The following is a 72,089-nucleotide window of genomic DNA, read 5'->3' on the forward strand; positions in this document are numbered from 1 at the left end:
CATTAGTGCCCCCATCACTGCCCCTAGTAGTACCCACACAATGCCCCTAGTAGTGCCACCATCAGTGCCCCTAGTAGTACCCAAGCAGTAGTCCGTCCGTCCATCCCCCCCCTCCAGACACACACACATGAAAAAAAAAAACCCTCCACTTACCTTAATCCCCGCTCCTGCATGCTCCTCCGAATGTCGTCCTCCCGGGCCGGCCCGCTCTGCATGATGGGAGAGACATCATGACGTCTCTCCCATCAGCCACTGCGGGAGCTGGAAGCCCGGCTCTGGCAGTGGGCGCAGCAGCCGATGAGAGTCTGTCTGACTCTCATCGGCTGCTAAAACAAACACACAGCTGCCGGGGCCGGCGGCTGTGTGTTTGTTCCTAGTAGTGTAGTGCGGACTGCACTTATGTGCCGTCCACACTACCGCCCTGCAGTGGCCAGCGCTCTTAGGCAAATGCCTAAGTTTGCCTAGTGGTAGCGCCGGCCCTGCCCATATCTTCCACTTAGAGTTTTAGTTATAGTTGGAATGAATAATCCAGCTCAAATCCTGATCTAAATCTCAATCTATCTAGCTATATATCTATCTGTCTAGCTATATATATATATATATATATATATATATATATATATATATAGTGATGTGCGGTGAGGTAAATAGCTGGGGAGGCACTGGCTAGTATCAGAGCCAGATTTACAGATACATTCAGGAACCAGAGGGTTCATGTGGGCATTATACAAAGGTGCAGCAGTATATAGGGCTGGAAATTTGTTGTGCATTTTTGTAGTCAAAACTTTGGAGTATACCTAAGTATGACAGGAGTGGCTCTGCAAACTTGCCTCACTTGACCGCACATCACTGATATATATATTAACATATATATATATATATATATATACTGTAAAAACAGAAGTGTTAATAGTTCGAATGAACAGAAGAGAGATCTAAATCAAATCAATATTTGGTGTGACCACCCTTTGCCTTCAAAAACAGCATCAATTCTTCTACATACACTTGCACAAAGTCAGGGATTTTGTAGGATTATAGTCAGGTGTATGATTAACCAATTACACCAAACAGGTGATAATGATCATCATTTTCATATCTAGGTTGAAACACAGTCATTAACTGAAACATAAATAGCTGGGAGGAAGACTTAAAATTGGGTGAGAAACAGCCAAACTCTGCTACAAAGATGAGGTTGTGGAAGACAGTTTCGTGTCACAGGTCATACACCATGGCAAGACTGAGCACAGCAACAAGACACAAGGTAGTTATACTGCATTAGCAAGGTCTCTCCCAGGCAAAGATTTCAAAGCAGACTGGGGTTTCAGGATGTGTTGTTCAAGCTCTTTTGAAGAAGCACAAAGAAACGGGCAACGTTGAGGACCGTAGACGCCGTGGTCAGCCAAGAAAACTTAGTGCATCAGATGAAACAAACATCATGCTTACTCCTTTTGAAATCGGAAGATGTCCAGCAGTGCCATCAGCTCAGAACTGGTAGAAACCAGAGGGACCCAAGAACATCCATCTACGGAGAAGTCTGGCAAGAGCTTGTCTTTATGGAAGAATTGCGGACAAAAAGCCATACCTCCGATGTGGAAACAAGGCCAAGCGACTCAACTGTGCATAATAACATGGGAACTGAGGTGCCGACAAATGGCAGCAGGTGATCTGGACTGATGAGTCAAAATGTGAAATATTTGTAACAGAAGGCAATTTGTTCACCAAAGGGCTGGAGAGTGGCACAATAATGAGTGTCTGCAGGCAACAGTGAAACACGGTGGAGGTTCCTTGCAAGTTTGGGGCTGCATTTCAGCAAATGGAGTTGGGGATTTGGTCAGGATTCTCAATGCTGAGAAATACAGGCGGTACTTCTCCATCATGCAATACCATCAGGGAGGCGTCTGATTGGATCCAGCACGTTCCTCTGCATGTGCTGAAAGCGTGAGCGCTTCCAGAAAGAGGCAGTGTCCTTGCGGAACACCCCCATTTCATCACACTGTGTGGCGTGCCTAGCACTTACGAAGGTGCTGGGCTTCCCCCAAGCTCTCTCCTTGTGGCGAATAATTGCCATGTGCAGTAATGCACCTTACACAGTATGTCTTACACAGTAATGCCCTTTATAACACATTATGCCACATGTAGTAATGCCCTGTATAACACATTATGCCACATGCAGTAATGTCCTTTATAACACATTATGCCACACGCAGTACAGGTTGAGTCTCCCATATCCAAAATGCTTGGGACCAGGGGTATTTTGGATAACAGAATATTCCGTATTTTGGAATAATTACATATCATAATGAAATATCTTGGGAATAGGACCCAAATATACACACATAATGCATTTATGTGTTATATACACCTTATACACACAGCCTGCAGGTCATTTTATACAATATTTTCAATAATTTTGTGGCTCAAGCAAAGCTTGTGTACAGAAATTAAATTCATTTATGTTTCATATACACCTTATACACACAGCCTGAATGTAATTTTATACATTATTTTTAATAATGTGTGCCTTAGACAAAGTTCGTGTACATTAAACCATCAAAAATCAAAGATTTCATTTTCTCAGTCATGCCAAAATAATTCTGTATTTCGGAATATTTGGATATGGGAGACTCAACCTGTAATGCCCTTTATAACACATTATGCCACATACAGTAATGGCCTTTATAACACATTATGCCACACACAGTAATGGCCTTTATAACACATTATGGCATACACAGTAATGGCCTTTATAACACATTATGCCACATGCAGTAATGCCCTGTAGACACACAGTGGTGCCCCTTTTACACAATGCCCAAATTAGTGCCCCTTATGCACAAGACCCACAGTAGTAGTGCCCCTAATACAATGCCCACAGTAGTAGTGCCCCTTACACAATGACCCCAGTAGTGGTGCCCCCCATGCAGTGTCCGCAGTGGTAATGCCCACAGTGTTAATGCCCCCTATAGAAGTGCCCCCCTATAGATGTGCCTTCAGTAGTAATGCCCCCTGATGTAATGCCCCCAGTAATAATGCCCCCCTATAGCCATGCCCCCAGTAGTAATGCCCCTTACAGCCATGCCCCCAGTAGTAATGCCCCCCTATAGCCATGCCCCCTGTAGCCATGCCCCTTATAGCCATGCCCCCAGTAGTAATGCCCCTTATAGCCATGCCCCCAGTAGTAATGCCCCCCTAATGCCATGCCCCCAGTAGTAATGCCCCTTATAGCCATGCCCCCAAGTAGTAATGCCCCCCTATAGCCATGCCCCCTGTAGCCATGTCCCCAGTGCTGGTGCTTATGAAAAAAAAATACAAACACAATACTTACCTTCAGCCCCGCTCCTGCGTCCGTTGCTGTCCGGTCCAACCGCGGCTCCACCACGTATCTATGGTGGGAGAGATGTCATTACGTCATGACGTCCCTCCTATAGTGCTCTCTGCGGGAGCAGGTGCTCAGGAGTGAGCTCCGGCTCCTCGCATCTATGGGAGAGACGTCATGACGTCCCTTCCATAGTGCTCTCTGCCAGAAGCCGGAGCTCAGGAGTGCCGCTGCAGGGAGGGAGCCGGGTGCCCGCTAATAACAAATATCAGTGGGCGCCCGGCTAATGCAGCCTCCCTGCGGCGGCTAGCGGTGGGGAAGGCGGTGCTGTTTTTTTTTTTTTCCAGAGATTTTTTTTTTTGCATCTCTCCTGGGGACTCAGTGGCGCCCTCTAGGGCCCGGAGCTCCGTGCAACGGCCCTGTTAGCCCACCCCTAGAACCACCACTGTGTGCAGGCACAAGCTACATAGATGTGAGTCACAGACAGGCCGGTAATAGGCAGAGAATGCTGCTCAGCCGCTCTGATGCTGCTATAGTCGGAGCTACTGAGAGCACTTTCTGCCTGTCACAAAGGCGTCAGTCATACATCTGCACTAGTGATACCGGCCTTCACTGAGGCAAAAGTCTACCGGCCCAGGGGGCATATGGCACCCTGCCCCCCAGCCCGCCCTGACCCTAACCCACCCTTCCTGCAGCCTAATCCATCCCTCCCACAACCTAACCCACCACTTCCTGCAGCCTAATCCTAACTCACCCCTCCTGCAGCCTAACTCTACCCTAACCCTCACATAGCCTAACCCTTACCCACCCCTCCCACAGCCTAATCCTAACCATCCCCCTTCGGCAGCCCAACCCTAACCATCCCCCTAGTGCCTAACAACTCTACTACTCACAATGGGGATTTTGTCTGTATTTTGACATCAGGATTCTGCTGCCGGTATTGTGACTACTGGGATGGTCACCGCCGGGATCCTGACTACATCCCCTTATTTATATACATTCATTATTCATTTACTTAGTTAGGGCGCTTATGTGTTACATATTTGACAACAGGATTTTTTACATCTAAAATGAGAAAGAAACATCTAGTGTAATAATCGCAGTCTCTATTACACAGCCCCAACTATTATTATTATGTTTTATTATGGAATAATTATTCATGTAAAAATCTTACGTCATTTTAAACACCGTATTCTTGTACCAAGATTGTTTTTTACTATGGTGACATTACAGAATTTTTATTTAAAAAAAAGAAAAAGAATGCTCATTAAGATTTTGTATGCATTAGGAACCTATTGCACCATATATAAATACTTTTCGGTCATTGAACACTATTGGCCTGATTCAGAGGTGTCTAGTGGCGGTCGCCCATCTGTGACTTCATGCTAATGCCCCAATAAAGCTTTTCCCTGCTGCACTTCTGCGCGTCCAACTGTGCAAGGACTGAGACACCCACTGTCAGTTGCTGAACTACTGATTGCTGCATCTTTAGACGCCACCATTGGTCACTCCATCAAATCTTGCACCAGCCCTATGGCAGATTCTCCGTCTGACCATGACCTCCTAAGTCTGCAGTGTTGTGTCTGTGTACGCAACTACTGTCACCGATACTCCAGCAACACTCCCATAACACGCCCGGACCATCTCTGCATTTGTTTTGTAGACTGCCCAGGAACGCCCAGCACTTTTCCAAGACATATCTGGTACCGTGTTTCACGATTGCAACAGCTGCTCTGTGCGTACACTCTGTGCATGTGCAATAGTGAAAAATCGCTCAACTACGTGAACATCGGCATTGCATGCGGCTCTGATTCAGGTCCCATAAGCCTCATTCAGAGTTGCATGCAAAGTGTCGGCAATAGCGGAAGCTTTACACATTCTGAAATAAATGTGGATTTCCGTCTGTATTCAGAGTTGGACAAAGTTGTTCAACTGCACTGCCCCTTCCCCCAACCATCCGCTGGTGAAAGTAGTGTCATCAGCAGCAGCACGCATTTGCATTACCCCTATCCTTGGTGCAAGAGATCTGACTGAAAGCAGACAGATCTCTGATATGCTCACCTGTGAATAGCCCGCAATTCTCTGGGCTTGTTGATGCTTATCCTATGTGCGAAACCCCATTTCTGCTCACTAACAACCACTCAGTAGCAAGTGGAACTCCAAATGAGATACGTATGACTCTTAATTGCCCATTATTACTCCAACTTGCTAATGAAGGCCCGGGCGTATGCACAGTCTGCTAAATATCGCAAGATCTGTACGCAGGTGGAATAGCGTGCAACTAGGAATCAGGCCCTACATGTTATAGTAGAGACCTGTACGGGAGTGTGTGCCTTTCTGAATCAGGAACTACATGTTATAGTGGAGACCCGTACGGAAGTGTCTGCAACTATGAATCAGGCCCTACATGTTATATCGGAGACCCGTACGGAAGTGTGTGTCTTTCTAAATCAGGCCCTACATGTTATAGCGGAGAACCATATGGGAGTGTGTGCCTTTATGAATCAGGCCCTACATGTTATAGCAGAGACCCGTACGGAAGTGTGTGCCTTTCTGAATCAGGCCCTACATGTTATAGCGGAGACCCGAACGGAAGTGTGTGCCTTTCTGAATCAGGCCCTACATGGTATAGCGGAGACCCGAACGGAAGTGTGTGCCTTTCTGAATCAGGCCCTACATGTTATAGTAGTGGAGACCCATACGGAAGTGTGTGCCTTTCTGAACCAGGCCCTAAATGTTATAGTGGAGACCCGTATGGAAGTGTGTGCCTTTCTGAATCAGGCCCTACATGTTATAGCAGAGACCCGTACGGAAGTGTGTGCCTTTCTGAATCAGGCCCTACATGTTATAGCGGAGACCCGAACGGAAGTGTGTGCCTTTCTGAATCAGGCCCTACATGTTATAGCGGCGACCCGTACGGAAGTGTGTGCCTTTCTGAACCAGGCCCTAAATGTTATAGTGGAGACCCGTATGGAAGTGTGTGCCTTTCTGAATCAGGCCCTTCATGTTATAGTGGAGACCCATACGGAAGTGTGTGCCTTTCTGAACCAGGCCCTACATGTTATAGCGGAGACCCATACAGAAGTGTGTGCCTTTCTGAATCAGACCCGTACAGAAGTGTCTGCAACTATGAATCAGGCCCTACATGTTATAGCGGAGACTCGTACAGAAGTGTCTGGAACTATGAATCAGGCCCTACATTTTATAGTGGAGACCCGCACGGAAGTGTCTGCAACTATGAATCAGGCCCTGCATGTTATAGCGGAGACCCGTATGGGAGTGTGTGCCTTTCTGAATCAGGCCCTACATGTTATAGTGGAGACCCATACAGAAGTGTCTGCAACTATGAATCAGGCCCTACATGTTATAGCAGAGACCCGTATGGGAGTGTGTGCCTTTCTGAATCAGGCCCTACATGTTATAGTGGAGACCCATACGGAAGTGTCTGCAACTATGAATCAGGCCCTACATGTTATAGCGGAGACCTGTACGGAAGTGTGTGCCTTTCTGAATCAGGCCCTACATGTTATAGTGGAGACCCATACAGAAGTGTCTGCAACTATGAATCAGGCCCTACATGTTATAGCAGAGACCCGTACGGTAATGTGTGCCTTTCTGAATCAGGCCCTACATGTTATAGTGGAGACCCATACGGAAGTGTCTGCAACTATGAATCAGGCCCTACATGTTATAGCGGAGACCCGTACGGAAGTGTGTGCCTTTCTGAATCAGACTCTACATGTTATAGCGGAGACCCGTATGGAAGTGTCTGCAACTCTGAATCAGGCCCTACATGTTATAGTGGAGACCCGTACGGAATTGTCTGCAGCTATGAATCAGGCCCTACAGTACATGTTATAGTGAAACAAGATCAAACATTGCTTTGGTTACTGTATGTTTTTGCTTATTCATTTTCTTGTTTGGCATCCATGTATTGGTTCATTGAGGGCCTACAAATGTTGTAAGCACAGTAAAACATTGTCAATTGGCTTCTTCTCAGAGTTCGCTTATAGTAGGTTCCAAGAGTCCAGTCCAATTTCAGCACATGCTAAACTCCTCCCCTTGGCTACACTTAGACCAGTGATCAGTGGCCGTGCCATTCTGTCCCACTTTACATTTTTTCCATCTTAGAATAGAAGGATTTTCTTCTGTCTTAGTTATAGCTTGGAGTTCACTGGGATACAGTAACCTGTGGCAAGTTGCCCAATATCTGTAAACCATCCATTGCGTGTGATTGTGGGTATGATAAAGCCGTCATATCCGCTGGACTGACAGATCCAGAGTCACTCTGGGCAGGGCACATGCTGCCATCAAACTGTCCAATTTTCTTGATTAATTTCCTTTCCTTTGCTCGTCTATTCTGAAACCAGATTTTTACCTACAATAATATAATGCAAAGAACAAACAAACATATTAGTGCTACATTTCTTATAACTTACAGAATTTTTAGCAGAATATTAAATATTGTCTAAAATTCAGTAAAAGTTCAAAGTTCATAGTACTGTGCAATTTTTCCCACATATGCAACCAGCAAAAAAGATCTAAAAAGCTGTCTGCAAAAATATCATACTTACACCCATCCCCCTGTTTCTGTTCCTTGCTTGCTGACTTTAATTTGCTCTTCTCTGGGAAAAGCTCGAAGAGGAGATGCAGCTGAACATTTCGGGGGTGGGGCTGGGCTTTTTGCATCATTAGGCTCTGCCCCCATCATGGTAAAATGCCTGACTCGCGCCCTCAATACAAATGAGCTATTCTAGGTATTATCTTCCCATCCTGCCCACTTCACTAGGAAGGGATGCGGAAGTTCCACCCACTCTTCCGGGGGTATGCGGGACTACCCGAAAAATTGGGAAACTCCCGCACCTTTCAGGAGAGTAGGCAAGTATGTTCTGTTCACAGATACGCAAACACTCCTTTACTGAATGTCATTAAATAGATCAGTCTTTAGTTTACCTAAAATGCAATAATATATATATATATAGAGAGAGAGAGAGAGAGAGAGAGAATTCTCTTTGGAGTTAATTTATGCATGTAAAGTGGTTACTTGTTATATACCTGTCTGTCCGACAAACCCAGACTCAGCGCAATTTCAGATTTTCTTCGGATAGTGATGTATCTATTGGAGAGGAATTCTTTCTCAAGTTCTAATCTCTGATGATCAGTGTAGACAACTCTGTATTTCTCCTTTGTCCTTGTCTTTCCTATGTAATGCAAATGAAAAAAAAGAATAAAATTATAATATTTCGCATTACTTAAACTATTTAACCAATCTGTTAAAGATTAGACTTGCTATATATTTTTTTACATTTTATTAAATTGCGATTAGAATTGTGAGGTTAACAGATAGGGTGAAAATATATTAACAGCTTTCACCCACTTGAGTATTACTAAACACAGTTACTGAGGCAGGTTTATTAATCTTGTAAATATCAATATACTATTTATTCAGACCTCAGAGGAAAGAATTATATAGATACAGTAAAGGTGCGTACACACGGTATGATTAAAATGGACGATATAAACGATATTGATCATATGATTATCGTTCATATCGTACATTTTTCGGTGCTCAACGACCTGCGATTCGCGGGCACTTATGGTCAATATCGATATCGACCATCGCCCGTACATGCAGGCCAACCTGGTCGATATCGACCAGGTTACTATAGGGATCGCGGATCGCTATAGTTGGTGCGTTGATGGTGTGCTGGATGATCTATATCGATTGTCCAGCACACCCTGAAGATTGAATAACGATATTGTTGTCGATCGTCCCGTGTGTACGCACCATAATACTTTGTGGATGATCAGGTGTGAAAGTATAATACAGGTTGAGTCTCCCATATCCAAAATGCTTGGGACCAGGCGTATTTGGATAATGGAATATTCCGTATTTTGGAATATTTGCATATCATAATGAAATATCTTGGGAATAGGACCCAAATATACACACAGAATGCATTTATGCATTTATGTGTTATATACACACCTTATACACACAGCCTACAGGTAATTTTATACAATATTTTCAATAATTTTGTGGCTCAAACAAAGTTTGTGTACAGAAATGAAATTCATTTATGTTTCATAATTCATATACACCTTATACACACAGCCTGAAGGTCATTTTATACAATATTGTTAATAATTTGTGCCTTAGACAAAGTTTGTGTACATTGAACCATCAAAAATCAAAGGTTTCATGAGTCATGCCAAAAAAATTCCGTATTTCGGAATATTCCATATTTCGGAATATTTGAATATGGGAGACTCAACCTGTAGAAACATAGAATTAAGCAGCAGAAAAAAACTACAGACCTATCTAGATTGCTGCGTGTGTGTGTATTTTTTTTTACTTTCTACATTTGTTTTGGGCTTTTTTTGGTAGGTGATCTCGGTGCGTTTGTTTCTTTTTCCAATATTTTGTAAACCTCAACAATAACAATATGTTTGGCCCATGCATTTCTGAGTTTGTTTACTGTATGTGGTCAGTCCGGTTAGCCGCGAGTTCCCTTGCGGTACGAATAAGTGCAGCTATATGCCACATTTACGGCACCTACAAACTTGCAGATTTTGTTTCGCAGCTACTTTTGCCTGCACACAAAAATCTGCGAGTCTGGAACGAGATTGGGCCTGGAGGAGGGCAAGTTGCGGTGCCATTACTGGAGTTTCTATGCCGTTGCAATGACAACTCACCCCCGTCGCCCTAATAGGATTGACTCCTATGAGTCCGCATCACAAATTCTGGAAAGCTATTCCATGGAGCTATTAGACGTTCATAAAACTGTTCTGCCTCATGTTTCCTTTTCAGCCAATTTCAAAGTGTGTCCCCTTATTCAAGAAATCCTTTTGTTTTAAAAAACAATAAATATTATGTTCATGTACTCGGTTAGTGCTTTTGATATACAGGTTGAGTCTCCCATATCCAAATATTCCGAAATACGGAATATTCCGAAATACGGAATAATTTCGGCATGACTGAGATAATAAAACCTTTGATTTTTGATGGTTCAATGTACACAAACTTTGTCTAAGGCACAAATTGTTATAAATATGGTTTAAAATTACCTTCAGGCTGTGTGTATAGGGTGTAAATGAAACATAAATTTGTTTCATGTATATACACAAACTTTGCTTGAGCCACAAAATTATTGAAAATATTGTATAAAATGACCTGCAGGCTGTGTGTATAAGCTGTATATAACACATAAATGCAATCTGTGTGTATATTGGGGTCCCATTCCCAAGATATTTCATTATGATATGCAATTATTCCAAAATACGGAATATTCCGTTATCCAAAATACCCCTGGTCCCAAGCATTTTGGATATGGGAGACTCAACCTGTATTGAATATTTCTATCATATCTCATCTGTTTCTTCTCCTACATGTTTATCTCTTGAAGTCTTTTATTATCGATTTTGTTATGCAGCCCCTGCATCAATTTGCCTGCTGATGCAGAGTTGAATGTAAGTCAGTTTTGTGGACAGAACTTGCGTATTTTTGCACAGTGCGCCTACAGACGATCCAGTGTCATATACAACGCACGTCTAAACCTTTTCTTTCAGAGGGTTCTCTGTTACCAGAGATAGGACTGGTGCAAGTACGCACTTATAATGATGAGGGCTATGATACCAAGTGCGTGGATAGGCCCACTGCAGTTGTATAACTGCATACAACTCTGTATATGGCCAAATATCCGCATTGTATCCATGCACACAATGTGGGTGCAATTATACCCCTCTTTCTTTCAACTCCGCAAATATCCCTGATGTCCTCCACTAGTTACCAGCCGTTTCTATCAGCTTGCTAACACATGTCCTTTAGACAAACCTTTATCCTTTCCACTATCTTGCATGAGCTATATCCACTGATCTACCATAATGTATCACTTTAGTTAATAAGTAAAAAAACCACTAGACCTCTTAGACGTTTTCTCCCAGTAGGAAATCCATGGTACTTTAGATCTTATCATTTGACTCTAAATAGTTAATAATTGTTTTTTTTTTTCTTTTGTTAAGCGATTCCATTATTTCCCCTACTTGAAGTGATGCCCCTAGGTCTATAGGTATTCTATTTATCACTACAGCACCTATAGGATGTGTGCCATCTGGACTGTTACAGACAGTTTATGACTCTCCTAATGATGGCCACACATGTCCTTCCTGCTGGCTGCTATCCCACTGAAAGGATCAATATCCAAACTGGCCATACATGTGGGTGGCCAAATTGGAAGAGACCCAGCTACTCCAGTTTCTCAACATGCCCATCATTAATATGATTCAGTGCAAATGGATTCTTATGGGGTTTGGTTTGGGAGGTACCAGCTGCAGTTCTTCATCAATTGCTTCCTATGTTATATTCTAGAATATAACATAGGAAGCAAGCATCACACAGATAGTGCCCTAGCTGGAATGGAACCCCTGGCACCATTGCAGTGTGGCAATAATGATAACCACTGTGACACCATTGCATTTACATGTACCTATACACATTCCTGAGCGAGATCAGAGAATGCTGCATCAGAGCTGTGTAATGAATGACGTGTTCACTTACATTTACAGCCACTGTAAAATATCACTGCCATACTGAAATCACTTGTCTAACTGCAACATTTCCAGCAAACTAAAGTTTTGACCTGTGTGATCCTGCCAGGTGTTTTATAATACGCTATTAGACAATAAGTATGTGTTGTTGTTATTGTTGTTGTTTTATCCCAAAGTGAACACAAAAGGTACAAAGCAATTACTAGGAGATCTTATCACAAAACTCTTTCTCATTCAGGAACTCAGACCAATTGGCTTTGAAAGTACAAACCTTAAACAAATGACAGACTTCCTTTCATCTACAGTATAGAGAAAGATTGAAATATTATTATTATTTTTTTAAATATAAAAATACAGTATTCACCATTACATTAATTAAATACCGCCTACAGAATTATATTTATTTTTCTGAACAAACATTATGAATAAATACTTGTATTTTCCTTTTTTTTATTTGAGGCGTTCAGTGCAATAATTTATGATGAATTGCAGTAATAGGAAATATTTGAGCAACTACAAATTATATACAAAAATTATATTGTTCCCACTCTCTGTCAAAAAAATTTTCTTCATCTTTTAGCCTGGCTCTTAGGGTCCCCAAAGCTTAGGAAACAAGCTTTTTAAACACTGTCTCTGCAGGAGACATCATACATCTGAAGTCTGATGGGGTTTTTTAAAAACACTTATTCCTACAGAGGATCAATCAGATACAGGTTTTCCAATTGTCAGTAAACAGTAAACTTAGAGATGGCCAGTTAAATGTACAGGATTATTATCTGTAGGACAGAATTGGTTCCTTTCACTTTTGGGGGAGTTTGGTTTATTATATGTCAGTAAACATACTGGATTTTAGTAAAGATACATCGGTTGGCAAAATGATTCAGTCGCAATTGAACTTATTAATTTTCCACCCACACTTTTGCACTCAGATCCTTGTTAGAGTAAAGGGTGCAATAAATAAATTGGCAAAATCTGCTTTTTACTCACTAAAACATCCACTAGAGTCCTCATGCACCAATGTTATACCAAACCATCCCAAATGAATCCTCATGCACAAATGTTATACCAAACCATCCCAAATGAATCCTCATGCACAAATGTTATACCAAACCATCCCAAATGAATCCTCATGCACTATTGTTATACCAAACCACCCCAAATGAATCATCATGCACCATTCTTATACCAAACCATCCCAAATGAATCCTCATGCACCAATGTTATACCAAACCATCCCAAATGAATCCTCATGCACTATTGTTATACCAAACCACCCCAAATGAATCATCATGCACCATTGTTATACCAAACCATCCCAAATGAATCCTCATGCACTATTGTTATACCAAACCACCCGAAATGAATCATTATGCACCATTGTTATACCAAACCATCCCAAATGAATCCTCATGCACCAATGTTATACCAAACCATCCCAAATGAATCCTCATGCACCAATGTTATACCAAACCATCCCAAATGAATCCTCATGCACCAATGTTATACCAAACCATCCCAAATGAATCATCATGCCCTGTGCACAGACTGCTATGTAGCCCATCCTATTCACCCACCACTCACACCAATGTCACTGTGTGCCCTGTGCACAGGCTGCTATGTAGCCCATCCTATTCACCCACCATTCACACCAATGTCACTGTGTGCCCTGTGCACAGACTGCTATGTAACCTATCCTATTCATCCTATTCATCCACCACTCACACTAATGTCACTGTGTGCACTGTGCATAGGCTGCTATGTAGCCCATCCTATCCGCCCACACTCACACTAATGTCACTGTGTGCCCTGTGCACAGGCTGCTATGTAGCCCATCCTATTGGCCCACACTCACACTAATGTCACTGTGTGCCCCGTGCATCGGCTGCTATGTAACCCATCCTATTCACCCACCACTCACACCAATGTCACTGTGTGCCCCGTGCACAGGCTGCTATATAGCCCATCCTATTCGCCCACCACTCACACCAATGTCACTGTGTGCCCTGTGCACAGGCTGCTATGTAGCCTATCCTATTCAAGTGAACATGGGCCCAAAGCACCTCTCCCACCACCCCTTACTGGCCGCGCATGGTGCCACGCCTATCTCTTACATTGATGATGCCAATATATATTATTTTTGTTATTGCTCAGCTTTAACTTGACGGATCGATATGAAACAAAGAGCAGGTTATTTCTAGGAGTTTCCACTACAAAATGATGCAGTTTTCATGAAAATCGGTTCAGTAGTATTTGCGCCAACTTGTAACAAACAGACAGGCAAAACGTTCTTATTATATTAGTAAAGATAATATGTAATAAAATATGTAATATAATATGTACGCTGTTTCCAAAAAGTACATTCTTAGTGACATCTATAACCGCTGTTACAAGCACTCAACTACAGCTACACTTATTGTACTTTTTATTACCACTATTCTAAGTTAATTACTATACCTACATTTCTGTCAGCTCCTCTGGAAGTCATCTCTATCCATTGCTGTTTATTTCTAACTAGTGACCCTCCACGAAATCGCACAGGAGCAATTTTGAATATATTATAAGATTGCCTTGCAGACGACATTAGGCGTATTTCCTCCTGATGTCAACACGAAAAAATTTAGTTTTGACGTGACACGCAAAAAGGCCACGTAAAGTTGACCAAGACAATCTCCACTTAGGTCATCTCCAGCCACATTAAGTGTCTGTCCCTGTGCTTATTTATTGTCATGCCAAAGCAGACCCTTACCGGGAATTGGACTTGTTTGAAATGAAAGAATCCTTTTTCACATAAATGAAATAGGAACAGTAAAAAAATTAGAAAAACTGAAATGTATCAGTAAGCCGGGCTTGTATCAATTTTTCTGGAGAAACCGAATAATATGCATAAAATCTCTACATGGTATAAAATAAAGTCCATCGTTGTGATATATTTTTAACGGTTTAGGCAGTTTAAGCCAAAAAAGAGCTCGGACGTCTGTTTTTTTTCACTGACTTGCTTCACTAAAATCAACACATCTCGGCTCCCGTTTGTCATACATTAATGTTTCATGCACCTAATCCTTCTTCTACAAATGCTCTATAGAATAGTGAAAACTACTGTGTACATCAAAGTCCCTCCAGTAGTTCTCAAGAGTAACCTGAACAAACAGACAGGCGCAGACCAGGGACTTTATATTATACTATGTATAGATTTGTTTTATATACTGAATGGCACTGTATACATGGTGTGGTGCCAAGTTATTCTTACATGTACATCTACATATCTATCTGTCTGTCTATCTATCTATCTATCTATCTATCTATCTATCTATCTATCTATCTATCTATCTATCTATCTATCTATCTATCTATCTATCTATCTATCACAGAGAAATACGTTATGAATGGTCTTTAGTACAAGCAAATTTGAAATACAGATTTATAGTGTTTTGAGCAAAATAAACTAAAGTCCAATTTAAAAATAAAAATAAAAGTTTTTGTCTAATTACATGTTAATCAGGTAGGTATGACTGGCTATGTTTAATTTGTCACTGTTATATTTTATCTAAGTTAGCTTCCACTGTGATTTACAAGGTTAGTGTTACTGAAGTAAAACTGGAGATTTATTGTCCTGGTAAAACTACTGCTGCTGGTACAACACCTACCATACAAGAGTTCTATGTCTACATCTAATTTATGAAGTTACTGCTACCCTGCAACAAATTGTGGAAACGATCGTTAATTTTTACAGTTTTACAAGATCGTAAAAGTAAATGCTCAGCAATAACTGCTGATTTATTATCTTGTAACATACAGATTCATGATACTACCAATTGTATTAATAATTATATTATTCACTTAATCCTAATTGCAAGATGAAGTGTGTTCATATCGAAAGAATCCAGCCATTCGTATCTAAATCCCGATTTCCCTTTGAATTTAGTTATTGCTTTCTGACTGCCAACCTAAAGAATTAATGTAATGATATTGTCCTTCCTGCTAAGCTGTAAAATGCAAATCATTATTCAGACCTGAAATCTATCCATAATTTATATATACTGTGTATCAGGAAGACACAAGTGCAGACGACAACTGAAACTGCAGTTTAACAGACAATATTTGCTGTGCTGTGTTAGCCTTTGGCCCCATTTTTTGTCAATAAACTGATGATCACTTGAATAATGTCAGTCACCTTCAATGAGCTTGTCACTTTTTATTAGTAGGGGATTAAAAATGCAACAGACTTTGCTGCTATTTGTTTTTGTTGCACAATAGGAATGTGGAGGAGGGGTAATCAGAGGCTGGTGCTTACATGGCAAGAAGGGCCATAAAGCTCAAAGCTTCTCTTCAAATGGCAATAAAAGAGAATGCAGGGCAACTTATTTACTGTGATCATTTGCATTATTTCAGCAGGTTTTGGAGAAAACACTTTGTCAAGGGAAAGTTTGCTAGCTATTCTTTTTGGTATAGAATGAGCAGAGAACTAGGGTCTCTCAGTAAGAGTATTGGGTGCTTAGGTCTCATACTTACCCGAATCCTTCGTTCGGGATTCCGGCGGTCGGGATGCCGACGCCGGTATCCTGATCCCCTTCGGGATAGTGGTGTCGGCAATTTGCCAGGCGGAGGGATTCCGGCGTCCGTATAACGACGGAAGGCATCCCATCCGCCGCCATATTGACTACATCCCGCTTAGCTATTGCTTGAAGTTTACTAGGGTTTGAAATAAATACAGGATCATAAGTATTAATATTTATAATGGCTAGTGAACAGCTCTTACTGAGAACTAGCTGCCCATTGTCAGTAAATGTGGTTTGAAGTAGGCACATGTCAGTAGTGTAGGTGTAAAGAGTTGTCAGACATTAATTTGGATAAAGGAAATATATGATGCTCACAGTATGTATACTATATCCCCAGCTGCAGCTATTTTAGCACTGTAGATAGTTTAGGTTTTATCAGCATGCTAGTAAAGGTGAGGTCGCTCACCTAGATGTGAACCTTTCTCTGATTTAAAGTATGGTAAGTTTAATGATTTATTATTGAAGCGGTCTCCAGAAATTGACAATTTTTCAGCCATTCTATATGAGATTATTATTACACAACTGATGAATCTAGCCATCTATTATTTATTTATTAACAGTTTCTTATATAGCGCAGCAAATTCCGTTGTGCTTTATAAGTTTGTAAAAGTCTATTAAAAGTCTGTAATAATTAAGGGCTCATACACACTACCATTATTGCTCTTTGTATCTGTGGATTTCATTTATTAACTTGTTGATTGGTACATGAATATGCATATTTATATCAACTTAATACATTTGTAAAATATCATAAATGTGTTGTTGAGCAGAGCTTTCATCATTTCATCACAGTATTCCTTGAAGTACTTTAATACACTAAAAGGCAATTGCCTTGCCTATGATATCCCATCGGGTAGCACACAGTGATCTCACACTGCCTCTCTAATTCTATAATTTATGTGGGTTTCATAAATCTCATGTCTTAAGTACTCAGGTTTTATCCATTATAAGAAGTCAATTCCACAGCTATAGATCTTGTGCTAGTGCCCATCCGACTTGTATAATAATATATATTCACCTCACTGCAGGAGCTTCTTTCTTTACTGTTGGACTGTTTGTGTCCTATTCTGTTTCTTTTTATGCTGCAAACTGTATTCTTTATCCAAATTATGTTTGCAAAATATCAATAAGGTCTGTGTGTACAGTACATGCTTTAGAATCTACTAAGCTTTGTTACACAAATGTCTACCATATGAAATTAGAATTGTTTTTTTTTTCAACCAGTACAATGTTTTTGCAACCAATTGTACAATGTTCTGGTTGTAAAAAAAATCTCAAACCATGATAAATACTTATTGGTGTAAAACAAAATCTCAGAAATCGTATTTAGAATTTATCCTAAATAGAACTCGTCTTATCTTTAATGACACTTACTTGATAAAATTTGTTACATGTGTAATAGACATTGTGTTGTTCACAACATTTCTAAATCAACAGGCTTAATGGCAGTTATTGTTCCATTGTCCCCAATGAGATAATGGGTATAGGTGGGATATGTAGTTGCCGTTTTAATTTTGTTTTGTATTGCTCTATAAAATAGTAATAAAAACTTGGATGCCTTGATCTGCGAGTGTCAAATCACCATTATTTTCCCACAGTAAAATAATAAATTAATTTAAACATGGCTGCCCATTGGATCTACTCTGCTGTGTATTTATGATTTTATTGTCTATACTTTTTATTATCATACAGTACAATTAGACCCACACTACAAGCCCTGTTGGTTTATGTACTGTGCAGAGTGACAACTGTCTTTCCCAAATTGAATATTGAATTATTATTTCTCTGATTTTTTGGTTATACTTCTAGATAATTAAACTTTAAATTTAACTGTAAATAAAGGCAAAGTATAATGTACATACTTTATGTAGTACATAAAGGCAGTTATATAAAATGTTTCTTTTTCAAAAATAAGTTTTTTTCCAACTACATTTATTTAGTTAATAATAAATATAGTAGTATTAAAACATTAATGTAGAAGTAGAGAGAACCTGTCACCATGTTTTACATTAACTTATTGTAAGGTGTCTTTTGCTCTATCAAATAAGTACAAAAAGCAGGACCCTATTCAGCATGTTCTGTGCTCTTTCCTGGGTCATCTTTCTTCAGCCCTTATAGCAAGAGAGCTGCGAGGTACAGAGAAAGCCATACTGGGAGCATGCATTACGCACTCTGTCCCAATTTAAGTGTGTGCTATATTACATGTTCTCTCTCATGTGAATGGGGGCACAGAGGAATCACACTGTTTTCTCATTACATGGACTACAAACCACTGTGTAACAAATAACAAGCAAACACGGACATAGCACACATATCATATTTCTATATTGAGGTGAAATCTCTTTGAAATTCCACACATTAATAGAGCAATTTATGTGAAGCTTACCTGCTTGATTTGAGTGAATTGTTTTCCTAACCCAATCATAGGATTGGTGTCTTTGGTTGTTGGATGACACTTGTACTACATTCACTGCATCAAGTGGCATGGCCCCAGATCCAGAGTGATGCAGTGTGCTATAGTCATGAGCTTCATACACCATCTGTCCATTAGATAATCCAGAACTTGTTGCAGATGGTCCAGGGCCATAGCAGTTATATTCCTCCGCTGGCACTCCATAATGGTGTCCCCAGTTGTCGGAAGGATGGCCGTGGCTGTCCATGCCGTGTACATTGTGGTATGCCATGTAATCTGAGTAGTGGGCATTTGATGGAAAATTCTGCATTGGCAAGCTGCCATTTGGGTATTTCCGACATCCAGGATACATGCTGTTTTCCTGATCCACAAAGTAACTTACATACATTGTTGGTAGGGTCAGCTAAAGAAAATCTCACAAGTCATTATTCCACAGGTCTTCTTTTTCCTTGTCCTTGCCTAATTTTGACTGTTCTATGTAGTTGACAGTTGTGAGGTTGGAAGCAATAGCTGGACAAGTTCTGGCCTCTGCTCATGTACAACCTGCTTCCTCCTCCCTTGGAATTGCATTAGCATTGCAATGAAAAGAAGCATGCAGCCAACTCCACCTTGCTGTAGGTTATAGTGCTTCCTTTTCACAGTTGTCCCATTCTCAAGTCCCCTCCCTTAAAGCAATTTAATTTATGGTAGGGTGCAAACAGGACTTGAAGTAGAATCTGAAAACATTTTGTAAGTATAATCATTTGTAACCATGCAATATAATTATAGAGTATATTTCCTAAGGCTTTCTGATTTTTTTTTTCCATAGACTGACATATATTCCAATGTAGATAATACCAGTGAGTAATAAGGAACTATTTGACAAAGAAATCATTTTTGCTGTTTTAGCAAATCATTCCAATAATAAAGTATCATTTGTTATTTGTTATTATTTAGGATATAATATAACAGTATTTTTTAAGTGACATTTTTATTAGCTGGCACATTTTTATTTATTTGCATGTACATGTGGTAAGGAATATATATTGTAAGATTCAGTGGTGCAGGGACTGTTGTGAATGACTAAATATTCTCTGTAAAGCGCTGCCGAATATATAATAATTAAAAAACAATAAATCAAAAACTGCCCCGTTATAGACTGTTCAAATGGCCATCCAGCATTATATTGCAATTACTACCTCATATCCAATAAATCATTTGGTTTATAATTCATCTGGTATAATTAAGGGTTATAATACTATAGATGCTATAGCAAAAATAACTGGGTGTTGAAATACCTATGTCTCTTCAAAATAACAAACCCATGGTGGCCTTGGAACTCTAAACAGGATGTTATCCAATAAACACTACAAGTGGGTAATTGACAACATGAATAGACTTAGAAAAAAAGGTTTGCTTACTCTGTGCTCTTTATTGATGTCCTAGTAAACAAAATATAGTTATTATCACTTAAACATATGCTCAAGGTAAAAGCATTGAAGCATTAAAGTTGTTGAAATGTGATTGTGTCTACAAAAATAGTATTATGTAAATGTATTTATAATGTAGCACACATAGCTCAGCCAATCAGCTTCCTAGCGACAGCTCTTCACAGAGTACGGCTCATGAACTACATTCACAGGGGCATGAATGAAGCATAATACAAAATTCAATGATCTATTCATCACTATGAGGACTGCTCATTACTATCAACACAGACTTTAAATGCAAGTCACACTAAAAAAACAAGTTTTATCCAGGGTCGGTCCTGTATTTAAAGTCACTACAATGAGTACTGTGACTAATCAATAGAATACTATTTTAAGGCCTGCTGATGTTCATTCTGAGACACACGCAAAGTACAGATGAGAGGCTTGGTTTTGGCTCGGATCTTGCAGCCAAGTTTGAATCTCAGAACGAGGCAAAACTTAATCTTTCACCAACAAAGATGACATTTTGGCTGTGAAAGATGACGTTATGCCCCATTCTCAGAGCTGAACTTGGTGGGAAGATCCAAGCCAAAACCAAGCAGCTCATCTCTAACACAAAGACGATCAGGAACGATTTGCCATTGCGCTGGCAATGGCATGGGAACTCGACCACGAAGCAGCTTGGGCTCGCTCCAGCCACTCACATTTTTTTATTACTACAATAAATGTTTATTGAAAATGTCAAAGAATACATACATGGGGTGCTATGCACCTTTAAGGCAGTGTACCACTAGCAGCATATTTATACAAAAAAGGAGTCAGTCTGTTAGAAATATCCAAAATATAGGAACCAAGTTAATACACCAGCTCAACAGATTAGGAGACATATTGGATACTGTAAATCAAGGCAAAAATCTATAATTTTAAGGAAAAAGAGTAAAAAGAAGAGATTGGAAAGGGTGTATAGAGGGGTGAGTAAATCCATCTGAGATAAGTGAAGCCAAATGACATGGCCACCTTGGGATAAATTAAAATAGGTTGAGGACTCTTTAAATATAAGTCAAGGTCCCCAAATGGCACTGAACTCATTCTGAACCCATGAAGTTTATCGGCTCTGGACAACAGAAAGTCATCCATGTCCCGTATTTACATCTGATAATTCTCTTACAAACCATGCACCTTGGCTAGCCCGATTTCCTCATTTGACAGCAGATGATTTAATTCGATCTCATGATAAAGGCTGCACATTGATGCCTTAGTCCCCTTATACTGCAATGTTTTTAAATATCCTACATAGAGCCTATTTATCTCCCCATAGGAGTTTCTTGATAGGATCCTCGGCAAATTCAAATTGTTATGAATGTGGAGCTCAATTAGCAGATTTGTATCATTGCCTTTGGGCATGCCCCATTATTCGTGGTTTTTGGCTTCAAGTACATGCCTACTCTATTGCTAATTTGGTCAATTCTGTCCCTATTACGCCAGAATGGGACTTGTTTGGTATAATCCCCCCAATATTCGTATTACTCAAGGTAGCAGATGCCTTTTATTGGCATTAAGTGCAGCAGCATGTAAGGCTGTTCTACAAACCTGGATAAACCCCCTCCCACCCTCACTTTCTCTTTTTAAAGCCAAGTTACATTACTTGTTTAGAATGAATTGGGTTGAAGTCATTTTAGATAAACACCTTAAAACTGAGAAATTCTTCCTTATGTGGGAAAGTTATATAGACACTTTCTACCTCTATGCGTTCCCAAATCCATAATAGTCTACAGAACTCGTCCTGGTATCTGTTACAACTTGCAGCTAATGACCCTCCGATAAGATTGTAACATTGATTTTTCTTTTCAATAACTTTTTATATGTACATTCGGTTTTAATGGTGAGCTATCTAGTTTATTTATTTCTATTTCTACTATGGCCTTACAATGATTTGTTGTACTATTCTAATTTTCTTATGTATGGTAATTATTCCATATGTAAATAGAACCTATTGGTTCTTCTCTTTGCTGTTCGGATAATATCATACACCATTTGCACTATTCTACAACTATTGTAATCATTGCATTTGTATTATTGTTCATTGTGATGTCTGTAAATGTGACACTTGACGCTTCAATAAAAAAAAAAAGAAAGTCATCCATGGCCATATAATAGTCCATTTGAGAGAACCATTTAGTAGTGGTATGTGAGGCCATTTACTTCCAATGAACCGATATAACAGCTTTGGTTGCAGTATTGAGATGTTTAAGGATCGACTTAGGAAGACACTGGGCCAGAAATCTTATTTAGAATCCAGAAAACAGGGTCGGTACTAACCTCCCGGTCTAGGATCTCTTTGCAGTGGGAAAGCACTGAATCTCAAAATGGACGCAGAGTTGCACAATCCCACCAAATATGGAATGGTGAACTGATTGCTGAGGCACATCTCCAGCAGGTGGCAGGAACTGCTGGAACATTTTAGAAAGGACTGAAGGGCACCTGTACCAACGTGAAAGAACTTTAAACTGGGTCTCCACAACTAGGTAACTGACCAAGCATGACAGAGTGATTTGAAAGATCTTGTGCCAACCTTTCGAGTCCAATTGAATGCGGAGGTCCCCTTCCCAATCTGCCGTTAAAGAGGCAGAGTAGAAAAAGTATTCTTGATTAACAGTTTATAGCCAAAGGAGAAAAAGTGCTGTGGGTGGGCTGTAGCCTGGCATAGTGACTCAAAAGGGCAGCACAGACGGAGTAATGGTTAGCGTTACTGCCTCACAGCACTGAGGTCGTGGGTTCAATTCCCACCATGGCCCTAACTGTGTGGAGTTTGTATATTCTCCCTGTACTTGCGTGGGTTTCCTCCGGGTACTCCGGTTTCCTCCCACACTCCAAAAATATACTGGTAGGTTAATTGGCTCCCAGCAAAAAATTAACCCTAGTGAGTATGTGTGTGAGCGACTGTTAGGGAATATAGATTGTAAGCTCCACTGGGGCAGGGACTGATGTGAATGGCCAAATATTCACTGTAAAGCGCTGCGGAATATGTGTGCGCTATATAAATAACTGGTAATAAATAATAAATAAATAAAAGAGGTCAGGGGTCTATGGGAAGCTTCCCGAACTGACCTACTCAATAAAAAGGGTTTAATGGGGAGGTATCTTCAAATTTTGGAAGTGGCTAAAGACCAGGATTCTTGTACATAGCCAAAGGGAGAGACACCCATAGAAGTCACCTCGAGCAACCCCAACACGCTTCTAGAGGTGGAAGGTCGAAGAGGACATTCCAGGAGGGAAGTCAGGGCTATCAAAGATTGGAGTCAGAGGAGAGAGTGGTGAAGAGATACAAGGGCGTTTCTACAATGAACCCAAAATAGTCAGTGTCGGGCCAACAGTGGGATGAACAACAGAGGGGAGAGCGGGCAGCCACCCGAGATCTAGGAGTGGTGAGTGCAGTGGATCGATGACGTTTCATTTATTTGTTCATTTCTAATTAATTTTTTTGTGATCACATCTTCTCATGCACCTAGGTGATAGCTCATTTAAACCAACCTGTGTCAGGTGTTTTCCTATGTGTTTAGGTGTTTAATGGCTGAAATGCTGGTGGAGATCTTATCCTTAAAAGTCTGTGTTTGCAAAGGCAGCTTTGCATATCCGTCCTTGCAAATATGAAAATGCAGCAGAAGGTGTATGACGCCCCCTGCTGCATTTGCGATCCCAGCACTGTGACCGTTCTATAAAGTTGCACAAAACCATTTGCTAAACAGTGACACCAATGGGTTGCTGTATAATAGGCACTGCATTGTGTTTACAGTGATGACTTTTCAGCACAGAAACCTGCAATAGATTATTAAGGAGCAAATGGAAGAGATTATGATGAAGGGTCTGTCTCTACTGTGGCTTTCCCAGTTATGTTTACATCTGGTCTGCTAGCTGTCTAGTCTGAGCTGTTTAGCACAATCTGAGGAGAAAGCCATCTTTAAGTTCATTCACTATTAGTGTTGAAGTGTGATATACTTGTAGTGTGTACTGACTGCAAGCATAGCACTCTATAAATGCAGCAGGAATTTGGATCATTGATCCCTATGCCAGCACACCACTTCTATTTGATGATATTCAAACAGATGGGCTCTGTGTACAGAGCATTTCTATGAATACTTAAGCTAAAATTATTTCATGACACTGCATTTCATAGTACACTCTATATAAGAAATTCTCAAATCCACACACTGTTGGCACTTATTGGCGGCCGCTACAAGCAGTCCCCGCCTGTCTCCTGGACCTGTGGAAACAAGCAAAGTTATTTGGGGGGAGGGGATCTACACCCGCAGCTGCAGATGACAAGTGCACCCCCTCCTATGCTTGCTTTATGGGGATGTATTTTGAAAATATGGCTCCAGCACAGGTGATAGCAAAGATGTGGGAACTATGCTCTGTAAAGCACTGCGGAATATGTGTGCATGGGATGTAGTTAGCATCCCGGCGTGTGTGATGCCAAAATCCCGACAGAGCTGGGATCCCAGCACCAGAATCCCTGACCACCGGCATCCCGAAGGTAAGTATCGGGGGGGTTAGGGGGAGGGTTAAACTTAGGCACTGTTCAGGGGGAGGTTAGGGTTAGACTTTAAGATGGGAGGTTAGGGTTAGGCACTAAGCATGGAGGGTTATGGTTAGGCACCGGTGAGGGGGAGGTTAGGGTTGGGCACTAAGACGGGAGGTTACAGTTAGGCATTAAGGAGGAAGGGTTAAGGTTAGGCACCGGCTAAGTGGAGGTTAGGGTTAGGTACTAAGGGGGGAGGTTAGGGTTTGGCACCGGGGAGGGAGGGTTAGTGGTAACGGTTAGTGTTACCTTACTTACCTAAGGGTGTCGGGAATCTGACTATCGGGATGCTGCTGTCGGTATTCTGACCAGCGGTATCCCGACCCTCATGATCCCATACCCAACCCGTGTGTACTATATAAATGTCAATAAATAAATAATTATTTTCACATGCACTATCTTTCCGGATACCTTGCCAGAAAGATGGTACTGTCTGGTGCAATAATTGGGGATGGGCACCACATGGACAAACTGGCGGCTGGCAACAGATATGGGGGGCTCCACTACACGGTGGAAGGGCCTGCTGCACGCGGGTCCCCTCATCATTTAAAATGCTCCTGTTTGAATCTTTGTGCACATTAGAAATATCAATGCTCTCAGAAAATACAGGAGAACTCCTCTGGCAGGAGAACATTACCATTATTGCATTGATAGAACGCTAACTCCTATGGTTGTGCTGAGTTATTAGCATATTTTCAGAAGTCTGCGCATCTGAAATAGTTGCGAATACAACTGCGTCCATCTCTAAATAAGCCCCTCAGCGAGCTAAGATTGCACAACTGATACAAGTCAGTATCAAGCACCTGTTTTATTCTATATCAGTAGATGCCTCACACATGCAGTTTTCAGATAAGAGATTTATCTCACTTTAGTCACTTATTTTTAATTCTACAAAGCATTATTTTTATGATTCTTGATACGATTAGCAATTATATACTTTTACGAAGTTTACATTGACATTGTAAATATTCCAGAATTTTCACCCTCTGTTCTTAAGAGGTAAAATAGCATTCTGACTTTTTTCTTACTAATCTTATACTAGATCTCAGGAGCCATAAATCATATTCCAAGTCATCTTTCTTTGCAACCTTGGGCTATGTTACAGAGTCCAGACACTTTGAGATACTATGGAAATAGTTGATTTGTTAACCCCTGCACTGCAATATTTGACAGAAACCGCAACCTTATTATATCAATAAAGTAGTTAAAATAATATACAGTAGAAAATGTTACTGATCATGCATTTCTATGTGGCAATGACTGTGAGTATACTGTTATCGTTACCATGGCAGACAGGTATTATATAACTGTGAAAAACACCACTGATTTGACATATTGGGCCGTATTCAATTAGAAGCGAAAAGCCGAGATCCGCGAAAAAGTATCGCTGATTGCGACTTTTTGCCAGGCAGAAACTTATTTCCGTATTCAATCCTATACACTTTTCGTGTACGCTGAAAATTAATGCAATGTAATAGGCTAAAAAGATTTGCCTCTGAATAGCAGGAGAAAAGAAGTGCAACATTTTTATTTTGGGGTGCAAAGGTGGGGAAACCACTCAGAACCCTTGGGACAGCCCCCTAAAGGATAACTATGTAAAAAAAAAAGAACACCCCAAAAAAGTACTTTGAATTTGGGGGCGAGAAAGCACAAAGTGGGGGGACAAGTTTGCAAACTAGCGAAATAAGGTTCTGGGGGTTCTCTAAGAAGGGGTCAAGTGTTTTTGGGGATTGCAGGTGCTTTTATGATGGTGGAAATTCTCAATTATTAAAACTGCACTTTAGAGACATTAAAATATGCTAGCACTCATTTTCAGGTACCCCAAATTTGACTGGACTACTTATATTCTCCCAAAAATACTGCTTTATGCCATTTTTCACCACTTGTGCTAAGACGCTAATTAGTGGCAATTGTGCGAACTTAAGTACCCCAAACAGTTGTATTACGGCTAATCAGGCACTACTACATTGATCCCCAATGTTTCTGCATCTGTTTGGGGGGGTTCAGGCTGATTTCCCCGATTCTGACACCACTTTTCGCCTGTTCTGACTTCGTGTGTCGCTGTTTTTGCGCCTTTGTAATTGAATAGAGCGAATCGCGAGTATGCGCATGATAAGTTTCCGCGGCTAAAATATGCGATGTAGACGACAAGTCCGGCATGAAAAACTTTATCGCTTATGCAAAACTAATTGAATCCAGTCCATTGTTAAAAATAATTTAACTTTAATAAACATAAAGATTTTAGTGCAATTGGGCAACAAAATAAATTTTTTTCACAATACATTTGCTAAATAATACCATGACTGTACTGTATTTGATTTGTAGATACAGTACATTCATTCTGGCATTATTTAGATAATGTTTGGCAGAGTGTATGGTTAAGTTATTGGAACTGCAAAGGATTTGCAACAAAGTATTAAAAAGTGAAAGTTAGATTTAGGATTGTTTAGTTTGTCCCATTACTTTTGGCCCCTTAAAAAGTGGGAGGCACATATAGAAACCGTTGTAATTCCTACACCGTTCACCTGATTTGGATGTAATTACCCTCAAATTAAATCTGAAAGTCTGCAGTTAAAGCACATCTTGTTTGTTTCATTTCAAAGCCATTGTGGTGGTGAATAGAGGCCAAAATATGAAAATTCTGTCAATGTCCCAATATTTATGCACCTGACTGTACATTCATTCTGGCATTATTTAGATAATGTTTGGCAGAGTGTATGGTTAAGTTATTGGCTTTTCTCATTTTCTGTACTTTAATAACTGTTATTTTTTCTTTTTTGATTTTTGTATTGCTTTTTTAAACAGTCTTTTTGCTATAGAGTGCTAGCATGTAATAGCATAGGATGTCATAGATGCTACAGTATTTGATAGAGCATGCTCTAACACCAGGGGCACTGTGGTGCAGATGAAACTAGTTTTAACAGACCAAGGGGCATATGAATCAAAGCTTGATGTGAGATAGAATTGTGAGATATATATCACCAACCAATCAGCTTCTACCTTACATTTTGCAGGCTGTGTTTAAGAAATGATAGTTTGGAGCTGATTGGTTGGTGATATATAATTCACAATTTTATCTCACATCAAGCTTTGATACATATGCCCCCTAGAGATAATCTTTTTCATGCAGAAAAACACTGGTGCAGAGCCATAACTAGACTCTTTGGTGCCCTGTGACAGAAAGATCATTGCCCCCCCCCCCCTATTTTTCAAATAAGGACATAAGATGTGCACCCGAAAAAGGGCCATGGCCTCATGGGGAAGGACCAGTGAAGAGATAGGGGTGGCCAGGAGATGCTGGGGATAAAAGAAGAGGAAGAGGAAGTGAGAATGATAAGAAACAGAAAATTGACAGGCCCAAAACAGCGCCCCCTGCCCTGTACCATGGCACAGGTCGCACCACCCCAGTTATGGCCCTGCACTGGTGATCATGTCACCAGCAATTCTGCATGTCACTGAGGTGCCTTTATGACAAACAATGTAATATAAGCTGTGTGAGAAATTGGGTGTCCATAAGAGTTCCATCTGATTCACTGAAGTTCTAATATGGGGCAGCAGGACCGATACTAAGAGGGGCTAAGGGGGCACGTGACCCAGGTGCTGGACTTGAGGGAGTGCCGGGGAAATGCTGCTGGGAGGCTCTTGTGGGTTTGGAGCCGCATCCCGGCCTTCAGACACAGAGACACCGCCAGTCTAATGTGGTGCCAATCAACAGAGGCTGCCAGTCCGTGAGCTCCAATTGGTTCGCGAGCGGCAGTGGCGGGCTGGGCCGGGGGGCAGGGTGCCATATGCCCCCCGGGCCGGTAGACTTTTGCCTCAGTGAGGGCCGGTATCACTAGTGCACAGGTATGACTGACGGCCGGGTGACAGGCAGAAAGTGCTCTCAGTCGCTCCGACTATAGCAGCATCAGAGCGGCTGGGCAGCATTCTCTGCCTGTTACCGGGCTGTCTGTCACCCTATGTAGCTTGTGGCTGCACACTGCTTCCGAGGCCGCTCCGCTGCAGGGGCTGTGCACCTACCTCTGTGTCTTCTGTCCCTTCCCTCGGGCTCCTTCCTCTCCCCGGCTAAGACCCCGCCCCCTCACCGAGAGGCCCCGCCCCCTCTCTTACCCTGACTGACTATATTAATCAATCACCTCCCGACCCTGTTGAAGACCCCGCCCCCTCACCACGAGTCTCCGCCCCTTCACTAGTCTATCCTGTCTGTGTCATCTCTTCCTGTACCTGGAGCTCTGCAGGGACCAGAGACAGAGCAGCCTTCCAGGCAGGTAAGTGCCAGTGGAGGTGTACATGTTTACATGATATTTGAGAGGGAAGGGGGGTGTTGGAATACTTATGCAATGGGGGGCTGTAGTTATTTTTATCTTTGGGGGGATGGGGTGTTTTAATACTGTCGGTGCTGGGGGTGATGTAATAATGTGTGTGAATGTGGGGGGGTATTATTATTGTGTGTGAGGGCTACTGTATATTCATAATACCTGTGTTATATGTGGGTCACTGATGATTTCTGCATAATCTGGTGATTACTGCGTTATCTGGCAGCCATTACAACGCTCCCTGATCAGGTGGTCACTGAGAACGTCCCTGCATTATATGGCAGTCACTGCGACGCTCCCTGATCTGATGGTCACTGCGAACCTCTCTGCATTATATGGCAGTCACTGCGACACTCCCTGATCTGATGGTCCCTGTGAACCTCTCTGCATTATATGGCAGTCACTGCGACACTCCCTGATCTGATGGTCCCTGCGAACCTCTGTGCATTATATGGCAGTCACTGCGACACTCCCTGATCTGATGGTCCCTGCGAATTTCTCTGCATTATATGGCAGTCACTGCGATGCTCCCTAATCTGGCTGTCACTGCAAACCTCTACATTATTTAAAGCACACCCACATTAGGCACACCTTACTTACAGAGGCTATTATCATGTGTCTTTTCTCTATTGCAATGCGCTGGTGGAGAAATCGGGCCACTTACTTGTGTCTGCCCCCCAGGCCAAAAGTTGCCAGCCAGCCCCTGGCGAGCGGCATCACATTACAATGACGGCAGTACTAACAGTTCCCCAGTGTGTGGAAGCTCCATCCCGCGCCACCCCGAGCTCACCCACCGCATGATCCTGGCAGGTAAGAGAAGGGAGATGGGGCCTTACTGTGGCTTAATATAAAAGGAGCCTTACTGTGGCATAATGTGTAAGGGGCCTTACTGTGGCATAATGTAAAGGGGGCCTTATTGTGGCATAATGTGTAAGGGGCCTTACTGTGGCATAATGTAAAGGGGGCCTTACTGTGGCATAATGTATATGGGGCCTTACTATGACATAATGTGTAAGGAGCCTTACTGTGGCATAATTCATAAGGGGCCTTACTGTAGCATAATTCATAAGGGGCCTTACTGTGGCATAATGTAAAGGGGGCCTTAATGTGGCATACTGTGTAAGGGGCATTACTGTGGTATAATGTATATGGGGCATTACTGTGGCATAATGTAAATAATGCCACATAAAGGGGGTCTTAGTGTGGTATAATGTGTAAGGGGCCTTACTGTGGCATAATGTAAAAGGGGCCTTACTGTGGCATAATGTATATGGGGCTTTACTGTGGCATAATGTAAAGGGGGTCTTACTGAGGCATAATGTATAAGGGCATTACTGTGGAATAATGTAAAAGGGGCCTTACTGTAGCATACTGTGTAAGGGGCATTACTGTGGCATAAGGTATATGGGGCATTACCGTGGCATAATGTAAAGGGGGTCTTACTGTGGCATAATGTGTAAGAGGCCTTACTGTGGCATACTGTGTAAGGGGCATTACTGTGGCATAATGTAAATGGGGCATTATTGTGGCATAAATGTATAAGGGGGATTACTGTGGCATAACGTATAAGGATCATTACTGTGGCTTAATGAATAAGGGGCATTACTGTGGTTTAATGTATAAGGGGCATTACTGTGGCATAATGTGTTGTATGGGGCATTACTGTGTCAGAATGTGTTGTAAGGGGCATTACTGTGTTGCATAATGTGTTGTACTGGGCATTACTGTGGCAGAATGTCTTATAAGGAACATTACTGTAGCATAATGTGTTATAAGGGACATTACTGTGTGGCATAATGTGTTGCAAGCGGCAATGCTGTGGCATAATGTGTTATAAGTAGAGATGTGCGCCGACCCCCGTGTTTTGGTTTTGGATCTGGATCTCCCCTGGTTTTGGAGCTGGATTGGATTTGTGAAAACCTCACCTCCGTGTTTTTTTTTCGTGTTTTGGTTTTGGATCTGGATTTTTTCTTAAAAAAAAAAAAAACTGCTGAAATCATATAAAATGGGCCTCTTTTGTTTCTACAGTATTAATAACCTCAATAACATTTATTTCCACTCATTTCCAGTGAATTTTGAACACCTCACAGCTCACAATACTGAATTGTTCATCTAGGTTAGGCCCAACATTTGCACCAAGATAGCTGGCTGACTAAGCTAAGCTGCAGCAGTGGGCAGCGCAAACACATGGTAGTTCAACTTCAAACATAGCACATCAGGAAACACTTTTATTATTCAAGAGAGGCCTGAGGGAGTTGGAGTATGTATGTAGTTGAAGGTAGGGCAGGGACAGGAAGGGTTGATTGGTAGTAAATTTTATTTTGTTTTTTGATTCCAAAGAAAATTTATGAGGGAGAAGGCGAGGGAAGTAAGCATTTACAAAAAAAATGTGATACAGTACATTTACATCAGTCCTTGCCACAGAAAAATCCTTGAGCATGGCTGCTGCTGCTGGTAGTTGATTTTCTCATCCCAGAAGGGGACCAGGAAGAGTTTCCAAAAAAAACTAAACAATTGACTTAAATAATTATTTGCAAAACTTCTATAAAGGCATTTCCCAACCTGTACTGGGACATAAAAAAAACATAGTTAGTTAGTGGCCTCAAAGTGCCACTTAATCAGCACAGATATGTGGACAAGCGTAAGATTTATGATTTAAGGGCAGGGGTAGCCAACCCTGGTCCTCAAGAGCTGCCAACAGTGCATGTTTTCCAGGTCTCCTCACAGAATCAAAACTATAATAATTAACTCCACCTGTGGATCTTTCTAAATGTTTTGGTGAGTAATGAATACATCTGTGCACCAGGCAGTTTAGAAAATAACACATGCGCTATCAGCAGCCCCTCAGACTCCTTAATGAAAGAAAGTGTCACCAAACACTTAACAGCAAATACAATATAAAAATATCACCAAGTGTGTCCAGGAGGCGCTCCTATTAGTATAAAATGGGAATTTTCGATTCAAATGTCTCTCTGTGTATCCGTCCACCAGGATCTCTTTATTCCCAGGGTGATCACCTCAAAAAACAAGTAATAAACTCACAGTGTAATATTTAGAGTACTAATAAAATGTTTCAAGCAGTTGTAATGTTCAATTACCCCAAAGGTTGGTCTACCAATTAAAGTAGACAATCAGGCACTATCAAGGATAATCCTTACGACACAAACTGCAATAGTGTAATAACGTTTATTATAAGAACAAACAACATAAAATCAAAGCAAGATGGACCCCTACCAAGCGTAATGGTCTACCAGTGTGACAAAGTAGACAAATCTCACTTTTTAGATATGGGTGAAAGACACCAGTGCATCCCCTAGATTAACCAACCATCAGCCAGGTAAGGTCCAAAGAATATCCAGATCACCTCTTTACCAATGCGTTTCGATACGTAAGAATGTGTATCTTTCTCAAGCCATAGAGTAATGGGTGAAAAAGACCTGCTTTTATACAGCTCTCAATTAAATTCACAGTAACACCTAATTCCAGACATAGATTTACTAAATACTAAACACCATATTAAGAACTAAAATTCCAGTCCACATTCGATCCCACCGCATGTTCCTCACAACCCCATTAAAGATTAACAGGTGCGCGTCCATGTGTTTCCACGCAGGAGATTGCCGCTATGCAGAAACATAATGTGTCTGAGCATTTCCGGTATTCACCGGAAGTTTGTCCGCGCATCCTCATGATCAGCTTCTCCTCCACCCGGAAGTCACCTGACATTGCGGCGGGTACTGATGACGTATTGCACATTCCGTCTAGCGGCCTTTATTTCCAGAGTAATTCCACAAGTGATCAACGCTATGGGAGTTATCTTTCCATATATAATATTGCATGAATGACAGGTAATAAATTCCTTAATGGCACACTTCTTTCCATTAATTATCACCTCTTCCTTTTTCTTACTAAAAGTATTAGGAATATTTTTACAGCCCATACACATACCACATCTATGAAAACCAGCGGTGAGGTTAGACTTATTATTAAGTTGAGGGGCATGGTAACTATTCACAAGTTTAGATTTTAAATTCGGGGCTTTTCTAAAAATGCAAACTGGAGCATCAGGCAGATCATCTCCAATCACAGGTTCTTTTTTAAGTAAATTCCAGTGTTTTTTCAATATTTTCTTGATCAAATGATGTTGAGATGCAAAATTAGTACTGAAAGCCCATTTCAAATGATCCCTACTTTTAGATTTCTCCCCAACTTTGTCTTTCAATAAATGGGTTCTATCCAATCTAGACACCTTTTCCAGGGAATCATTTACCTCTTCTGCATCATACCCACATGATGTGAAACTTCCTCATTTCCTTTGCTTGTTCTAAAAATACTTTTTGATCTGAGCAATTCGTTTCACTCTTTTAAATTGACCAGTTGGGATAGACTCAAGACAATTTTTATGCTGAAAACTATTTATATTAATAAAAGATCTTGAGTCAGTTGGCTTAATAAAATTTTTGGTCTTAACTTGGTCTCCTTCAATATAAATGGTTAAGTCCAAAAAGTCAACACTGGTTTTTCTTATATTAAAACTTAAATTAATATTTCGATAATTTTCATTAAGAAAAGTACAGAAATCATTTAAGACCTCACGATCCCCCTTCCAAATAAATAAAATGTCATCAATATATCTCCGCTATGTCACCAGGTTCGCCCAATGGGGGTTGTTATTCCAAACATAATCCTCTTTCCATAGTCCCATAAAGATATTAGCATATCCTGGGGTGAACTTGGTGCCCATGGGGGTCCCCTGTTTCTGAATAAAAAATTCATCTTTAAAAATAAAATAATCATTTAAAAGAATAAAACGTATACCTTCTATAATAAAATCCTGTAATCCACTGTCAAGGGCACTTTTCTTAAGAGCCCAAAGTACAGCATTAATTCCCTGCTCATGTTTAATAATTGTATACAAGGAACTGACATCTGCTGTTACTAAATATAATTCATCATTCCATACAATATCATTTAAAAATTATGGGATTTTCATCCCAGAAGGGGACCATGACGAGTGCTTCCAAAAAACAATCGACTTAAATAATCCTTTGCAAACCTTCTGTTCTGTAAAGGAATTTCCCAACCTGTACAGGAACATTAAAAAAACAGAGTTAGTTAGTAGCCTTCAAATTGCCATTGTTCCCACTGTCCACTTCTTAGATATTTGAATATGATGTTAGAATGTAGAAGGCCAAAAATTTGGTGGACCACACATGGCTGATTGATCAACCATGGCGACTGGATTAGTGTCATAAGGAAGAGGAGGCTGCAAACTGCGTGTCATGTTATGAGTTGGCCATATGGGGTATGTTGCTGTTAAGGGATGGTTATCATTATAATTTATCAGTGGACACATTATTATTATTATTATAGTTGTTGTAATTTTGGGTTGCCATCTCCTGAAGGGTGTTTACCAACAAACAGAGACTACCTACCTATCCGCTCAGGCATAGACACTTCCTGAGGAACAGAGCTCTGTTCTCTGGAGGGAAGCCAAATAGGTGGGAGCCTCTGTTCCAACATCTGAAGCTCTTATCTCTCCACATCATCTATTATAGATTAAATAAAAATGTAATCGGGGACATCTAGATCCTCTTTATGTACCCTGCTCACCCTTTTTGGACAGGAAGTCCAGGATGGATGGATTGGAAGAAGAAGGCCTAGCAACAGATGGGGATGGTCATTATCAAGACCTGGTCCCCCCAGTGGGTGTATTCAGGGAGGTATTGGTTGGCATGCAGGCAGCGGAATAACAAAGGCCTCCATGTTGTCTGTGCTTACTATTCCGTATTTCAGTTTGCGATTCAGTTAGGAATAAAGTCAGCTACAGAACACAGTGACAGAATCACTGGATGTCTTAGTGGATTCAGGCCAAATACAATTCATGAATTCCCAGACAGATTCCGGACAGATGAATCCTTTGCTTGTGATAATCTTTGGTAATTCCTGGCAAAGGTGGGTGTTATAGCCAGACACTTTGAAGGCTGTAACTTTGAACTGCTTTATAGAAAACAAGTGAATTAAACCTTTCCACACTGAAGAACATGATGGAGAAATCCCTTGAAGTTTAGCACCTAGAGCATCTTTTTTCATGTTCTCTGAGGCCTCTCCTGACTGTGAAGAAAGATTCTCCACACTGTAGTGTTCTGTTGTGACTTTTTAATGGTGATTTCAATGTTATCCACTGGCTGAGATCCATCTCATCTGAGGGTTGGGTTGCCCCATGCAAATGAGACAATTCACATCCAGAAGGTGACTCTTATGTTTAGCCATGGTGTCAGTCTCTCTTTTGGCACAATTTGCACAATCTTGGTCTTGGGGGCACCATGATGAATCAGACAGATCTTCCAGGGTAAAAATCTGATCTGGTGCTGTATCTATTTCTATTAAACCTTTGTGTGTGAGTTTAGTCATCTGCCGCTTGCGGTGGAGCTCTTTTTCTGCTTTCTAAATGATCTCCAGACACAACGTAAAACTTAAACCTTAAAATGAAATGTTGCATTTAATGCCTGTTCTGCTTGTTCTAATAACACACTACAAGACACTAGACTTATAAACCCCGCAGCTAATTGGATATGCCCCTATATGTGGCTTATGCCCCTGATGTCAAGGAAAGGGCAGTGAAGAGTTACCATCCTTGGATTTGGGGGACTGTCCAATACCATGGATAAAATAACAATCAGTAATCACAAAGTAATTCCAGAAAACATATTCTACTAACCAAGTCGCACATCTTACCTTAGCCTGACACTTGGGGCTCAATCCAAATAGGTGCAAGTTACTCATGCCCGCACTTATTGTTCCTTCAGACTGACATATTTGTGTTTGTAGCCCCAAAAGGCAGCGTACAAAAATGTGTGAGTCCGGGGTGAGAATGGACGGCGAGGGGGTTATTTGCCATACTGTTGCCGGCATTTATATGCCATTGCAATGGCATCGCACCGAATTTGATTGAGCCCTTGCTATTCTAATGAAGAAACATGAAAATCTTGTTTAGTTAGGACTGTCTATAGATATTTGCCTCTGAGTGCGTCCAAGACACCAGTAAATAGCAATTACTGGACTACAGTCTGTTCAAGCTAGGAACTCATTAACCCGATTTACTATTTTAATGTGAAGTGATTAACCACAAATGTTTATGCTGACATAGCTTTTGCAGAATCAATTAATGTTTTTATATACAGTATGATTTTTTTTTTTAAGCTAGTATTAGGCATGGAAAAAAATGAAGGAAAATCATATTACTAATACAGAGCAAATAAATATAATACATCTAAGAAGTGAGAAATAATAACTTACAATTTTGTCTTTGTACTACAGTATTAGGTATATTGAGTATGTTGTGCACTAAAGTTCTATCCACAATTTATTTATTTATTGCCAGTTATTTATATAGCGCACACATATTCCGCAGCGCTTTACAGAGAATATTTGGCCATTCACATCAGTCCCTGCCCCAGTGGAGCTTACAATCTATATTCCCCATCACATACACACACACATACACACTAGGGTTAATTTTTATTATAATTGTAATTGTATAATATAATCTAGTGATTTTTTAATGTTGTTTTCAATTCTGGATTTTCTAAGCGTGCATAACAAGTGCATGTGGTCTGTTTGTTCTTGTGTACCCTCAGTCATGTATGAACACAGGCAAACAGCACCTCCAAATAGGTAACATGCACTAGATAGTGTTCTTCTAACAGGCAGCTACAGATCGGCTCCTCCTCAATGTGCAACAGTCTGTGATTAAACCTCCTCTTCCTATATGAACTTTCTGTCCTGATTTCAAACTGCACTCTGCCTTCACATTTAACACTTGTGTGTAATAACAAGAATGTCTTTATAGGACACTGTGGTACTTATATTAGCTGTGTTTTAGTGGATTCATATGCAGCTGAAAATACCACCAAGGGAAGGACTATAGAACTATAGATATCTTGTGATCCATCTGCTTATTTCATTTTTGGAAAGTACAAACTTACAGCAGGAGCCTGTAAGTTACAATGAACTTGCAGCAAATTACTTCATGGGAAATGTAGTGGACCCCATGGAAAAAATTTACCCGTGTCTGCAGAGTACACCTTAAGCATTGTAGCCCCAATATTACTGGGAAAGAGGGGTCTATTTACTAAGCTATGTTATGAGCTCATAACTGCCATGTTACAGGTTGTGTTTGAACAATGGCATTTAGGAGCTGATTGGCTGGCACCTTATCACCATTCACTTTATTTCCTAACACTGCTTAGTAAATACACCCCTGAGAGTCTTGTATGTTTTAGTACACTCTTGTCTCGTGCTTTTTTTTTAAGAAAATATTTTAATATGTGACTGTTTCATGTAATAGGTGATATATAGAGAGAGAGCACACAAAGGCTATGTATTATTGAGCTGAGAATTATACCTGAGTACATCACATACTGTCCTAAATATGTAAGCGGAGCTTCATTGGTTTGTAGTGTAGTGGTAAGCTAACACTCACTTTAACAGAGTAGCAGTGGAATATCATGTTGGCAATAATCAATGTATTTTTCCTTCATAATTATTTGTATTTTAGTTTAGTTTTAATGCTTAAAATCAACCCTTCTCATTTGTTTTGTACATGTTTATTTTTTTCATGAATAATTCAACTGTTATTTTTAGTTTAAATATTTGGGTAGAATTACCAAACAGAGTAGTCCCTATTATTAAGCTATGTGATTAGTGCTTTGTCGATATAAAGCTCTCTTTATTTGATACCATATACCACTTTTAAATTTTTTCAACATTATGCATGGGCTGGACATGCATATTATTGTACTTCTGGAGATTTATATCATTTTAGATGTAAAGACAGCTGGTAACAGGGCTGGAGAGTGACATGTGAGAATCTTATGTGAGCAGCGAGAAAGACAGTTAATGCACAAGAGCAGTGGAAGTGAATGCTGGCAGTTTTGAGAATTGGGGATGAAGAGGATGCATTTAGAAGAAATGTGGAAATTTTGCACTTTATTGCATTTTGATACAGTTTCCTGGACCTAGGGGACAAATTAATTTGATTTAATTTAATTATTATAGGAATTCAATTTTTCAATTACTGCTTTTTCATTTAGCAAATCAACAAATCAACAGCACAAGGAGGTTGATCACCACTATGATTCTGTAAATGCATATACTATGGTTAGTTATTTAAAATGTAATGTCAACTTCATTGCTTGTTCCTGTTACAGTGATATAAATTTCCATAAAATACTCATAGAGCCTAATTTTATTTGTTGCCAGTCTTTCAGGGGATTCTGAATAGTGTAGATATATTATAATTATTACATTTTTTTGCAATATAGCATATCGATAGTTAATAAATTAGTTTTATAGGTAAGACACAAGCAGACAAGTCTGGTCTTTCCAGGATAACCCAGATGTAGGTAACATAAGGCTTTGCAGCTGTTGGTCACTACAAGTCCCAATCACAAGTGGAAACATCTGAATGGTGAGGCAAGCTGGAACATGCAGTATGCCCAACAGCTAGTTGATATCTGCTTGGTATTTGTGTGTGAAAGAGATAGTGCAATTGTATTTACAACTAAGTTGCTCCATGCCAGAAATAAAATCACTTTGTGGTTAAAGGCAGCTTCTGCTTTCTGTAGTGGTAGAATTATGGAAAAACTAGTAGTTTCAATTAAATATAAAATGTACCCAGGGGTGTATTAACTCCCGAGGGGGTCCGTGTGCAGTGGGCCTCCTACTCTGAGCAGCGGCCCGCCTCCAACCAGGCTCTTACCTTTCTCTGGCAAGTGGGTTCCTCCTCCACGGTGCCATCCTTGTAGTGATATTCAGGAAGATGGCGCATGTGCACTAGGGGGGATGTAGTCTGGAAGTCGACGGTCTAAATGCCGACCGCCGGCTTCCAGACTCTCTAATCCTGGCGTGGTACTAATGACAGTCGTTGAAAACTTGACGCATGTCATTATCCATACGCCGGAAGACCGAGCCCGGCATACCGAACGAAGGTAAGCAGGGCGCCGGGCCGGACAGCCACGGGGGGGGGGTTAGGTTAGGGCTCCCGGGGGACTTAGGGATAGGCACCCCCCGGGAGGGTTAGGTTCAGGCTAGGGTAAGGGGGGGTTAGGTTTAGGCACTTAGAGGTGGCATTAGGGTTAGGCACTTGGCGGGGAGGTTAGGGTTAGGCACCCCTAAGGGACGGTTAGGGTTAGGGGGTAAAATTAGGTTAGCGATACTTACCTTAGGGATGATCGGGATCTTCACCCTTGCTGGACTGCCATGCGGCCGGCGGTAATACCTACTACACCCCACTAGAGAGCCATCTTCCCAAAGATGTCACTGGGGAGATGGTGCCATAGAGTATCATGCTTGCTAGAGCAGGGTGAGTATACTTTGGGTGCAGGGTTGTGATGCTGTTCCTGGATCCAGGGCCCATGTGCATCGCACACCCTGCACCTATTATAAAAAGGCCTATGAACCTACCTACTGCGCTAATTGTTTTATACATTTTTTGTTTGTACATAGCAAAGCTTAATCTAGAATTAGCAATGCAGAGTAGATGAATGCCCTGATAATAAACCTAATTCACCTCAATTGACACATTTACTCTATAATGTGTTATAAGCATAGTTATGTGTATATTTACAGAGTACTGTTGTGATAAACATCAAGGTTTCTATACAAAGTACAGATTTGGGTATTTGGATTGTTTTGGGTTTTTATTAGATTTTTAAGTAAATGTTGGATAAGAGTAATTTAAATATTGTTTTTTAAAATAAAACATTATTATTTTCTGTCTGTGCTAGAACAGTTATATTCATGTTACTATTATAACTGCAAAACTTTATGTGGTGGGTTGTGAAATTGCAGAAAGCAAAAACATATTTTTCCTCACAGTCTATGGAACCGAGGTGAGCAGACCTGTCCCACATTAAGCCAATTGTAGACATTTACAGTGCAAGCACACTTTACATCGGATATACTGAATTTCTCTTGATTGGTGTAAAAAAATGCATTGTTCATAATCATTTTACATATTTTTGGTGATCACTTAAAGACAGTTCCTATAAAGCGCATGGAAGCATACGTACATGTAAAACATTCACATGCTTCCAAAAAAGTTCACGGTGATCCAAAGTAGTCAAATCATTAACTTTGGGCAGAAGAAACTGCAAAGTTGTAAGTTGTAGTAAGTGTCACTGTTCCCTCTTCTCCCTACTGTGGGTTCAGATCATCTATTATAGATGTAAAAGTTGTAACAATGAAACTTTTATTGTTATTGGGGTTGTGGAACAGTAACGTTATTACTGCCATCCATTTGCTTAGCATGTGACATTGTGGACTTGTCTCTTGTTCCATTGATGTTGGTATGTCAGCCAGACTCACTCAATTAGGAGAGTAGATAAGCAATATCCTTTATACATCAGGACAGCACCAAAAGGAGCCTCTGTGGTATTATAATCAATGCGAGTTGGTTATTAGTGACTATGCCATATCCCAGTTTACACAGTGACCTGCTGTATAATGCTGTTTGGTGGTATGCCATTGTTCAAGTTGTGTGCAAGTTGTGGTGTCTGGTATAAAGAGCTTGGCATCTCCGTATGTACCAGAGAGTCACAAAGTGGGTTGGGACTGGCAGAACTGGAATCACTCTGCATAGAGCCTGCTCCCTCAAACTGAGTCATCTTCTTTTTGAAGAGTTTCCTCTCTTTGGCTCGTCGATTCTGGAACCAGATTTTTACCTACAAAGGACATAAGAATAAGAATGGCTGTAAAATTACATGTTATTATAATTTGTGTTTTTATTGTTTTAATGACTACAGTGCACATGCAGTATAGATGAGTAACAAATAAAATAATACATATTTATCAATTATCCCTCTCTCCACTTTGGCACCTTTTGATCTTAAGGTGGGTACACACTAGAGGATGTGCTCACAATGCAATATCGTGAGTGATTTCCCTTGAACTCTCCCCGGCACTCCAAGACACGATATGGTGCTAAAAAGTTTCCAATCTGACCAACGATCTATTGTACATCTTTAACAATTTCCAGTGCGTCGTGTACGAGATTGGCAAATCTTGCCTGCTATAGGTAAGATCTGAAGATGTGATGTACGACCCGCGGGTACGCACATCGTGATCGTGAGTGGACACTCATGATTTGGACATATTTTACATGATTTGTTGTTCCGATGCATCGAAATCGGGCGAATCGTGCAAAATATTGTCTAGTGTGTACGCACCTTTATTCTCTGTAAACCCATCCAAGGTGGTGTATTCAGTTCTGCCTCTTCAACAAGTGGGGAGAGTCATGACACTGCTGAATCACTGACTGCACAAATAAGTGCAGTGTGTCATACTGTACACCAAACCCCTGTTCTTCTTCCTGCATCCACAGTACTAGCAGCAATGTGACTACCACCTAAATATCATCCCACCCCTGGATCCTATCACAATTATTTTCTCCTGCAATCATTGATTTAGTAGGAGGGGTGATAGAGCACACTGTGGGGGTCATTCAGACCCGCTCGTGAGCTCGCAAGCGGGTCAATGTTCCCCCACTGCGCATGCGCACGACGGAGGGAGCTCCGTCGTGCGCATGCGCGAGACCCGGCGAGCAACGGGCTCTCCATCGCTCCGGGTCTCGCACCAAAGGGGGGCGTGCCGGGGGCGTGCCTGCCAGACGGAGGCGTTCCCATGGGAACGCCTACCATCTCAAGCCGGCCCCACTGACATCACTAGTGATGTCAGTGGGAGTGATTTTGGCTCTGATAGAGCCAAAATCACTCCAGGGCTTGCGGCAGCGAGACCCTACCGCAGGGTCTCCGTCGCTAGCCTGATGGTCACGATGGTCAAGACCATCGCGACCATCATCATGGACGCTCACTATAGCTGTGGGTGGTAACCCACAGCTATGCGAGCGTCCATGAGGACGCTCCAAAAAAAGGTAGGAGGGCCCTGATTCAGAGCGAGCGCTCTGGTCAGAGCGTTCAGCTCTGAATCAGGCCCTGAGAACCAGGACGCAAGGTTACAGAGAACCAGGAGGTAAGGTTGTCCCTGCCACCATAAGAATTGTCCTACTTGAGACATATTTCCCCCCTCCACTGATAAGAACATCTCTTGGTCTGATATGTACATGTGTATAATCACACCCCGCTACCATTACTACACTTGAGATCAGATGATTATAACTTGTACTGCAAAACCGATGCAGTTTGTTTTCCTGCGATGGGGGAATCTGTATGCTTAAAAAAAAAGCATGTTGCTAGGTTTTTCTCAAAGTTTCCCAGTCCATCATTTTATGGTATTTAGGGAAGTGAGTGACATTCTAGAAGCCAACAAAAGTAAAAATCTCTTAGGAACTCACCTGTCTTTCAGAGAGGCTTAAGCTAGCGGCCAGTTCAGTTTTCCGTCTAATGGTTATGTATCTACTGTAGTGAAATTCTTTCTCCAGCTCCAGTCTCTGATGATCAGTGTAAACGACACGATATTTTTCCTTTGTCCTTGTCTTGCCTACATGAACATAATTAGGGTTGTAATAATCATCGTATTCATTTGACAACTTGTTTTAAAATATGATCAAACATTTGGTTAAAGGGGACATCAGAATCTGTAGTTTCTACATTAGCTAACGAGCAAATTACAAATGTTGCAGGATATATTCTCCATATGTGCAGATATTTTCCTGAATCAATGGTTTCAAGATTTAAAGACAGTACACGTTTGTTTGTACACTGTTTGTATCTACCGTAAAGTCATACTTTAGCATTTACTCAGGAGAGCCTATTCTGCAGGACCAGGGCATTAAAAAATAAAATGTTGGGCTACCTAAAATTACAGGAAGATCAGCTCTGTCCTTTCTGGAACCAATACCTTTATATGTATGTGCATTTTGCATTAGTTACTACAGTACTTTGAAATATAAGGAAGCATTAATTCGCGGTACTTGGTAGACTTGCCTCCAGGTGACATTGTACACTACTAAGACAGGATGTGAACAGCTCAAGGGGGGAAAAAAAGCAAAGAAACAAAGCAAAACACAACTGTGAAGATAACAAACAAATACAACACTACCTACGTGTGCTATTGCTTTTGATCCTTCCTAATTCTCTTTGAAGTAAGTTTGGAATCATACAGAGGAACAAAGATTCCTAAATTGATTCTGTAAATTCTATTGAAATGTTAATTTCAAACTGATAGCAGACAAAGGAGCTACAAGGTGATCTTATCAATGAACATCTTTGACAAGCAAGAACTGTAAAGTGGTGCTCAGACTCCCTTTCATGTTAGGGAAAGTACAGTAAGATTTACTTGTTAAGTAAAGTAATCTGAATTTTTTCTTCATACCCAAGAAAGAATTGCCTGATTAGCTCATATAGAACATCACAGGAAGAATGCTTGGTGTAGTCTCAGTATCTGGCTTGCTGCATTTATATATATATAGTGCCGCTATATTGGAAATATATATATATATATTTTTTATATATATATATATATATATATATAATAAAATATATATATATATATATATATATATTTCCAATATAGCGGCACTCACGGGTCTCTGTTAATGGATTGAGGTGCAGACAATAACTAATGATCCAATGTTTTGGATATAATTCCTTTGTATCTCTGACAAATTAAATATATCCGAAACATTGGATCTTCAGTGAGTGTCTGTATCTTCATTTAGCAACGGTCCTGTGAGTGCCGCTATTTTGGATGACGTATGATATTATTTTAGTGGGAACCCAGGCCAGAACTATTCTATGTATAGTGAAGGGCATTTCCTGGAGCATGCATATATAGAAATGTATATTTTTCTCTGCACAGCTGTACTTTGTTGTTTATTTATCTGAAGAGTGATTTTTATATGTTTATACTATATATTTATTCAATATCACACGGCACTTAGCACTTTTAGGTGCTATATATCAATTCTATTTATTGAGTATATATAACAGTATATATAATATATATAACAGTATATATATATATATATATATATATCTATAACAGTATATATATATATATATATATATATACAAGCAATTCTTCCCAGAGCTGAAGGAGACGGCACTCCTCCAGACTTATTCAGCGATAAAAGTGCATATTTATTTAAGCCGACGTTTCAAAGATGGAACGGCTTTGTCACAGGGTGTGAAAAGATAACAAAAAGTGTCAGTGCTTACCTTATATACTATACATATAAAGGTGCAGTGTGTTTGTCCATTCTCGCGCCGCGGGCCTATGACATCATATGTCTGTGTTGTGCAGCAAGGCATTGTGGGGCAGTAACTAAGGACATAGGCCCACGGCATCAGAGGCGCGAGAATGGACAAACACATTGCACCTTTACAAGTATCGTATATAAAGTAAGCACTGACACTTTTTGTAATCTTTTCACGCCCTGATGACAAAGCATTTGTAGGTTTGAAACATCGGCTTAAATAAATATGCACTTTTATTGCAGAATAAGTCCAGAGGAGTGCCGTCTGCTTCTGTTCTGGGAAGAATTGCCTGGTAAATATCCTCTAATAGGAAGGCACCCCGCTGGCGGATTCATTACCTAGAGTGCCGATCTACATGCTGCTATATATATATATATGTATATATATATATATAGAAACTAAGCTCCGGCACTCCTTCACTCCGTGTAAACTGGACAAGCAGTCCAAACCTTGCTCCGGTGCCTTCCTTTAGGAGGACAGCACCCCAAATACACACTGTACAAGAAATCACAGGCGGCACTCGGAGACTGCTAAAACACGTGATACCCTCAGCCGAGGGACTTTTAATCAGTCGACGTTTCGGGGTCTTTCACCCCTTCCTCAGGACAGCAGGAAGGGGTGAAAGACCCCAAAACGTCGACTGATTAAAAGTCCCTCGGCTGAGGGTATCACGTGTTTTACCAGTCTCCGAGTGCCGCCTGTGATTTCTTGTACAGTATATATATATATATATATTTATATATATATTAGGGATGCGCAGTACATCCCTAATATATATATATATATATATATATATATATATGCAATCTTCAGCCCGGCACTCCCACAATCATAATGAGGTTCACCGGTGCCCTCTGGAAAAATGTAGACCTTCTCTGTACAAACATGCATTGGCACTCGGTGTAGTTCCAATAGAAAATTGTATTCGTTACATCAGAATAAACTCCAACGTTTCGGGGTTCAGACGCCCCTTTGTCAAGGTGAACTTGTGTTGACAAAGGAGTGCCGATGCTTGTTTGTACAGAGAAGGTATATATATGCAGATGCCAAAATACTGGCACTCCAGTTAAGTGCTCTAGTGCACTCTGAATACTGTAGGCAACAACATTTGAGGCAGCGGCACTTGGAGTCTTGCAAAAAAAGTTTTTATGTGATTTAATGTGTGAGGGATCACATTAAAACTTTTTTTGCAAGACTCCAAGTGCCGCTACCTCAAATATTTCAGTCTGGGGTGCAGCCAAAGTGCTGTGTGCTTTCTTATATAAAGAAAGAAAAGGCCTAGGGCACTCACCTTTTCCAGCTGTATCAAAATTGTAGTAGTTTATTGTTTACATACCACCAGTATTAAGAAAGAAATGTCCGACGTTTCGGTTCAATTATGGACCATTTTTCAAGGTTAGTAGCAGCACACACCACTCCAGTGGAAATGGTTTTGTGGTGATGCTAACCGTAAAAAAGGTCCATAATTCAAATGGCAACATTATGATAGTTGCAAAATAAATAATTTGATGTGCAGCACTGAAATCTATGTTGGTGCTATAATTACCTAGGACAGTATCTGTGCAGTTATTGTTATTCACCAGAACAAATGTGTTCCATCCTCTGCTGCATATTTGTGCTTCCTATTGGTTTGTGCAATAATGACTTCCGCCCTATGGGAAATATCCCTGAAAAGGGTCAATTGCTCAGTGTTTATTTATTGCACCTTCCCAAAGATGTTGGTAGTATTAGTCTTAAGGCTCCTTTTGTGTCATTCTAAAAAACCTGTTGTGCTTTTGTGACACTCTCTGTATAATAGTGTCCATTGTAGAGTAAGGTCCAATGTATTTTGCTTGACTTCTTCCCATGCTCAACCCCCAACTTTATGACTTTGCCAGCTGTATTTATCTTTATGTAACTTTTAAAGTTGAAGTATTATTAAGAATATATTGGAAAAATAAAAGATTTCTCCTCATTGTAGGTACTACTGATAGCAAATGTACAACAAAATAGGCTACGCATAGCTAAACATATCTAAGGTTTAAAAGAAGAAAATAATATGTGTCTGAACCTTTGGCCATAAAATTCTTCCAAAGGCAATAAAAGCAAGAGGTCTCTTTTATTTGCTGTGAAAATCAGCACCCTTTCCGGCAGTATAACCTCAGGAGAAAAGGGGATATGGGAAGACAAAGCTGCATATCAAAGCCAAAGGGAAAGAAGTGTGAAAAAAAGTCTTCCTACCTCAGTATGACAGATAGGCCTTAAACCAGAGAGAATGTGGCCAGTTACAAAAAACACAGACCTCACAAACAGTTTAGAAAATACTGCCAATTAGCATGAGAAGACCAGGCAGCCTTTCTGTCTGCAGCCTTTTGCATTCTACTCATTGAAGCCTACTGTATGCAGAATTTGTCATACTCACCTCTGTAGCTGTGCAGTCTGTATTACAGTTAACCTGTCAGCAAGTAACCTTTGTACCAGAAATGCCTATCCTTTTAGTTATCTTTTTAGGTATTTTACTTGATGTAAGTGTATTGATGTAGCTATGGAATTGTCACCTAATAAACTGGGGCATGGGGAAACTTGCAGGGCCACCATCAGGACTCTGGTTTATGTTGTGATGTGTGAACTCACGCAGATATGCAATGGTATGGATGTGTTACATTCAGTATCAGAGTCTCATTATAGGCATGAGTGTCAGGAGCTGTCCCAGGTCCACCAACCCCCCCCTGGCACTGATCCTCATGGTGCATTATATCCCATGGGGGAAAGAAAAGCAAAACACAATGGGCAGTGTTGACAGAGAGCTGTATGTGCCCACTGGTCGGTGGTCAGACATTAGCTGCAGCAGGTCAGTGCAGTGTGTGCGGCACCAGTGCATTTGCTCAAGCTGAATGGGCAGCAATAGGCTTATCCTGCTTAGTGAGCGGAGAGCTGAGCTGATTGACGGTTTAGAGGCCCCACAAGTTAATTGCCCTGGGGTCCCAACAAATCTTCATCCAGTGTAGCTTTACTATTGTTATTCAAATTTAAATACTTTTTTGTAAATATTTGTTCATTAAAAGATGTTTCATGTTTATTCTGTACACTCACCTAGTCAGTTGTCATGAATTAGAGTGCACACATCAGCCCTGATCCTGAGTGACAGGCAATTCTGATGTTCATGGAGTTGAGGGATTGTTTGCTACTGCGCAAGTGCGAAAATCCATAAAAACTCTTACGGCGCATGTACACAGTGTACGCACAGATGCGCACTTGTGATAGAGACACATGGTATTGGAAATGTACTGGGCGTTCCTGGGCGATGACTGGGAGTTGGCTATTCAGACGCACAGAGATGGTCTGTCTTATGGGAGTATTATGGGAGTGTCCCGGAACTGGTTGTGTACAGGGGTGCCGAGAGGGAGGGCGCAGGTACTGATGGCCCGGTCTTGTTGGAGGGGGCCCGGGTCAGCTGCTGAGAGGGATATTGGTAGAAGCAGAAGCGATTACTGCAAAGAGGCGGTTCCAGCAGCGTGTGACTCAGAATCAGACCCATAATTACATTTTAATAAGATTTCAAAATAGAAGATGATATTACTTAGTGCTCTATGCTGGTCTGCATATAACCACAATGGCGGTAAATGACAAAGGGTAAAATGTCCACTCTGAAGTACACAACTAGCTTTGGATTTATGCCTAAATTAGTTTATGGAGCCAGACAGCGGCATTCTGTGGAGCAGAACAGGCTGGAGTGATGGCGGTGGCCAGAGTGAAGTACATACTGGACGCTGTGGGGAACCTAATGAGATTTCCTTGTGAAGGTTATTAGCATTGGTATGAAACAAAGCAATGGAGAGGGTGCATTTTATAGGAGCACATCAGGTCTTGTATAGTTTGAATGGGACCCGTTTTGTGCCTCCATACTTCTCCCTGGTGGAGGAGTGCATTCCCAGGTGCACTCGTCTCTGAGTAATGGAAGTAAAAGCTGCACACACACAGAAGTTACTGTATGCAATACAGAAAGTCCCCATATAATCAATGGCTTTGTCACCATTAATGTGTTTTGTACTAAACATATGTTACACCACTGTTACAGATATTTGCATTGTGTTTGACAAGAGTCATTTATGATACAGAGCCTTAGTGCCTGTTATATTTGCCCATCCAGTCATACAGCCCCTCCCCCAATATGAGACTAATGCAATGCATTACTGGTCTCTATACTATTACATTTACACTAATATGATTCCCCTGGGAGATAAGTTCATGTAAATTCTCAAATGATATTATTCCTGACTCTCTGCGATATTGTGTTATCTTCAAATTCACTATTCTCACAAAAAGTATTATTATTATTTCATTATTATTATTATTATTATTATTATTATTATTATTATTTAAAGTTAGATCTTTTAAACCTCTTACCTTTATGTCTGTCTGTTACTACCCAGTTTGGTTCTATTAATGTTTTTTCCATTTGTAAAGTGCAACGAAATATGCTGCGCTATATAAGAAACTGTTACTAATATTAATAATAATAATAATAAACTGAACATTGCCGTAGTTACTACTGTATATTGCTTCATATTAATTAACATATTTGAATGTTTTAAAATATATGTATTTTATTTGTAATATTTCTTTATTTTCTTTATATTTGCCTAATGAGTAGTTGTTAACTCAAGTTAGTTAGTTATTGATTTTTCATGTGTGTCAAAGCCTACAATAAACAAGGGATAGTACTACTTTTTCTGACTAGTATTAATGGGTCTCTTACAATAATTATTTGGCAGATGTAAATAATCTGATGCTGTGTGGGGTTTAGAGTACTTTAAACTGTAGAACATTATATTGCTGCTATGTCACTTTTTATGTGCTACTATTACGTTATTAGACTATAGACTGAGGGGGAAATGTAATGGACAGTGATTTGTCAAAATTGACAATTTAGGATTTAAATCTTACCTGACTCCTGCCTTAAACCCTGCTGCAAAAATCACTGATAATCTGCAATTTTAATAAATCACTGTTTATTATATTTCTCACACAGATTGAAAATATGTTCTGTAATTTTGCAGTGGTATTGCAAGCTTGGATATAAGGGCAATTTAAACATTCTACAGATTCTAAAACAATGTATTCCCATCTCTGACAGATGTGGATATCCACTATTGTAAATGTTATGTTATGTTGGATGACTTTTAATTTTGGTTGTATTTAAACTGCAACATGTCAGTAACTCCAGGGAAAATGTTTTTTTTTCTTGCATTGTAATAAAAAATTTCTGCGTTTAAGTACATATTGTCATCTAAACTCCAGATGTTATATTAAATACTCAAGCACTTAAATATGTTTGAGAACGTATATTGTTAATTAAGCCACTTTCCATTTAACATCTTCTGAACAATTTCTGCTTGAAGGAAAGCACATTTCCCTGAATCAGTCGCAGGATATTGCACTATTGTACTATATGTAACCAAAAACATGAATAGATCATTCTGAACACTTATATCAGTGTTCTTTCATGATGTCTCCAGAGTATTAATGGGATACCTCCTACTGTATATTCACCTTGTTTGTATAACTTATGCAACACTTTCCATGAAAACTAAATTCAGTTGTATAATATGTGGAGTATATTGTTAGCTATTTTTCCATCAAAAGTTAGTAAAGAAAAACAACATACAAATGTAGCCATGGTCATCTATCCCACGATGCGAGCGCATCGCGGCATGGATGGCGCGACTAGTGTGCCCACGACTAGTGTACCTGCGTCTGTGGCGTTTGCATGCGTATGCACGCGTACACCATAGACTTCAATGGAGTGAACGCAGGCTGCTAGTACTCACAGCCTGGCGAATGCTGCGCTATGTCGCGATGCCTGTGCACGTGCAGATGCATCGCGGCAACGATGAGCGTGGCTACATCTGTACTCGCAAATGCAGGTGACGTTGACAAACGTGTCCTCACATTTTTTTTAAAATAATATATATTTAATTGTAGAATTGTGTTTCAGTTCAAAAACACACTGGATCACTGCTTCATATGGTTGCGCTTTATATAAATAAGCAATAGCACGTAAAAACATTCCTTGGCAATAACTCAATAAGGAATGTTTAAGCAGTCAGAAATGTGGTAACTATTTCTAATGAGCTTTGATTGTAATATGTAGAACATTGAAGAAAAAAACAAAAAAAACAGGATTATTAGACTTGTCTATCTATAAACTAAAAGAACCATTTTTTTTAATGAGAAAGAAATAAAATACTGTTTTGCACATGTACACAGCAAAGGAGGTTGCAGCATCCTTTTACTTACCCGTAGATGTAGATTGCACAGTTTTTCTCATCCATTCATAAGAATTTTGACTTTGACCGCTGGGTGAAAGGACAATTGTATGATTTCTTTCTGCTGGATGTAAAATCCCAAGTCCAGAAGGGTTTGGAGAATTGTAGCCAGAAGAGCTGTAAGGGAATTGGCTGGGTGATAAGTCAGATGTTTGTACTGTACTGGTATTTGATGGTGAAGCAGAGTAAGTATTCCAGTCCTCCCGAGGTGATGCATACTGTGATCCCCACGCTCCACAAGACTGTACTTGATTATCCACAGTGGGCACGTGGTGATATGCCACATAGTTAAAATATGGTTGACTGGATGCATAATTTTGTCCTGTATTGTTGTTGTTTGTCGATCTTACAGAAAGTGGATACATGCTATCGTCTTTATACTCAAAATGATGACCACATGGGATATTCATAGCTGTGCCAGTCCTTCCATGGCCATCGCTAGCTGTAGTAATCTTAAAATTACCCCTGTTTCTTTTACTCCTTCGCTCTATCTATAAATGACCTCTACTAGCCCTGGAGTCTCTGTGCTACACATGACTAACAATGGTGTGACCAGGTGCTGGCAGTAACCGCTTACTAAGGTCCTGTCTGATGTTAGAGATAACTGCCTGCCCCCCAAATACATTTGCATTCAAATGAAAGGCTGGATATCCCAGTATCATCACCTTGTTGCTACTTTCAGTGCTTCCTTTTAATCTGGAGTCTTAATATAAACTTCCCCACATGCCCTGACCATTATCTATTCATATTAGACTGTTCCATACTAATTGGAGTCATTTTCTTTCTCATTGTTGATGCCAGAATTCCCCCTCTGGCCTAGAAACTGTACTGGAAATAAATAGTTAATATTATTTTCATACAGTAATGTCTTTAGCTATGATAGAAGTACAGTGACACTGTGAGAAAGCTAGCAATGTGGGTGGGGAATTATATACTCTAAATTAATATGCATAAATATTGACTAAAGGTGCTCATCCACTAGATGATTAAGTTGAGCGATTGAACGATAACGATCGTTCAATCGTTCATAAATCGTTTGCAAACGTTTGCAAAAGTGTCTAAACATCTATCATCTTGCAAACATGCTAGACATTCACCTGATGATAGCGTCAGGTTCAGCATGTTTACAGATGATTGATGAGCCTGCACTGAACGACTGCTCGTTTAGTGCAGGCTCATCACAGATTGACAAACGACTGCACGATTACAATGCCATAATCGTGCAGTCATTTTCAGATCTTTAAGTGGATGGGCACCTTAAGGCATCCTGGTGCAGCGTGATACCGAGTGAATACTATGAAAGTTAGCGTAGCAAATCTTGCATTAAATTTCTCTGCCCTTGCCCTGAAAAGTGTCAGCATCATGGGCCTGATTCCATGTTGTATGCAGACCCGATGGTTTACATACAACGCAGATTGTGAGAGATTTGCGCATGAGCAGGATCTATACTGCACATGTGCAGGCCTCTCTCTGTGAGATCGCTCACAGTTACCCCAAGCAGGCTGCAGCCTTTTGGGAGCAGGGAGTGGGCGGTGCTGGCCTCCATTCCAGAAAATAGGGGCATGTTGGCCCCAATTTCTGGAAGTGCAAGGCCAGAGTCTGCGCCTTCAACGCTGAATTCCTGGCCTCGGCTGCGGAGCTGCGAGGGGCAATCTGAGTAACCCCAGGGTTACTCAGATTGCTGTTGGTCTTGTAAAAGATCTGATGCTTGATGCTGCATCTTAGGTCGCAGCACCTATTTGCAAATGCGCACAGAAGGCGTCTATTTACACCAGACGCCTCCTGTTGCATTAGCATATGAGTTGTATGGTATTGCTCAGCCACTTCCCTGCAGCTGTGTATTACCGTACAACTCTGAGTCAGGCCCCATATGCCCCCATGCAGATTTGTTTTATCCTGACAGGTATGCCCACATGCTCTTGGATGTGTGGGATAGGGGCATAATAACATAGACTGAGTACATTTGGCACTTTTAGCAACCCCATACAGATTGTGACTAAGATGCATATGTGGCTGAGAAGCCATATTATTAGCAGATTGTCAGATGCAAATATGGGCTCATGATGATGCGGGCAGTGCCTAGGACTAGTGAATCGCTTGTGATTATCTGTTTGTGAATAGCCCGCTGCTTTCTTCTTCAGTACAGCATATGCTTGGGGGGGGTTGTATGTGTGTTTAAGCAAAACATTTGTCTTTTTATTTTTCTATTTTGTTGAGCCTATGAATGCTTTTGTTGGCGGCCAGTCCGGGAGACTTTCCCTCTCTTGAGGGCAGCCGGGAGGGCCACCTGATTTTCAGGAGCCTCTTGGCCATTCCGGGAGAGTAGGCAGTTATGGGCACAATGGGGGCCAACTCTATATCAGCCCCTTAAGGCCTGATGCTGAGATGTATGTAAAACAGTCACACTTTTGACTGATTCCAGCAATTATCTCTCATTTTCTATTTACAGCATACAGTATATGACCATTTACCTATTTACAGGAAAACACCTGCACATATAAGCAGTCTTAGGGGTTAATCCAATTAGGTGCGAAGGGGCGAACTGCCGGCAACGGCACAGTAATGTCCCCCTTCTCGCGCCTGATCTCACCTCTGACTGATCTTTGCTCACAGCCCTCTGGGAAATGTGCAAGTGCAGAGGTTCCATAGGTGCGTCATACAACCACACTTACTTGCGGGTGCGAGGATCTTGCACCTAATTGGACTGACCCCATATAGTGGACTATACAAAAAGGTTAATGGTCTTTTAAAGTATTTGGAATTCAATATGCAGTGCTAAACAGACTAATAATACAGTAATACAGTAATAATCCGCGTTTCACTGCGTATTTGCAGCTTTGATAAAGCTGCAAATCCGCAGGCAAACGTGTCAGTTGTACTAACTTGGGTCAGGAGACTCTGGTATTGGGAGCTCAGCAATTCAACTTGGATACCACACTCACTATTGATTCTTCCGGTGACAGAACTTTGGGATTGGGATACCGCTTTTGTTGCATTGGACACCTGTGCTACTTTGGACCATCGCTAATTGGATCCTTTGAATTTATCAAACACAGAGCCGGTAACTTTATATCTTGATGGACTAGTATCCAGTTGGCAAATAACATAAATTTGAACTATGCATGCACTTTACTGTCAAAAGCCTATACCCAACTATCCAGAGACCCATATCACTGTTACTGATCCTAATTATTATTTTATTAAAAATGTTGTGTTAGTAAAATTTGTATTTTATGTCAATATTATTGCATTATTAGTCTGTTTAACGCTGTATATTGTATTCCATTATTTCTGTTTTTGGGGCCTGACTGTCTCCTACTGTACAGCTGCTTAGCGACACACCTCATGGCAGCGCCTGACTTCTATATATACTTGATATATATCTCTTTTAAAGTATTTGATGCAAATTTCTAATTTGTTTTCTGTAAATTATTTTATATGGACCTCCAGCACTTACCGTCAGGTATGTTCTCTATATCAAAGTACCGTCAAATGCTTTAATTTAATTACAAGTACATTAAGATGATAGATCACTGCAATTTAATATAAAAAACTCAAAAATACATTAGAGTATTACAACCCTTACATTTCTGTATATGCTGTCATTTGATCAACACTTGAAATGTCCAAAATGTTGGTTAAATCTATATGAATCCAATACCCTCTCTTTTGTAAAACAAATTCTGTAGGTGTGCCATCTGGAATATGACTTGTGTTTAATTACTTGGAAGGACAAAAATAATATAACATGTAAATATAGTGTATAATGTGATCATACCATTGTTTTATATCTTTTTGTACTATTTTGTATGTATTATATCAGTGGTTCTCAAACTCGATACTCAGGAACCCACACAGGTGACATTTTGCAGGTCACCCAGCAGGTGCACAGGTGTATTCATTACTCACTGACACATTTTAAAAGATCCACAGGTGGAGCTAATAATTTCACTTGTGATTCTGTGAGGGGACCTGGAAAACATGCACTGTTTGCAGTCCTGAGGACCGAGTATGAGAACCTGTGCATTATATAAATACCCTTTTATGTGCTTTTTTCAAGGCATGCCAAACAATCTGAGGACACATACATTTCTATTTCTTCTTGCTTTCTTTTCTTTTGAGAGAACAGGTGGATTTAACCAATATATTGGACATTTCACCTGTTGTTTTACTGATTACACATTTATCAGATAAGGCTGCACACAATTTTGGGGCACTTTAAGAAGCATGCACATAAAGAACATAAACATTATGGCCCCTATTTTCTACAATCCGCATTTAAAATGTGGTTGTAGTGTGATATTTTCAACTAAATTCGAGTTGCGATTTAGGAAATATCACTTGGATGTACTAACACTGGCATGCAGGAACAGAGCTTGTGATAAAGCTCTGTCCCTGCGAATCCTCTTTGCACACTTCTAATGGTATTTTTCGCAAAGAATACAGTGAGAAGGTGTCTGCGTATGTGATGCAGACTTTGACACCTGAGGAGTGGTCTAAAATCAGATTGGCAGTAACTAAGACCTCCATTTCCATCTGCATTAAAGAAAACTTCTATATACTCTATTATGGATGGTATTAAGTACCTACCTGTCTCCATTCAATCTACCCTGCTTCCACTGATTTATGTTGGTGAACGAGGAACCCTGCTCATATCTGGTGCTCCTGTCCACTTGTCCAGCCTTTTTGGACAAAACTTCATGATCTCATTAAATCAGACACCGGACTGCAAATGGCAACTTCGCCCCTTTATTGTCTGTTGCCCCGGCCTAACCCACGCACTTCGCGTCAACTACAAAAAACTAACCAACCACATACTATGTTCTGCAAAATATCACATTGCACCACAGTCGAAGTCATCTATATCCTCTTCGTTATCTGCCACGATCAATCCGATATGGTCCATCTAACCAGTTGAAAGAATAACCTCTATATTGCACGATACTCCATCCAATTTTATTAAAACATGGACGCCATTGACAAACCATTTTGAGGCTGAACCCCTTCTTACGATATAATTCATACCAATTTTGGTGACACACACTGACTGCTCACACCCTCCCCCTAGCCCTTCTCTCCTCTCTTCTTCTCCCATGTCTCTTCCCCCATCATCTTCCAACTATATATTCAGATTACTACTCCACTCTCATTAGATATATGCTATTTCAATTGGCCATAAACAGGGGTATTGTTATTATCACAACTTAGTCTGATGTTATATCCCTGATAGCCTTTTGCCTACCAATTTACGTGATATTACTCTTAACTGTTACAACTGATTGATATGTCTGACAGGGTACCATTGGCCGTATCTATTGTACTTGTTTATATGCGTTCTTATTGTAATCTACACACTTACCTGTGACTTGCAAATAATTCTGAAAAATGCCAGTAAAAAGATTAAAATAAAAAGTTACAAATAATCCAAAACAACAATAGTAAAAACGGATATAATCAATATATATATATATATATATATATATATATATATATATATATATAATATAATAGATATAAAAACTAAATCAGTTCCTTCAAGTTGTTTCAGTAACTAAGTGTTGTGCACATCCTGATTCTATAAACAAACCTGATAAAAGAGTGCTGTGTTAGCCATAAAGATAAATTATATACGTGTCATTTGACATAATTACAAAGGTAGACTAGTTCATCACCATAAGTACCATATCTTAACTTTTCTCTTAATTATATTGTGTTTTAGCATGTAAAGTGATAACTGTTCATAAATTAGAAAATGGTCTTCCACTTTGAATGGTGTGTCTGAATATTAGCAGGTATTCAATTGTGGGTCAAAGTGCATGTGAGTAACCGCACTTCCGATAACGTTGACCTCAGTGATGAACTACTTCACCTGTGAAATAGGTAATCTTGAAGTAAATCATCCACAAAACTGATAATAGCAATCATGACACAGCCTGTATGGTATGACACGTGGTCTGAGGTCAGAATTGCTGCTATAATCCTGTGCTGCTGAAAGGACAATTAAGATATCAGAAGAAAGTAATTTGTTGTGTACTAGATTACACAGAAAACAGTGCATTTGAAGACAACAGGGTATATTAGAGTTAGGAGAATATCAAACTAAAGAATGCAATTTTTTTATGGTAACAAACCATGTGGCGATACCAGGGATGACAATGCAAACTTGATTTTACATGCAGGGAAAATACCGTCTGCAAATGTGCATATAGCACACAAATACTTCATTTTTACACAGTGATTTAGAGTTGTGCAACATGATTTTATCAATAGACAAAATTGCACCTTCCAGTTGGAATTACTCCTAACTGTAAACAATGCCCTATTTTGTGTTTGGGCTTGGGTTCAATTCCCAAAAGGCACTATTTGTGTGGTGTTTTTATGTTCTCTCTATGTTTGCGTCAGTTTTCTCCAGGAGCTCCAGCAGTTTCCTCCCACACTTCAAGTAAAAAAAAACAAAAATCCCACACTGGTAGCTTATTTCATAAGTACCTATTTTTTGAAAAAGCATTTCAGGGAGATTGTGAAAGCAACACCTATGAGCACAGCGTTAAAATGGACGTGTACTGACTTATATCCAAATGTAAATGAGCCCCAAAGCAGCAGTTGTTGCTCAGCAATATCTACTTGTTGATGAGAACACACTGATACATCATTGTGCCTTGTAACCTATGCAGGGAAATTGGCATTGATGATCCCATTTAAATGTATACAGTATATATTATATATTACCAGTTATTTATATAGCGCACACAAGCAAAGGGAGAATATACAAACTCCACACAGTTAGGGCCATAGTGGGAATCGAAACCATGACCTCAGTGCTGTGTGGCAGTAATGCTAACCATTACACCATCTGTGCTGCCCATATATCTTATTTCTTTTTTTCCCCAAGTACATAACAGCTACATAATGGGGGTATGGTGCAATCAGGGAGATTGCTGGACTCTTCAGGGAGTCAGGGAGATTGCTGGACTCTTCAGGGAGTCAGGGAGATTGCTGGACTCTTCAGGGAGTCAGGGAGATTGCTGGACTCTTCAGGGAGTCAGAGAGATTGCTACTATTTTAGGGAGTCTCCCTGATATTCAGGGAGAGCTGGCAAGCATGGATTAATTGGATTCTGATAAAAATGTACACCCTTGTGTATGTTTGTCTTTGTGATTGTAACCTCCACTATGGCATGGTTTGATATTGATAATTAAATATTCTCTGTAAAGTACTGTGGGAGTGTTGCTGTAGGATATATATATTTTTTGTCTTGTTGTATTTTAGTATCCAAAAATATACTGATAAGTTAATTGGCTCCAAACGTGTGCAGAACGGGCTCTGCGTGATCACATGCAGCCCTAGCTATGTCTTTGCCTGATTGACAGACATTTTCGGAGGAGTACGGGGGCGGGCGGGGACAGCTGGTGTTCCAGAGAATGGGGTCGCGTCTGCCCCATTTTCTGGGAGTGGCAAGGCCAGGATCTGCATCCACAGAAGCGGTCTCCTGGCTTCACAAGCTGGCCAGCCTGCGACCTTGTTTGCAGTGATGAGATCGCAAATGTAGCAGGGGGTGTCAGACACCTCCTCCTGCATTTGCATATTTGCAAGAATGGAATTGCAAAGCTGCTTGCGTGCAGCTTTGCAATTTCGTCCACCACTGAATCACCCCAACTGGGACAGGGATTGATGTGAATGGACAACTATTCTCTGTAAAGCGTTGCAGAATATGTGTGTGCTATATAAATAACTGGTAATAAATAAATAAATTATAATGCCAATAAACCAAGGGTTGAAAATTAACTTTCAAATCATAAAATCATTGGCTTATATGTAATGGGTGCATGGGGGCCCAAACCGCACACCCTGCACCCATATAATTATTATACTTACCTCTCCAGTCCAAAGTCCCACGTTGGCCAGTTCTGCAGACTGAAATCACCAGGAAAATGGCGCAGAGACCATTTTCCAGGTGATTTACGCATGCGCACTAGAGATGTCTCCAAGAATATTGCGCGGACACCATGTTCCTGAAGATCTGCGCTTGCGCAGTAGACTCTGCCACAAATCCAGAGTCTACAGCACTGCCGGAGAGGAGGGGGCCTGCAGGGAGGCTGCACACGGGCCCCCTCCTCTCTCCCCTCCACCCCTGCACAAACCCTGGGCCGTTTGGAATGTGCATCTTGCTGCCACTGAATCACAACACGCTATGGGTCAACGTTTACTCTTTGCTAAGTTGGCAGCAACGACTAAGAAAACTATATTGTTGCAATGGATAAGTCAGGACCCCCCTCCAATAACATTGGTACACCCTAGAATTTAATATTTTTTCATGGTGGATTGGGTGGAATCATCTATAAAAAAGGGAAAAGATGGTTGAATTAAATGTTATTACATGGTAATCTTATATACACACTCTCTCCTCTACTGTCAAGGATGCCTTGAGAAAATGCTTCCAGCTTACTGTACCTCGTGCTATAACCTGGAGGTTCTTAGTACTGGAGTACCCTTTTAATACTTTGGTGAACTGTTTATTGTCTTGTCCCCCTCTTTCTTTACTTTGCATATTGGTAGAAAAGTCTCTGCTCTCCTTGGATAGCCCATTTCATCTTCCTAACATCTGTACTGTTCCTTACTTCTGATTTTCAATATGGTTCACTGCCAATTTTTATTCTCATTATTTCCAACTGTTGAAAACCCATACTGTATGTATAGAGTATGCTATTGCTATACACTGTGATTTACTGTATGTATAGAGTATGCTATTGCTATACACTGTGATTCACTGTATGTATAGAGTATGCTATTGCCATACACTGTGATTCACTGTATGTATAGAGTATGCTATTGCTGTACACTGTGATTTACTGTATGTATATAGAGTATGCTATTGCTATACACTGTCATTTATTTATTTACTTTTTGCTCACTGGACACACCGCTCAATGGTTTTTGTTTATGTTTTCATTGTTTCCTGTCATTGCAATGCAGCAATTCACATTTCCACCTGTTTGTATGGCATGTACATTTGTTAGCACTTAACGTGACTATTGCAGGTCTGCAAATATTGGTAAATCCAATACAAAAATCTCTCAGAACTTGGGAGCTTTGGGTTGTTCATTGAACAATGCAGTTTAACTACAGCAAAATATCTGATTTTGCATCCAAGGGGGTGATTCTGTACTAGACGCAATTGCATAGCTGGACACAAGCAGCTTTGCAATTCCGTCCTTACAATTATGGTAATGCAGCAGAAGGCATCATGCCTCGTGCATGCATTAATGTTCCGAGATGCGTCCATGGACGCAGCATTGGAACATCTGTGTGCTCCCAGGCCAACTGAGTGACCATGGGGTCATGCAGGCCGGCCAATGCAGATGAGGTGATAGGAGATCCTGGCCACTTCCCTCCCTCCAACGGCAGTGACACGTCTCCGTTTTGGGAAACAGAGGCCATAACCGCCCCCTGCCCACCCACAAACGGCAGCAAACTGTCAATCACTGACATTCTGCTACCGCTCTGCGTGCGATTACGCAGGACCTGTACTGCACATGCGCAGTAAGGGTTTGGCGCCTGTGCAGATTCTTGACCATCGGGAATCTGCGATAATCAGCGCACTTATGTACACTGCTGAATCAGGGCCTAATGCTGGCCACACACATAGCAATATTTTACACGATCTGGCCGATTCCGACACATTGGAACGACAGATTGTGTAAAATATGGCCAAATCCTGAGTAAATTGTGAGTCCCCACTGACGATCACGATGCGATTTGCGTCCCCGCTGGTCGCACATCGCATCGTCATATCTGTCGTGCAATAGGGCAGATCTGCCAATCTAGGAGGCGATGCACTGTGAAAGTCTGGATGCAGGAGAGATCGTATGAAGACTGGACACCAAATCGTGTGCAGGTCGTGTGGAAATCGTGTGCAGAGCTGCCGGGGAGAGTTTCAAGGAAAATCGTACACATTGGCTGATCGTGTGCACATCGCCCCAGTAGTGGTCCCCCCTATGGAGTGCCCCTAGTAGTGGTCCCCCTATGCAGTGCCCCAGTAGTGTCCCTTATACAGTGCCCCCAGTAGTTGGCCCCTCTATGCAGTATCCCTTATACAGCGCCCCCCAGTAGTGGTCCCCCCTATGCAGTGCCCCCAGTAGTGGTCCCCCCTATGGAGTGCCCCTAGTAGTGGTCCCCCTATGCAGTGCCCCCAGTAGTTGGCTCCTCTATGCAATATCCCTTATACAGCGCCCCCCAGTAATGGTCCCCCCATGCAGTGCCCCGTACACATAAAACAGACACACAGACAGCCATTAAACATTATACTTACCTGAAACCCCGCTCCTGCACCCGACGCCGTCTACTCCTCTGTCCTCCTGCTCTGCACTCGTCTCTCCCTTCACACACTGTGGGAGCCGTAAGGGGGAGCTCATGAGTGAGCTCCAGCCCGGCTCTGGCAGTCTGTGCAGCAGCCAATGAGAGTCTGTCTGACTCTCATTGGCTGCTAAAACAAACACACTGCTGCCGGGTAGTACAGCGACGGTGTGTTTGTTACTGCTCTAGGTAGCGCCGGCCTTGAGTGTCCGACACAAAGACTGTGCTGCATATAGCAAGGTAGTCCCACACTTGCATATTGTTTTTACTAATTATTAATGTACTTTTGCTGTCAATACAGAAAAATTTAAGAATCGTCTTTACAGATATACAGCAAAAAGCAAAATGAGGGCAAGCTCCTGTGTGTTCCCCTGGTGGGAAAATGGGCACAGTTCCGCATAATAGAATACACAGCGACTCCTTTATTTTATGATTTCGTAATGATCGTTAGAGAGCAACCGCAGATGGGGATAATAATAATAATCCATGACATGGGAGATTTTTTATTTATTTTGTTGAATTGCAATGTGTATTCTGATTTTGATTTTAGTTCTTTGTATTTTCTATTAGTGTAACATAAATAACACAGTTATTGTTTAACTGGTGCCAACATAGGGCCTGATTCAGACCCACTCGCAAGCGGCTGTCCGCTCGCAAGTGGGTCGATGTTGTGCACTGCGCATGCGCACGACGGCGGGAGCTCCGTCGTGCGCATGCGCCAGACGCGACGAGCGAAGGAAAGTCCTTTGCTCGTTGTGTCTGATCAAAGGGGGCGTGCTGTCGATGCTGATTGACAGCACGCCCCCTTTGGTGGGCGTGCCGGGGGCGTGCCTCCCAGATGGGGGCGTTCCCAAGGGAACGCCTACCGTCAGAAGCCGGCCCACTGACATCACTAGTGATGTCAGTGGGAGTGATTTTGGCTCTGATAGAGCCAAAATCACTCCGGGCCTTGCGGTTCAAAACCTCAACCGCAGGCTCCGGCTCGCAGTTTCGATGGTCGCGATGGTCACGACCATCACGGCCATCAAACTGCACGCTCGTATAGGCTGTGGGTGGTGACCCACAACTATACGAGCATCCAGGAGGACGCTCCAGAATTATGGAGGGTGGCCCTCATTCAGAGCGTGCGCTCTGCTCAGAGCGTACGGCTCTGAATGAGGGCCATAGTATGCAGTGCTCTACAGAGGGGATGTAGTCAGGAAGCCGACGGTCTAAATGCCGACTGCTGGCTTCCAGACTCTCTAATCCCGGCGTGGTACTAATGACAGGCATCGAAAACTCGACGCCTGTCATTAACCATACGCCGGAAGACCGACGCCCGGTATAACGAACGAAGGTAAGCCAGGCACCGGCAGCCGTGGTGGGGGGAGGGTTAGGTTTGGGGCTCCCAGGGGACTAAGGGTTAGGCACCCCCCGGGAGGGTTAGGTCTAGGCTAGGGGAAGGGGGAGTTAGGGTTGGGCACCCCCGGGAGGAGGTTAGGGATAGGCACCCCCCCAGGGGACTTAGGTTTAGGCAGCGGGGAAGGAGGGGTTAGGTTTAGGCACTTAGAGGGGGGATTAAGGTTAGGCACTTGGGGGGGAGGTTAGGGTTAGGCACCCCTAAGGGAAGGTTAGGGTTAGGGGGTAGAGTTAGGTTAGCGATACTTACCTTAGGGACGATCGGGATATTCACCCTTGCTGGGCTACCGCTGTCGGGATTTGAACCGCCGGCCATGCGGTAATACCTACTGCACCCCTACAGAGAATGTAATGATTCCCACACACCGCTCAAGCAGAGTCAGGATCAGCAAAAGATTGACTTGCATGTCCAATAGTTGGTTACACTTGCTTTGTAGGCCCCAGCTAAGGCTTTGTCCCCCCCCCTGCACCTATGAATCGCACTTATATGCTAAATTTTATATCATTATCATACTCATAATAAGGTTAATTTTCTCAGGCATGATAATTTACCAGTATGATTTTGACCTGTGGGGAAACACCAGAGAACCTGGAGGAAACCCACACTAACCCAAGATGAGCATACAGACTTCACAGTTTTAAGCACAAAAGAATATATTTAGTTGGGAATCAGTATGATTTACCGCCGGCCGTATGGCTGGAGGTTCAAATCCCAACAGCGGAAACCCGGCAGTGAAGATCCCGACTGGTGAGTATTTTTTCTATTTACTAACCTAACCTCCCCCCCTAACCCTAATCCTCCCTTAGGGCTGCCTAACTCTAACCTCCCCCCAAGTGCCTAACCCTAACCCCCCCTTCCCCACCTTAGCCTAACCCTAAGTCTCCCGGGGGGGGTGCCTAACCCTATCCTCTCCCCAGGGATGCCTAACCCTCCCTTCCCCTCCCCAGGGGTGCCTAACCCTAAGTCCCCCCCGGGAGCCCCTAACCTAACCCTCCCCCCGCAGCTGTCGGCGCTCGGCTTACCTTTAATCGCTCATTAGACACTTGCCGGGATTAGACAGTCGGGTTGCCGACGGTCGGCTTTTAGACCATCGGCATCCCGACTGCACACCCTTAGTTCAGTGACATACTTTCCCAACTGTGCCGATCGAGGCGGGACAGTTCCGGTTTGAGGGCTCTGTCCCGTCACACACAATGTTTTCTCACATAGTGGTAAGCCCTGTTCACTGCCTACTCTGCAGAGCAACAGTGGCGGGTGTGTGCGGCTATGAATGAGTACTTTGAGATGAAGGGGATAAGGGGTGATCTTGTTCTTCAGCTTTGTGAGGCACATGTCCAGAAGTGTGGCTACATCCCCCATATTGACATTGCCATGCAACCCTTTCAGGGCCACATAGGCCTGGGACTGAAAATGATATAAGGTCTATTATGAAAAACAGAGGAACTGTGACCAATGCTGTGTGGGTGTTGTCAGCAGGGGTGCCGAGAGGGGGGGGGGAGAGGGTACTAAGTTCCCGGGCCCAAGTTTGTTAGTCTGATGCACCCTCCTCCTCCTTCTCGCACGGCAAGGCATAAGCACGCCCACTATGTCTTGGCGAGCAATCACGACGCCCACCAACCTGTCTTTAGCCGCCCACTATGTCTTGGCGAGCGATCACTTTGTGTATGCTGACACCCATTAGCGTATGGTGAGACGCCCACTAGTGCACGTCATCTCCAGGAAGTGTATTAAAACATTGGTACATCGGGAGCCATCTGATCAGATTGCAGCAATTGTGGTTGACTGTACCCTACCGCAAGCACTGCGAGCAGTTCTGTGTAAAAATCAACCAGGTGACATGTACTATGACGCTGCCTGTTAATTATGCACGCCTCTGAAACGATGTTGAAACATTCAGGCACGCTTGCGTTCGCAACTCCTCTCCCCCGTTACTACTGCCCTGCCCCTGTTACCACCCACAAACGGCCTCTCCTGTCACTCATTCCACTGGGCTGTCTTTGCTGGGCAAGCGAGCGCTACCCGATCGCTCAAACTAGTTTTCGCATGCGCACTGCGATGCATGCGCAAATGCATAACATTGGCCGCGTACGAGTGAGCGGCCTCTTGCGAACGGGTCTGAATCAGGCCCTCTGTCTTGATTTAAACAGCTACTAAGTTGTAAGCTTTAAAATAGCTACAATATATTGCCCTTAATGTAAAAATGAAAAGTGCCATAGGACCTATGGCACTTTTCATTTTCTATTAAGGGCCATATATTGTAGCTTTGTCATCAATTAAATTAAATGGAATTTAGTGCAAGTGTATTGCCCAAGAACAGATTTTAGAATTCCAGGTACTGTGATTTGTGCATTTTATAATCAATGAACAAGAAACATCAGAAGAAATGCGTCTATTAGCTGGGTGCAAGCTAACCCCTGTTGTGATATATTAATGTGATTAGTATGCATGTGCCCCACAATTCCTTTTGAACATCCTTAATTGCCTGAATTTGATTTAGTTGCTTTGTATTTGTTGTGCATGCTATAGTTTGTGTTATTTTTCTGCTCACTAAATAACAATTTAATAAAAAAAAAAATTATGTGCAGTGAAGGAAATTGTTGCAATTATAGATACATTGAAACACATTCAGCATATATTGTAGTAGAGAGCAAAAGAATGAAGAGTAAATATCTAGTGTTAGCTTAATGTGTATTCCTCCATCTGACATAACTGTCAAAAAGTAAATCAAACCACAATAGCTTACATCTGAGCAGCATGACGGCACCGTGGTTCACATCGCTGCCTCACAGTACTGCGATCATAGGTTCTATTCCGACCTGGGCCATATCTGTGTGAAGTTTGTATGTTTTCCTCATGTTTGCATGGGTTTCCTTCAGGTGCTTCTGTTTCCTCTCATAGTCCAAATACATACGTTGTAGGTAATTTGTCTTCAGACTAAATGAATTCTAGTGAGTGTGTGTCCGTCTGATAGGTAATATAGATTGTAATCTCCAGTGGAGCGAGTATTGACATAAATGATTAAATAATATCTGTAAAGTGCTGTGTAATATGCAGGCACTATATAAATAGCTGTTATTAAATGAAAATAGCAAGAGCTTACTCTATAGACCTAACCTTTAATTACATGTCAATTACATTGTGCAATGATGACATCTAGTGGCCACAAAATGCATCAGTCACATACATTTTAAACAGAAATTTCTGATTATTTTAAGTTGACTCCTGTGTCTCATTCAAAAGAGGGGACTCCCCTCTTTTAAATAAGGGTGCTACTATCATTTTAGGTGTGGTGGATAGGGGAGGGGCGGACTTGCCAGTGCCACTTCTGTCAAATGCTAGAAGAGTCAATAGCCGGATGGGCTAGTCCTTGGGTTGGGGTGATAGAGGATCTTAAAGTCCCTCCCCCTATATTTTTAATTTAAAATTTTTTTACTTTACAAAAGTGACCATTTTGCCAAAGCCAGGAAAAGGACATGCCTTAAACAGGGGTATTCAATATGGGAGCGAAAAGTCCGTGCTGGACTTTTCGCTCCACATCGGAGATTTTCCAGGGATAAAGTATCGGGCGCGCGCCCGCTTTATCCCCATATTCAATATAAAAGCTACGAAAACGGGAACCTTGCTAAGTGGGATCTGCGAAAAAATACGAAAATTTGCTAGAATAAATTGTAGGACCCCCCTAGAACTGTAAAAACATGGGGGATCACTATGGGTACCCCCGTTTTAGCCTGCAAATGAAAGTCGGGGATTTAACTAGTGGCTGCAGGTGTTTTTTTCCCAACATTGAAGAAGTGTTGCAGAAGAGCACTTAGGTTATTTTTTTCATTTTTTTTAGTGGTCGCATCAAATTTGGGGTACATGAAAATGGGTACTAGCATATTTTTAAGTCCCTAAAGTCTGTATTTAAAAATTCTGCAAATATGCACCTGTCACTAATAGCCTATTCTAGAATACACCTGCCGCATATTTGCAGAATAACCCTGAACCTATTTCCCTATTTTTAAACAGTTTTTTCCCATTTTTTTTCACCCCAAATTTAAAATAATTTTTTTGGGGTGTCCCTATTTTTTTTAAAAACTTTTTTTGACACAGTTTATTTTAAAATGACATTCCCAGGGATGAATACGGTGTAAAACCAAAACCAGCGAAAATGACGTCATCTGTGCAAAATTATCAAAAAAAATGTGTTTTTTTGCTCCATATTGAATACCCCTGATAGCCTCAAGCTTTATGTCAAGGTTTGGACAAACAGCTCAAAATACATAAAACTGCCATTATGGTGTTTATTGAGTGCATGGTGATTGGTAATTGGTGCATGTACACCTCCTGATTATTTGATATGGATTCTTTCCTTATTGCATTTGTATCCATCCTAATGCTTTGTATTTAAAAGCCTAAACATAAACATATTCCACATAACAAAATTCCCTACCTATTTGCCGGTTTCTGTTAGAACATCTACTTTGCTTAATATTTTTTATACAGAAAAGTACAATATTTCCCAATTTAATTTATGACCCACAATATTTCAGAATGGCATTACACTGACATTTTTAACCTATTTAAATACTTAGGCAGACTACAATATTATATAAGTTGACATTAGTTTCAGCAAATTATAGCCTATCCTTCATATAGCAGCTACTGTATGTTCACTGTGTGATTCCAGACATATACAGTATATACTACACACCCTTTATGAATTTTGTATACACATGCAATGTGTAGTTTTAATTCTTCTGTGCAGTGAAACATGTTACTTACTTTCTTTTCTATTATGCCTTATCTTGGTACCTACATATTCCATTGGTTAGAGTTGTTCCTCTTTCAAATGCATTTAAAAGATAAACCTACTTTCAAACTAGTGAATTACATTTAAACTAAGAATGCACTATAAGACCTTGCCCAATGATGCAAATGACTAGACGGATTTAGACCAACCAAAACGATCCGAAAATGGCCGACAGGGGTGTATCTAGGAGTACGAGCGCCCCTAGCAAAATAAGGGACTGCACCCCCCCACACCGCTCCCCCCCCCCTCACAGCTCCCGCCATCACACAGCCCAGCCCCCTCACACATGATCCCGATGGATGTGTACATGACTCGGAATTCAGCAAAATCCAGTTACATTAGAAACAATGGGTTGTACAGTCAGGCCCGTGTTAGCACAGCTTTTGTGGCTCTATACACGAGGGTATGCAGCATCATAGACTAATTACACCAGCCAAGGAGCGTTTTGACCAGTGGAGAGTGTAAAACCGCTGACACAATAGCCAACAGCACACGGGCTGGATACCTGATCCTTGCAGCACAGTACCAGCCTCACCCAGGGGCAGAACTAGCGGCGGTGCAGCCGGTGCATTGCACTGGGGCCCGCTTTGGTGCAGGGGCCCATAGCCACTCCTGCACCGCTGCTAGTCCCCCGGGCCCCACAAGTGTAGGGCAGACTGCAGTAAGAGCCGTCTGCCCTACACAGTTTACAAACACACAACTGCTGCGTCGTCCACGGAGGGAGCCGGCTGGAGCTCACCCATGAACTCCGTCTTCCGGCTCCCTCTGCAGCGGGTGATGGGAGAGACGTCACGTCATGACATCTCTCTCATCCCATGGTGCAGAACGAGAGCGGGCCAGGAGGAGCGTCCGGACAGCGGCGGTCGGCGGCAGGAGCAGGGATTCAGGTAAGTTGTTTGTTGTTTTTGTTTGTTTGGATAAGGGAGCACTTGCACAGCATAAGGGGAGGGGGTGCTACTATGGGGGCATTGGCACAGCATATGAGCTACTGGGGGCACTTTATAGGGTTGGGGGCGCTACTATGGCCAATGTATAGAGGGGGCCATTACTGGGGGCATTGTATGGGGGGGCTGGCCACTACTGGGTTCACTGTATAGGGGGTGCCGCTACTGGGGGCATTGTATGGGGGGGGCTGGCCACTACTGGGTTCACTGTATAGGGGGGACTACTACTGGGGGCACTGCATAGGGGACTACTACTGTGGGCACTGCATAGGGGGCTACTACTGGGGTCACTGCATAGGGCAGACTACTACTGGGGGCACTGCATAGTGGGCTACTACTGGGGGCACTGCATAGGGGGGACTATTACTGGGGGCACTGCATAGGGGGATTACAACTGGGGTAACTGCATAGGGGAGCTACTACTGGGGGAACTGCATAAGGGGGGACTACTACTGGAGGCACTGCATAGGGGGGACCACTACTGGGGGCACTGCATAGGGGGGACCACTACTGGGGGCACTGCATAGGGGGGACCACTACTGGGGGCAATGCATAGGGGGGACTACTATTGGGGGCACTGCATAAGGGGGACCACTTCTGGGGGCACTGCATGGGGGGCCACTACTGGGGGCACTGCATAGGGGGGCCCAAAGCATATTCCTGCACCTGGGCCCACCACTCTCTAGGTCCACCACTGGCCTCACCAATGCCCGGGTCTCCAGCCGCCACCTGTTCCTGCACGCAGCTACCTGGTGCCCACACACATGCGTCTTTTCCGCACCATGTGACCCACCTCCTCCAACTATCTGCTGTGTCCACCGGGCTTCCCATGGCAGACAGGAGGAAAGAGAATAATCGCCGCTGTGTGAGGAATGATTCAGAGCGCAGCAGGGACTCTTCCTTCAATACTTATACCGGGGTGTACATATACAGGTGCAGTGGCATAACTATAAATTTTGCTCCCCCCTGCCAAAAATATTTCTGACGCCACCCCCACCCCCACATTGGCATTTTGGTATAAATAATTACAGGGCCATTTATACGCAATTTGGCTCCCAGTGCAAAAGTGAAAAATGTGCCCCATCCCCCTAGACAGTTTGCAGTATTTTTCCTCCATGTAGTAATGCCCCTTACACATTATACCACACACCTTAATGCCCCTTACACATTGTTCTACACACCATAATGCCCATTACACATTATGCCGCACACTGTAATGCCTATTACCAAAGTGCCACTTACATATTTGCCCCCTGACACCATTTTATACTCCACAGTACGGCTTCTAATTACTTTTAAATTACCTGCTCATTGTCAGGGGTCTTATACAGTGCCCCCAGTAGTGGCCCCCCTATGCAGTGCCCCTTATATAGTGCCCCAGGTAGTGGACCCCTATGCAGCGCCCCTTATATAATTCCCCCAGTAGTAGTCCCACCAGTGCAGTGCCCCCAGTAGTAGTCCTACCAGTGCAGTACCTGCAGTAGTAGCCCCCCCAGCAATGCCCCCAGTAGTAGTCCCCTCCCCCTCAGCAATGCCCCCAGTAGTAGTCCCCCCCAGCAATGCCCCCAAGAGCAGTCCTCCCCAGCAGTGCACCCAGTAGTAGTCCCCCCAGCTGTACCCCTAGTAGCAGTCCCACCCAGCAGTGCACCCAATAGTATTCCCACCAGCAGTGCCCCCAGTAGTCCCCCCCAGCAGTGCCCCCCAGTAGTAATCCCCCCCAGTAGTACCAGTAGTAGTAACCACCCCAGCAATGCCTCCCAGTAGTCCCCCCCAGCAGTACCAGTAGTAGTAACCCCCCCAGCAATGCCCCCCAGTAGTAGTCCCTCCCCCAGCAGCAGGGCTGCCACCAGAAATTGTAGGGCCCGGTACTAATAAAATATTCAGGGCCCCCCTGGGGAAGAGCATAGGGCATTGAAGGCTGAACCTTATTTGGGGGGCAGGTTAGGAAAGGCTGGAGAAGGGGGAGGCACATGGGAGGGAGGGCTGTTAGGAGTAGGGGAGAGGCACATGGCAGGGGAGGCTGTCTGGACTTGGGGGGGCGGACGCACAGTGAAAGGCTGGCTGCATTAGGAAAAGGCCTTACCTGCAGCCAGCAAGAAAGCGTCGGTGTCATTTCAAATTAGGCACTGGCTGACAGCCAATCAGGAGCGGCGACTGCTGATTGGCTGCTCGCGGACCGACAGCCATTCAGGAGCGGCCACTGCTGATTGGCTGCTCACGGGACATGCGCTGTGGGGCAACATCGAGTCGGTCGTGAGCGCTCAGCGCTCACGACCGACTCTGAATGAGCTCCCAAGTGTGGTGGCGGTTGCGATGCATGACCTTCCCAGCACTGGATGGGAAGAGGTGGCTCTTTCCACCATTTGCACGCCCTCTGCAAGTGCTGAAAGGAGCACCCACAGTCCACTTGCTGATATGCAAATTGAAGATGTCACTGTTGAAGTACAACAGGATGAGGATACTGGTGTAGCTGGCGCTGAGGAGGAAGTTGGCGAGGAGGATTCTGATGGTGATGTGGTTTGTTTAAATCAGTCTCCGGGGGAGACAGCTGTTGTCCGTGGGATGAAAAAGCCCATCACGGTCATGCCTGGGCAGAAGACCACACATTCCACCTCTTTGGTCTGGCAATATTTCTATCCAAATCCGGACAACAACTGTCTTGCCATATGTACCATATGTAAAGGTGAAATAAGAAAGGGTAGGGACGTTAACCACCAAGGAACATCCTCCCTTATATGTCACCTACAGCGTGTTCATAAAAAGTTACTGTCAAGTTCAGAAACTTTGGATAAGACCGTAAGCAGTCCAGGGACACCTAAATCCCTTTGTTCTGTTGTATCCAAGCACCTGCAAACCACACCGTCAACTCCCTCCTGGTCAATTTCCTCCTTAGTCAGGATTGGAAGTTGTCCTGCAGGCCATGTCACTGGCATGACTGACTCTCCTATCCGGGATTCCTCCGGAGATCTTGCATTGCTACGCCTACTGCTGCCGCTGCTGCTGTTGCTGCTGGGTGTCGTTCATCATCCCAGAGAGGAAGTAGGAACACCACTACTTTTACTAAACAATTGACCCTCCAACAGTCCTTAGCGAGGAGGATGAAGTACGACAGCAGTCATCCTGAAGCAAAACGTATAACTGAGGTCTTGACTGCTATGTTGGTGTTAGACGTGCGTCCGGTATCCGCTATTAGTGCAGTGGGATTTAGACAATTGATGGAGGTAGTGAGTCCCCGGTTCCAAATCCCGTCTAGATTCCACTTCACTAGGCAGGCGATACCGAGACTGTACAGAAACGTCAGAAAAAGTGTCCTGAAAAATGCCGTTGTACCCAATGTCCACTTAATCACGGACATGTGGACAAGTGGAACAGGGCAGACTAAGGACTATATGACTGTGACAGCCCACTGGATAGATGTATCACCTTACGCAGCAACAACAGCAGCGTCACCAGTAGTAGCATCTCGGAAACGCCAGCTCATTCCAAGGCAGGCTACGCTGTGTATCACCGGTTTCAGTAAGAGGCACACCACCGACAATCTCTTAGAGAAACTGAGGGAAATCATCGCCCAGTGGCTTACCCCACTTAGACTCTCCTGGGGATTTGTGATATCTGACAATGCCACCAATATTGTGCGGGCACTACATCTGGGCAAATTCCAGCACATCCCATGTTTTGCTCACACAATAAATTTGGTGGTGCAGAATTTTCTGAAAAGCGACAGGGGCGTGCAGGAGACGCTTTGGGTGGCCCGAAAAATTTCGGGCCACTTTCGCCATTCAGCGACTGCGTGCCGAAGACTGGAGTGCCAGCAAACACTCTTGAACCTGCCACGCCATCACCTGAAGCAAGTGGTTGTGACGCGGTGGAACTCAACCCTCTATATGCTTCAGAGGATGGAGGAGCAGAAAAAGGCCATTCAAGCCTATACATCCACCT

General features: G+C 42.0%; 2 protein-coding genes across 2 annotated transcripts; both read right to left on the minus strand.

The window, feature by feature from the left end:
* Positions 1 to 7,487: 7,487 nt before the first annotated feature.
* On the minus strand, positions 7,488 to 19,220 carry LOC148507868 (homeobox protein CDX-4-like). The gene is made up of 3 exons (XM_088445512.1): positions 18,806 to 19,220; positions 8,372 to 8,517; positions 7,488 to 7,694 (listed from the first exon to the last, which is right to left on the minus strand). Exons 1-3 carry the CDS (start codon positions 19,218 to 19,220, stop codon positions 7,488 to 7,490), a joined length of 768 nt encoding a protein of 255 aa, XP_088301638.1.
* Positions 19,221 to 40,622: 21,402 nt separating this feature from the next.
* On the minus strand, positions 40,623 to 51,072 carry LOC148507869 (homeobox protein CHOX-CAD-like). The gene is made up of 3 exons (XM_088445513.1): positions 50,634 to 51,072; positions 42,491 to 42,636; positions 40,623 to 40,862 (listed from the first exon to the last, which is right to left on the minus strand). Exons 1-3 carry the CDS (start codon positions 51,070 to 51,072, stop codon positions 40,623 to 40,625), a joined length of 825 nt encoding a protein of 274 aa, XP_088301639.1.
* Positions 51,073 to 72,089: the final 21,017 nt, after the last annotated feature.

Source organism: Taudactylus pleione, unplaced genomic scaffold (genome assembly GCF_031769625.1).
Source record: "Taudactylus pleione unplaced genomic scaffold, aTauple2 ptg000381l, whole genome shotgun sequence".
In the NCBI taxonomy this organism is placed as follows: domain Eukaryota; kingdom Metazoa; phylum Chordata; class Amphibia; order Anura; family Myobatrachidae; genus Taudactylus; species Taudactylus pleione.

Coding starts and splice junctions, on each gene's coding strand:
- LOC148507868 (XM_088445512.1), bottom strand. CDS start 19,220: ATGTATGTAAGTTACTTTGTGGATCAGGAAAACAGCATGTATCCTGGA. Junction 8,518..18,805: donor AATTCACTCAAATCAAGCAG/GTAAGCTTCACA, acceptor TGCATTACATAG/GAAAGACAAGGACAAAGGAG. Junction 7,695..8,371: donor TGGGTTTGTCGGACAGACAG/GTATATAACAAG, acceptor ATATTATTGTAG/GTAAAAATCTGGTTTCAGAA.
- LOC148507869 (XM_088445513.1), bottom strand. CDS start 51,072: ATGAATATCCCATGTGGTCATCATTTTGAGTATAAAGACGATAGCATG. Junction 42,637..50,633: donor TGTGCAATCTACATCTACGG/GTAAGTAAAAGG, acceptor ATGTTCATGTAG/GCAAGACAAGGACAAAGGAA. Junction 40,863..42,490: donor TAAGCCTCTCTGAAAGACAG/GTGAGTTCCTAA, acceptor TGTCCTTTGTAG/GTAAAAATCTGGTTCCAGAA.